The sequence below is a fragment of the Carcharodon carcharias genome, chromosome 8 (genome assembly GCF_017639515.1).
Source record: "Carcharodon carcharias isolate sCarCar2 chromosome 8, sCarCar2.pri, whole genome shotgun sequence".
Classification (NCBI taxonomy): Eukaryota; Metazoa; Chordata; class Chondrichthyes; order Lamniformes; family Lamnidae; genus Carcharodon; species Carcharodon carcharias.
In genome coordinates, this window is record NC_054474.1 from 96,651,935 (window position 1) to 96,724,023 (window position 72,089).

Genomic DNA, 72,089 nt, shown 5'->3' on the forward strand with positions numbered 1-72,089 from the left:
CTCCTCGACCCTGGATTTGCGTCTCTTTGTCGACCCCTTCGCGTACTCTTGACAGAAAACTCGGACGTGAGTCTTGCCCACGTCCCACCATAGCCTCAAGGAGGGGAAGCCTCCCCGCTTCCTTCTCCAGCCGGCCCAGAAGCGACGGAACGAGTCCAGGAACCGCTGGTCTTCCAACAACAGGTTATTAAAATGCCAGTACGCGGACCCCGTCCGAGCACAGAACGAAGTGAGCTCCGCCCACACCAGACGGTGGTCCGTGCACGGAACCTGCTGTATAGAAGCAGCCGGAACGCAGGACACGTACGCCTTCGAAACGTAAAGGCGGTCGAGTCTGGACGCTCCGACTCCAGGTGACACAAAGGTGAACACGCTGGAGTCAGGATGGAAATTTCGCCAGACGTCCACTAAGTCGAAGGACCTGACCAGGTCCCGCAACTTACTCACACCTCGCGTGCAGTGCGGGGTACCGTGACGGTCCCGGACCCCGAGGGTGCAATTGAAATCCCCCCCCGAGGACGATGCACTCACCAGCGTCTATGGAGCCGAGATGAGTGGACACTTCTTCAAAGAAGCTCGCTGCTGCTGCGTGCCTAGGGGAGCGTACACATTCACAAAGTGAAGCACCACCCCCCCCAGACGCACAGTCAGGTGCAGCAACCGGCCTGGCACCGGCTCCTTGACCCCCAAGATCTCCGGCTGAAAATGCGGGGCCAACAAGATAGCCACCCTGCCCGAATTGGAGGCTAGGTGACTCATGTAGACCCCCCCTCGCCACTCCAGGAGCCACGTGGCTTCGTCTCCCGGAACGGTATGGGTTTCTTGCAGGAATCACAACGCATACTTCCCGTCCCTGAGGACCGAGAAGTTCTGGAACCTGCGCTGTGCGTCCCTGCTGCCGCTGATGTTGAGGCTGGCTATAGTCGTCTTCATTGTCAAAGGTACATCAAACCTTCACCTTAAGTCATTAAAAAGAAGAGGACTTTTTAGTCCTTCCTCTCCTTCAGGAGCCCAGCGAGAAACGTTTGGACCCTCCGCCGCGCGTTCCTATCCAACCCGGGAGACTTGAGAGCCTCGCGAGTGGACCAGAACACCAGCAGAAAAGAATGCCACCGGTCCAAGGCCAACTGAACCCTGTCTCGGTGACCGCGATGACTCACCAAAAAGTCCCGGAGTTCCCTTGGGGGGATGAGGGGGGAGTCAGTGGAGGGCACCAGGGGATCCACCGCCTCGCTTGAGAGCGACTCAGCATAATCTCCAGTGCTCACCACGGACACCCCGTCCTCCTCCAGGTCGTCGCCTCCAGCTTCCGACCCCTCCCCCGCATTGAGTACGGGGGCTGATTCGGAGCTGCCAGCTGGCCCCACCTGTACCTCGATCCCACCCCCAGGATCAAGGCCAGAGGGGTCCTCTCTGGTCTCCTCTAAAGGTTTTGGGTCAGAGGGCAGCGGCAGTTCTGATGCCCGCTCTCCTCCCAGCACTGGGTCGTCCGGGGAGCTCAGGACAAGCTCCTGACCTAAAACTAGGATGTCCGGTGCTAAGGTTTGGGAGGGAGCGGGAAGGCCTTCCTTTTCGCCGCCACCCAATGACCCGTTAACATTTTTTAAATTTTGAAAGCTACAGTCCCCCGACGAGCCAGAAGGTACCTCGGGGGTATCGAGGGTTCCTGAGTCGGGCACCACCTCAAGGGAGGTGACTTCAGTGACCCCCGAGGGGCCCTGTTCAGGGGACTGCAGCAGGTTGATGGGGGTAACAGTGGTGGGAGTAGGTGCAGGGGTTTTGCGTTCCCCCAGAGGACAGGGCAAGATTTTACTTGGTGGAGACGCCACCACCTCTTCATCAGGGGAAGGGACACACCCAACTTCTTCAGTTTGGACATCACCCACTTCCTCCTCCGAAGCGTGACGTCTCTTCCGGGTCAGGCTGGGGGCTAGGGAGACCTCCATTTCCGAGGCCCCCTCCTCTTTGTCCAGCCCTCCCGGACACTCCACCCTCTGGGTTTTGGATGTTTGATTCCCCGGCTCGGGGTCCCGCGTCTTTTCCCCGCCGGCCCCGGGAGCACGCGCAGGGACGACGCCGGGCCCAGCACTCGGCGCCTTAGCACCCACGGGCCTGGGAGCACACGCGGACATGACGCCGGGGCCGGATGATGTTTTTTCCCCCGAGCCGGTGCTTGCAGGTGTTTGGGGGTTTTGGGGCGTTTCAGGGGCCGCCTCCAGGTTGCGGGTCTTCCTCCGCGCCTTCTTACGGCGCGGGGGCTCTCCCCCCGCCTCACCGGCAGCCGAGATGGCAGTGGCCGCCAGCGTCGCTTCCCCTTGCGGGGAGGGAGATGGAGTGGTGGCGGGGGGAGGAGGGGCGGTGCCAGCCGTGGCCGCTTGGGTGGGGCTCGTGGCCTTGGAGGCGGGGCAGTTCTTCCTCACATGCCCCGCCTCCTTACAAGCATGGCACCGCACGCCCTCCGCGGTCCAGAAGACCCGATAGGCGGTCCCCTCAAAATTGATAGTAAAGGCCCCCTCCAGGCACTCCTCCTGGGCCAAGCGGACAAATACCTGGCACCGGAAGGAGTACACATGGCGGAGGGCCGAGTCTTTGAGGCCGAGCGGGATTGGTGCAACCCCCGACCTGACCTCCGCCAGTTTATTAAGGTGGGGGAGGAGGAGCTCACTGGATAGAATAGGTGGGACGTTCGAAATAATAATTCTCTGGGCGGTGGCCTCAAGGGGATCCACCGCCAGAAAAGACCCGCCCACAGTGAGTCCTTTTTGCAGGGCGAGGTGCACCGCCCGCTCGGACCTCAAAAAGAATATGGCCTTCCCATACATTTTAGAGGCCGCGACAATGGCTGAGGGGCCGACGACCCCAGCCATAGCCTTTACGCAGGCCTCGATTGTCATTTCAGGGTGAGCATAGCTCTTTACCCCAAGGGCCCTGGTGAGGAGGCGGAATGGTGACAGGGCAGCGGGAGCAGCTGGAGCCGCAGATGCAGCCACCCCCACATAGGTTTTCTTTTTTTGAGGCCCTGCCACCGGTGACAAAACCGCCTCCACATTAGCCCTCGAGGGCCTGGCCACAGGCGATGGTGAATTGGCCTTAGGGCCAGAGCCACGCCCACCCCGGGAAGGATTGGCCATTTTGTTTTTTTTTAATTTTTAATATATATATATATTTTTTCAAAAAGAATATACGTAGTGTTCCTCCCTAGGGAGGAAAGGGGGTGGGGGAGAGAGGTAGTAACAACCTCCCCTCTTTTAGGCAGGAGAGGAGAGGAGGGAGAGGAGTAAAAGACAGGGAGGCACAGGAGGGAAAGAGGTAAATGTCCAGGTGGGTGTCCTCGATGGTGGATGGACAGTGGGTGGGAGCCTGATGTTCTTCAGGTAGGGGGAGGCGATGTCTTCACCAGCTACTGCTGGCCTTACCGGGAAAAGGGCTGGGTTGGGGGAGGGGCGGCAGAAAGATGGTTTCAGCACACACACTCACCCTCCCTCTCTTCCTTCCCCAACCCCTCTGGCAGTCTTCTTGCCTCCCCCTACAAAACACAGTCCTTTATTGCCCCCACCTTACACAAACAATAACGTTGGACACCCACCTAGGATGTTGTTTTTAGACACAGTCCTGGCCTTCCTGTCCTGTAACAACAGAAGCTGTTCTTCTTCTCTCCCTCTGTCTCCTTTTGCTCCACACGGGCAGGTCCAGCAGCAACAGCAGCAAACACCCTCGAGTGCAGGTCCAGCAGCAGCAAACACCCTCGAGTGCAGGTCCAGCAGCAGCAAACACCCTCGAGTGCAGGTCCAGCAGCAGCAAACACCCTCGAGTGCAGGTCCAGCAGCAGCAACAAACACCCTCGAGTGCAGGAGCAGCAGCAGCAAACACCCTCGAGTGCAGGTCCAGCAGCAGCACACAGCAGAAGCAACAACCCCAAAGGCAGCAGCAGAAACAGTTGAAACACTGAGGAGCAGCAACACCAACACCACACACCTTCTCTCCTCAGTATCAGGAAACCAACTGAATCCACAATTGCCTCCACGAGATCGTTAAGAAAATGAACTCTTGATAATCTTTTAAATGAAAACCAAATCAACAAAATTGGGATAAATCAGGCACAGCCCCTAATTCAGGTCAGCTATAAAACCAAGAACAAAGTTTAAAGGAAACTTACAAACTTTAAATCAAAATGTGATTACAGGGGTCAACAAAACACCCCAGTCCCCGCGGTGCCCACCGAGCATGGAAGGCCTCGAGAGTGCCAGCAGACACCGCGTGCTCCTTCTCCAGGGACATCCGGCAGCGAACGTAGCCACGGAAGAGGGACAAACAATCGGGCGGGACTGCCCCGTCGATCGCCCGCTGCCTGGACCTGTTAATGGCCAACTTGGCCAGGCCCAGGAGCAGGTTCACGAGGAGGTCCTCCTCCTTCCCGACCCCCTTCCGCACCGGGTGCCCGTAGATCAGGAGCGTGGGGCTGAAGTGCAAACAAAACATCAATAAAAGGTTTTTCAAATAACTAAAAAGGGAGTGCAGCCTACAACACCCTATGTATACATGGTTCACGGACTCCACAAGACCGCAAAAAGGGCACGTGTCCTGAGAGTCCATGAACCTATGCATCCTCTTATTATAAGGGACTGCTGCATGCAACACCCTCCAACCCAGGTCCCCGATAGAAAGGGGGAGGACACCTCCGTAGAGGGCCTCCCATCGGGGGCCTCCGCCGCCGGACGGCAACAAGGCACGCCAGGGCGTGTCCGGTCGACGGACAAGGGCGAGAAAATGGAAGGTGTGCAGCAGCAGTCCGTACAAAAAGCCCCTCTGGGCTCCCTCTGATCAGGTCCTGGTAAAAGACGGGCAACGCCTGCAAGGAGCCACCGAGGCCCAGCTGTTCTATAAACAGGAGCTGCACGTCATAATTCAGGCCGTGCACCTGATGGAAGAAATACGTCATCAGGGCACACCATCTAGGAGGAGGCTCAACGTAGAGGTATCGCTGCAGGGTCTGAAGGCGGAAAGTCGCCACCTGTGTGCGTAGGCACACTAGCGCCTGACCACCCTCCCTAAGCGGGAGACTCAGAACCTCGGCAGCGACCCAGTGCAATCTTTTGTCCCAGAAGAAGTCGACTAACAATCTCTGGATTCTTGTGACAAAGTCGGGGGGAGGGGTCAAAGTGACCAGCCGATACCACAACATGGCGGCGATCAGCTGGTTTATGACCAGAACTCGACCTCGGTAAGATAGCACTCGGAGCCGTCCTGTCCAGCGCCGCAGGCGAGCGGTGACTTTCGTCTCCAGTTCCTGCCAGTTTGCCGGCCAGGATTCCTCAGCGGGGCAGAGATGGACCCCCAGGTAGAGGAGGCTGAAAGTGTAACTCTTTCGAGTACAAACACATTTCCATCTGTTCCTATTCAGATGAAGTTACATTGTTTCATAGTTTGCCATTGTGAGATTTGAACTCTTGATCTTGGGGTTACAAACCCAGTACCATAACCACTTGGCTATTTCGGCCAAGCCCCCTCCATGTCCTGAAGCAGAAATTATTAGGGCATCCCTTCAATTGGCCCATAAGTGCAGTAGTTAACTCAAAGAACAAAGAAGAGAACAAATAAAAGTGCAGCAAATAAAAGTGCAGCACAGGAACAGGCCTTTTGGCCCCCCAAGCCTGCGCCGATCGTATTGTCTGTCAAACTAAAACATTTTGCACTTCCGGGGTCCGTATCCCTCTATTCCCATCCTATTCATATATTTGTCAAGCCTCCTCTTAAACACCACTATTGTACCTGCTTCCACCACCTTCTCTGGCAGCGAATTCCAGACACTCACTACCTTCTGCGTAAAAAACGTGCCCTGCACATCTCCTCTATAGTTTTCTCCTCTCACATTAAATCTATGTCCCCTAGTAATTGACTCTTCCACCCTGGGAAAAAGCTTCTGACTATCTACTCTGTCCATGCCACTCATAATTTTGTAAACTTCTATCAAGTCGCCCCTCAATCTCTGTCGGTCTAGTGAGAACAATCCGAGTTTCTCCAACCTCGCCTCATAGCTAATAACCTCCAGACCAGGCAGCATCCTGGTAAACCTCCTCTGCACCCTCTTCAACGCCTCCATATTCTTCTGGTAATGTGGCGACCAGAATTGCACACAATATTCCAAGTGTGGCCTAACCAAGGTTTTATACAGCTGCAGCATGACTTCCCAGCTTTTATATTCAATACCCCTGCCGATGAAGGCAAGCATGCCATATGCCTTCCTGACTACCTTATCCACCTGCGTTGCCCCTTTCAGTGACCTGTGGAACTGTACACCAAGATCCCTCTGTCCATCGATGCACTTAAGGGTTCTGCCATCTACTGTATAACTCATGCCTGTATTAGACCTTCCAAAATGCATTACCTCGCATTTGTCCGGATTAAACTCCATCTGCCATTTCTCCGCCCAAGTCTCCAACCAATCTACATCCCGTTGTATCCTTTGACAATCCTCTTCACTCTCTGCATCTCCTCCAACCTTAGTGTTGTCTGAAAACTTACTAATTAGCCCAGTTACATTTTCCTCCAAATCATTTATGTATACTACAAACAGCAAAGGTCCCAGCACTGATCCCTGCGGAACACCACTAGTCATAGCTCTCCATTCAGAAAAGCACCCTTCCACTGCTACAGGGGAACTCCTCCGACAAGCCCTCAGACCCCTCCCTGAGTGAATTTTTTCCAGGGTTATTTTTCATTTGCATCATTCCACTAGCTGTCAAAATGGTGCTGCTCAGCTTTTATTATGAGACTAGCTTCCAAACAACCCCTGTCACCATCCAAGTCCCTCCTATCTTCCTGGAAGAACATCATGTGCAAGTTACTCTCCCTCCAATCACTCTCCTGCCCCCGCCCACTTTAATCCTGGAGCCCATTGTTATTTTTGTAGATATCCCTGTCCTTCCCCCTGAACTGTTTTCTGTGGATGTCCCCATGCCCCACATCGACCTCACCCCTCCCCATCTTAAAGCCCCATGCATAGTGACCTACCGAGACCTTCCCCTATTAGACCATCACGTGCCCCCGCCTCTTACTTACCAGTTGCCCATTTACAGGCTCCGGGTGCCTCCCCTGACTGTGACTATACCATCTGCTGCCCAGTACCAAGCCACCAACCCCCAGGATCCAAATGTGTTATGGACTGACCATGCCCTGCACTCCATGCTCTGCATGACCCACATAGCACAGTCTTTCCAAAATATTGTGTACCCTGGAATATTTATTTCCCAACCTTGATTACCTTGTAACCAAGTCTCTGTAATGGAGATTAGACCTAAATCATTTACCTATATTTGTGCCACTAGTTCATCTGTCTTATTGCATTGTGCATTCAGGTAAAAAACTTTTAATTTTGAACTTTAATCCATGGCTCACTCAGGACGTTGGGGATAGCATTAAATTAAAAGAAGAGGCTTACAATATTGCAAGAAACAGTAATAAGGCTGAGAATTGAAAGTGTTTTAGAAGCCAGCAAAGAGCAACCAAAAAGTTGATAAAAAAAGAAAAATATAGAATATGAGAGTAAACTAGCCAGTAATTGTAAGAGCTTTAATAAGCATATTGATAAGTATACTGGGGAGGTGATGGTGTAGTGGTATTGTTGCTGGACTGGGAATCCAGACACCCAGGGTAATGCTCTGGGTCCTGGGTTTCAATCCCACCACGACAGATGGGGGAATTTGAATTCAATAAAAAATCTGAAATTAAAAGTCTAATGATGACCTTGCAACCATTGGCTATTGTTGTAAAAACCCTTCTGGTCTTTTAGGGAAGGAAATCTACCATCCTTACATCCCTACCATCTGGCCTACATGTGACTCCAGATCCACATGTGACTCTTAAATGCCCTCTGAGCAACAATAACTGCTGGCTGAGCCACTGACACCCACATCCTATGGATGAATAAAAAAATATATAAAAAGAAAGTGTTAGAATCATATCTCTTAAGACTGAATCTTTCTTTTACAAAATGGAAGATTTGGCATGATCTGGACATGTGGATGCTAACCTGGGATTTTTTTTAAAAGGTCATAAATTCACCTTGGAACTGTCAACAAAAAGGTCTCTTCCAAGAAATCACTGACTTATATGGTACTTGAGAAAGAGTTGTTTGTTTGTTTTGAACTGCAAAGTTTAAGTAGTGAAAAGCTGGGAGACAAAAAGGCATGGGAGAGAGGGTAATAAATTTAAGTTGTGAACCTGCTTGTTTTGAAGACAGTCTTGTTAGAGAACAAGCTGAGGAAGGAAGGCTATCTTGACTGGTTCTCCCTACCTTCCCTAAAATTGTGTATGGCTATTAACCTGTAGCCAGAGCACCCTCATCTGAGTGTAACTTGTCTACATTTGGACCTGTGAAGATGGATCAGTTGGTGAAAACGTCCAGGCATCCATTGGGACCAGCAGCCCCTCTGCACACACAAGAACTCCAGGTCAATAGCATTGAGATCCTGCAGACTTTATCCTTTATTTTATATCAAAGCCCATCTGTGCAGAGAGACTTTATCTGTTTGTCTTTTGTTTGTCTGTGTGCATGTCTATGTGTGTGCTGGGGTAATTCTTTAGGAAGAGATAGATAGTTATACTTCCTGATTACTATTGTGTGTTAACTAGTACTTGCAACTTGTTAAAAGAAGTTTTGTTTTAAAATAAATTAATCATTGAGTTTTTGAAAGAAGCCTGGTCATACTCTCTTTTCTTCTGGGTACTAGAGGTATAGGTACACAACTGGCCATTTTGGTGGGAAAATGAAACATTTAAATTAATGGTATGGCCTGTAGAGTAGTGGGGCTTGATAATTCATGCACTCCTCCCATCCTGGTTGTAACAGAAAGGAGTAGCTAAAGTTAACATTGATCTGTTAGAATCAGAGACAAGAGAAATCATTGTATATCAATGTACAATCTGAGATTTTTCCTGTATTAACTAACTTTAGTAATGTAAGCATGCCAATTTTATTATGTAATGAAAAATATACAACTTGCTACAGAGAAATGATTAGGCATAAGTTTGAGAATCTCCTAGACTGCAATTCAGAAAATTATTACTATGTTGAATTGAACCCTACCTATATTGTTAGCAATGACACAGGGTGTTACAGAATTCAAGGTCAAACTGTTGCTACAGTTCATCCACAAGAAGGAGAACAGCTGGAAAATGTAAAAAAAGAGGGATAGAAGAAATGCTGGGATTAGCTACCAAAATAATCATGACAGGAATAAATTAAATGGATAACAAAACCATATGGAAAAATTGCGAGAAATTGAAGGGACAGTTAAAGAGATAATGTGAGGAAAGGTTGGGAAACAAGGTCATCAAAGGTGATGTCTACAAGGGGAAACAGGTCCTCCTTTCAATTAATGATTTTCTAGCCAACCAGATGCAGATCCAGGACAAAGCCAATGATAACATCAAAGAAGGAATGATAAATTTCACAACTTCCACCTATGAGTTAAGAAGATTAGGAAGGGTCATCGCAAAATGCCATGTCTGCCATATGCAGGAAAAGGCTTGTTAGGGGTTAGTTTGGTTCTGCCAGCATTAACTCACCACAGGATGAGCCACGTTTGGGCAGTAGAATCAACTGGAGTTTTCGAAGGTATTCACAAAGAATACGAGCAACACCTGAGAAGGGTGGTACAAGTGGGAGATACCTGGGAAACCCTTGATCTGTTACGCTGTACCTTAGTTAAGGTCAGTGTATGTACCTCTGTGATTTAGCAAAAGAAAATGTTCCCTCTTGTGGATTGAACTGGGATCAGGGTATTCTGAATTTCACAATCACCAGCCAGGAATGGTATTAAGACCAGCTGAAGCAAAGCTATGCAGGAATTGATTCCAAAAGGCCATTGGAATTGAAGGCTCTGTTCTGCTCTTCTTCAAATTTGGGCAGTTGAAAAGTTGTATGAAAGAGATTTTCATCTCCCTGTAACTAAATCCAGATGTTCTGTTGTAGGTATTTTGCATTAGATGCAGAAAGTTTCAGGTGTGACATCGAGAAACTTGAGTGACAGATTAATCTGCTTATCCTTATGCATTAGATCTGAATGTATGTTTCAATGAGATTGTCTCTCATTCTTCTGAACTCCAGAGAATAGAGACCCAATTTATACTCAGCCTGTCATCATAGGACAATCTCCTCGTCCCAGGTATCGGGTCTGTTGGACCTCAATCATGATGATGTCCTTCCATGTCGTCTCTGTCCCAGTAATACTCCATCTGTTCTGCAAGAACATCTCAGTCTATAGCTTCACCCCTATTCTTATCTCCCCAGTTACACCACACAGACTCATGACTTGAACCATCCCCACTGGAATTTCAGTTGTTGTTTAAGCTTTTCTAGCTCTTCTTTTACATTGATTGAGATGAGGCTCCTGTAGGCTCGCCTATCTTTCCTTTTCATAATATCAGATATGGTTTTAAAAGCTGCAGTCAATTCATTGACCTTAACTTTCACTTTCTCCAGCTTGTTTCAGTTCCTTCCGCTCACCTGGCTTTCAGTAGCCTAATGTGTTTTGCTTACTCCCTGTCTCTCCGTGGATTGTCACTGTTCCTTGTAACATGTCTGTATAATGTTTCTTTTCATTCTTACTCTTTATCTGCTCTTGCTCATCCTTCTGTAACTTAGCTTTTAGCAATTGATTCTCAGCCTCAGTGTGGTCCTTTAATCTTTCCACTTCCTGAAGAATAAACACCAGCAATCTTGCTTTCCAATCATGACCCGAAATTTTCTTTTCCTCAGTTAACTCCTTTATTTTGATTTCAACTTCATCAAAATCTGATATTTGTTAACTAATAAAGCAATACCCAGCTTCCCCGGGCATAGTTCTTTGTTTTACCTCCCAGAGTTATTGCTGGTTGTTCTCCCACCTTCACAAAATTATTTACTTCATTTACTAACCCTTATTCTTTTTAAAAAATCAAAAAAGCGCACGTGTGAGAATACATTTCACCATGTTAAATAAACCAGCTGTGGTTTTGGTAAACTCACCATGGGTATAGCGCCAGGACTGTTACACAGGTCCTCAACCACCAAAGAACACACATTAGCAGGTATCAAACCAAACACATTTACAACTTGTACACTTTGTACTAAGAAACAGCTCCTCTTGCTCCACATGGACAACAAATGTTGATTATTTTTAGTCTGTGATACTCAGTTCCTAGAGGGAGACTTGTCCCAAAGTATATATGTTCATTGTACATATTTAAAAAATTATAATATGAGAAGTGATGAAGTTAAAATCAATAGATATAACAGTGAAACAGTGAATGAGCTATTGGTCTACAAGCTGACTAATGCCACAAGGTTACAAGAAGATCAATCTGCTTTGAAGGTTTCCAATTCCGCTCCCAGACTTCTCTATTATTCTAGATTTTACATCTGTCCTTTCAACTCTCAATGTCAATACATTTTGATGTTTCCCTGCCTCATAAACAGCCTCATAATACTCTCCTACATTATATCTGACCAGCACAGTCAACCAGCAGTAGGTGAAATGTCTCCTGATGTAGGTGACCAAGGAAAGTTACACAAACTGCTGACATTAACAACTTTCAATCTCAAAGACTCTACAGAAAAGTCTGTGAAAAGTACTTTGCTCACACTTGACCCTGAGATGAGATTCTGACTTCATGCCCACTCCATCACAAAGACTGCCTGTTTTCACTTCCATTGCCTCACCTGTCTCTGCTCTTGCCTCAGCTTATCTGCTGCTGAAATCCTCACCAATGCCTTTGTTACCTTTAAACTTGAATATTTCAATACTCTCTTGGTCGACCTTCTATCTTCCACCCTTCATTAACTTGAGCTCATCCAAAACAATGCTGCCTATATCCTAACTTGCAACAAGTCCCATTCACCCAAAACCCCTGTGTTCGCTGACCTGTATTGGCTCTAGGTCTGGCAATGCCTCAATTTAAAAAATTCTCATCTATGTTTTCAAATTCTCCCATTGCCTCACCCCTCTATAATCTCCTCTGTCCATATAAGTCCACGTGATCTCTGCTCTTCTCCAATTATGGTCTTCTGCACATACCCAATTTCTCCAACATCAGCGGCTATGCTTTCAGCTGCCACTGCCCTAAGCTCTTGAATCCCCTCCCTAAACCTCTCCGTCTTCTCCTTTAGAAAGCTCCTTATAACCTAACTCTACAAGCAAACTTTTGGTCATCTGTCCTAATATCTCCTCATGTTTCTCAGTGTCAATTTTTGCTTGATAACATTCCTGTGAAATGTCTTGAGATGTTTTACTATGTTAAATGTGCTATATAAATACAAATTGTTGTTGTAAATTGCAAACAATAAGGCAAGCAATGATGGTGTAACAAAGACACTGAAGAGGATTCCATCATTTACAAGATGGCTTGATGAGTACACTTGTTACATTGTAATTGAAAACATGCAAAAATCCAAAAACACTTGCAGTGAAATTAGTATTTGGATTGCAACAGTTCTTATTTAAATCCCCATGCCATGCCATGCCATTCCAAACAAACAGCCTGTGCTCAGGCCATGAACAGAGCACAAACAGTTAATTGACACTGATCCATATTTGAATGTTTTTATAAAAGCTGTAAAATATATATAGTTGGAGAAGCTTCAGCAATTTGCTTTTTGTGGTAGGGGTACAATATTTGGACTTTAAAATTAATCTCACTGTCACAATGCCTGAACAGATTTCACCCTTTATCAAGAAGACATGAAACCTGGACAAGGGTTATCTGTGCACTAGTGTTTGGAATGGAGTGCAGAACACAATAAAGTCCTTCATTCCTTGAAACAAAAGGCTGTCAGTTTATTCTGTTGGAGGAAATTTCTGCTCCTCCAATATGGGAGTCTAAAGCAATATCAGAGATAGTTAAGGCTTCAATGTGGTTGTGATGAGATAGAGCTGCGTGTCAGTGACATGTGCAATCTGATGTTGGGTTTTTGGGATGATATCACCTAGGGGTGCATGAAGATGAGAAATAGAAGAGGAACAAGTTCCTTAGGGAACTCTAGAGGTAACATACTGAGCGTGGGAAGAGAAGACAATTCAGATGATTTTCTGTCTACAATTAGACAGATGAGAATAGAACCAAACTGGGGCAGGTTCACCCAGGTGGATGAGAGGCATTGGAGGAGAATGGTGTGATAAAGTGTCAAATGCTGCAGTCAGATTAAGAAGGATGAGAAGGGATAGTTTATCATGGTCACAGTCACAAAGAATGTAATTTGTGATTTAAACAAAAGGCTATTTCAGTATTGAGGCTGAGCCAAAAATTGATTGGAGGGATACAAACATGGAATTGTGGGTTAAGATGGATACAGATTTGGGACATGACAATACATTTGGAGAGGAAAGGGAGGTTGGAAATGGGGTGGTAATTTACAAGTACGGAAGGATCAAGAGCAAATTTCTTGAGAACAGATTAGAACAGAGGGTGGATGATACATAAGGAAAGGAAAAATTACAATATCAGCTAACATGGCACCTGGTAAGGGAAGTTGAGTGGTCAACAATTTGGTTGCAATATGATTGAGGGAGAGGAGGTGGGTCTCATGGACAAGTTAAGGACAGAGAGAGCATTGCAGGAGATGGGAGTGAATTGACAGAATGACGTGAACTCAGGGCTAGGGGAATGGGGATTTTTTGGGGGAAGTTTGTCCCAAAGGGCAAGGTGGAAGTGGTAGAGGCAGCTAAATGGATGATCTTGACCTTAGTGACAAAAAAGTCCATGAGCTCTTCACACTCACTGTCGTAGGTGAGAGTACAGGAGACAGGAAATGCGGTTTAAGATAACAGTTTGCAGTAGAGGAAAGAAGGCAATGGTTATCTTTGCATTCTTGGATGATTTTTGAATAGAGTATTGTTAAAGCTCAGAAAGAGGACATTCAACCCTTCACTCCTGTGCTTGCTTTGTGAAAGAACGGTTGTGCTTAGTCCCACACTTTGGCTTTTTCTCTGTAACCAACAAGTTCCTCAAACTCAAGAACCTGTCCAGCTCCCTTTCAGAATTATTGATAGGATCAGCTTCCACTAGTAGTTTGGTTTGATTTTTCATTTATGAGTTATGAACATCTCTGGCAAGGTCAGCATTTAATGCCAATAACTAGTTGTCGCTGAGAAGGTGGTGGTGAGCCATCTTCAGCTTACAACCAAGTGAGTTGCTTGGCCATTTCAGAGGGTGGGATTAGGGGTTTGTCTTATGAGGAAAGGTTGAGCAGTTTGGGCCTACACTCATTGGGAGTTTAGAAGAATGAGAGGTGATCTTATTGAAACATATAAGATTTTGGGGGCTGAGTTAGGCAGATTTTTGATTGTCAAAGGAGTCAAGGGTTAATGGGGGGAAGCCAGGAAAGTGGAGTTAAGACCAAAATCAGATCAGCCATGATCTTACTAAATAGCGGAGCAGGCTTGAGGGGCTGAATGGCCTACTCCTGCTCCTAATTCTTACTCCTTTTTTCCTTACGGCAGTTAAGAGTCAACCGCATTGCTCTGGGTCTGGAACTACATATAGGCCAGATTTGGTAAGGATGGCAGATTCCTTTCTCTCAAGAATATTAGTGAAAAGCAGATTTTTTAATGACAATTTCAGTAGTGTCCTGGTCACCAATACCAAAAGTAGCTTTTTATTCCAGATTATTTTTTACTGACAACTTTCCTCAGCACCACCTTCATGAAGACAACGGGAACGATTTCACCTTAAGGTACATTTGAACAGTTTTTCCATAACCCAAAAGAAATTTGGAATTAAAAGCAAAATACAGCGGATGCTGGAAATCTGAAACAAAAACAAAAATAGTTGTAAAAACTCAGCAGGTCTGACAGCATTTGCGGAGAGGAACACAGTTAACGTTTCGAGTCTGTATGACTCTTCATTAGAACAGAGTCATATGGACTCGAAACGTTAACTGTATTCCTCTCTGCAGTTGCTGTCAGACCTGTTGAGTTTTTCCAGCTATTTTTGTTTTTGTTGTAGAAGTTTGGAATTCCTCACTTCTGGATTAGAGATTATCACTGCCCTCCCACTAACTGTCCAATTCACTCTCAGCAGCTTGATCCTGTTCTTTGATCTAAATTCTGCTACACTTCAATCTGAAGAAAAATTTTAACTAAAGAGTTTTTGTAACTATCGATCAATTAAAGACTGACTTTGTTCACTCAGTATGAAATCAGATCTCTTTCCTCTCCGAACTGTTCTTTTTTTCCAATAATTAACACTGTTCCTTTGCATGGTCTGTTCTCCAGTGATCTCCCAGGTTCTGGATGGATTTGATGAATTCACTTTTCTTTAAGCTCTACCCTCACTGCACAAATGCAGGGGTTGAACAACTTTGTTGTTTATTGTCCCCGGTCTATCATGGTTTTTATCGTGAAGCCAGGTTACATAACCCCTCAGTTATGATCTGAGTTGTCTGCCCATATAAACCTCATCACTTCTCTCCTGCCCTTAACACTCTCTTCACCCGACCACCCTCATTCTCTCTTGCTGTGCCACCCCCAACTAACACCTCCCCTTTACCCCATTGCTCCACCTCTCCTCCCTACCCCCTCTATACCTTCCCTTCTTGTCTCCCGCCCTCCCGCTCCTCTCCTGTCTCCCTGTCCCCTTCTTACATCCCCCCGCTATCCACCCCAAACTTGCCCACTCCTCCCCAGCACCCCCTTTTCTCTAGCTTCTTCCTATGTCTCCCTCTCGAATGCTATCTCCCCCTATCCCCCCTTGGTCACAACCTCCCCATCTCACACTTCCCCATCCTGTCTCACCCCTCCTCTGTCTATCCCTCCCCCTTTCTGTCCCTCTCCTGCCTCACCCCCCCACTCCCTTTCTACACCCCCAATCTGTCCTCCTCCTTTCTCTCCCCTCCTGACTATCCCTCCTTATTTCTGTCCTCACCCATTCCACCCCCATCTCTGTCATGCTTGTCTACCCTTCCCCCTCGGTTTCCTGCTCCACTATCTCTCTCCCTTCGGTCTCCCTCCCATCACACCCCTCCCCGTCTCTGCCACTCCCCTATTTCTCTCCCTCCCCTGCCTATGCCTTCCCATCTTCACCACTGCCCTGTGTACCCCTCACCTGCATACCACTTCCAACTCTCATCCCCCTGGCTACCTCCAATTCCCTTTCCCCCTTCCGTCTACACCATCCACCCTCCCCTATCTGTCCCCTCCCATCAACACCATCTCCCTCCCTTTCCTCACCCCACACCCTCTTCTCTGTCTCACCCCAGCCCTCTATCCCTTTCCCAGCTCATCTCCTCTCCCTGCCTCTCACTTCCCCTGTCTCACCCCTCCCCTCCCAAATCCCCCTCCCCATTTGCCTCTCTCCCTCCAATCTGCCACTCCCCTCTTCCCGTCTCTCTGCCACCCATCTATCATTCCCCTCTGCCTCCTCTGTCTACCGCCACATCTCCCCCTCTCTAATGCCCGTCCATCTTACTCTCTCCATCTCTCCCCCATCAACCAATCCCCTTTCTCCACGTCCACCCATTTCCTCTCCTGCCTACCGCTCCCCTTTCCCTCCACCTGTCAATCACTCCCCTCCTCCACCGGCCCTTCCTACCACTCACCTCCTCCCAACTACTACTCCCATCTGCCTCCATCTCTCCCATCTTCCACTCCCCTCTTCCCCGTCTTCCTCTCCCCTCTGCCCCACCCTCCCGTCAGCTCAGCCCCGTCCGGATGGAAGAGAGAGAGAGAGAGAGAAATCAGGCAAGGAAGTCAGAGAGAGCATTGTGGCGGCTCCTTTCCCCGACTTGGTGTGAATGTGTGAGGAACACTGAGGCGGTGATTGGTGTCAGGGGCCAATCTCTTGGTGTTAGGCTGAGCTCTGAGCCTTCATCATAGAGTCAACTGTCAGAATGAAGCATTGATCTCAATGGCTTCATTCTGCTGCAGGAAGATCCCTCCTAGGAGGAGAGGAGGCAGCACTTTGTACTGAAGCTCCTTAAACCCAGTCTCAATAATGGGGAGAGGTGAGAGAAATCAGGCAAGGAAAGGAATCACTGCTCTTAACTAAAAGTACCAAACCTCCCCAAGAAATACATTTTATTCCATGAACTCACTCTCAGATTTTCTCAATCCACCATTTTTACAGACCCTCTTTTTAACTTAATACAACTGATGGAAAACTGGCTGTTGGTGTCATCCATGCCCCACTGCCCAGGAACCTGCTACTTCCCACATTTCATATATCAAGCCCATTTGCTTTTGATTTTTGAATTCCCCAAGAACCACTCAGTCCCCAGCTACATCATCACCTGGACCGGTCAGTCCCCAGCTGCATCATCACCTGGACCGCTCAGTCCCCAGTTGCATCATCACCTGGACCGCTCAGTCCCCAGCTGCATCATCACCCGGACCGCTCAGTCCCCAGCTGCATCATCACCTGGACCGGTCAGTCCCCAGCTGCATCATCACCCGGACCGCTCAGTCCCCAGCTGCATCATCACCTGGACCGGTCAGTCCCCAGCTGCATCATCACCTGGACCGGTCAGTCCCCAGCTGCATCATCACCTGGACCGGTCAGTCCCCAGCTGCATCATCACCTGGACCGGTCAGTCCCCAGTTGCATCATCACCTGGATCGCTCAGTCCCCAAAGCAATCATCACCTGGACCGGTCAGTCCCCAGCTGCATCATCACCTGGACCGGTCAGTCCCCAGCTGCATCATCACCTGGACCGGTCAGTCCCCAGCTGCATCATCACCTGGACCGGTCAGTCCCCAGCTACATCATCACCTGGACCGCTCAGTCCCCAGCTGCATCATCACCTGGACCGCTCAGTCCCCAGCTGCATCATCACCTGGACCGGTCAGTCCCCAGCTGCATCATCACCTGAACCGGTCAGTCCCCAGCTACATCATCACCTGGACCGCTCAGTCCCCAGCTGCATCATCACCTGGACCGGTCAGTTCCCAAAGCAATCATCACCTGGACCGGTCAGTCCCCAGCTGCATCATCACCTGGACCGGTCAGTCCCCAAAGCATTCATCACCTGGACCGGTCAGTCCCCAGCTGCATCATCACCTGGACCGGTCAGTCCCCAGCTACATCATCACCTGGACCGGTCAGTCCCCAGCTGCATCATCACCTGGACCGGTCAGTCCCCAGCTGCATCATCACCTGGACCACTCAGTCCCCAAAGCAATCATCACCTGGACCGGTCAGTCCCCAGCTGCATCATCACCTGGACCGGTCAGTCCCCAAAGCATTCATCACCTGGACCGGTCAGTCCCCAGCTGCATCATCACCTGGACCGGTCAGTCCCCAGCTACATCATCACCTGGACCGGTCAGTCCCCAGCTGCATCATCACCTGGACTGGTCAGTTCCCAGCTGCATCATCACCTGGACCGGTCAGTCCCCAGCTGCATCATCACATGGACCGGTCAGTCCCCAGCTGCATCATCACCTGGACCGCTCAGTCCCCAGCTGCATCATCACCTGGACCGGTCAGTCCCCAGCTGCATCATCACCTGGACCGGTCAGTCCCCAGCTGCATCATCACCTGGACCGGTCAGTCCCCAGCTGCATCATCACCTGAACCGGTCAGTCCCCAGCTACATCATCACCTGGACCGGTCAGTCCCCAGCTGCATCATCACCTGGACCGGTCAGTTCCCAGCTGCATCATCACCTGAACCGGTCAGTCCCCAGCTCCACCATCAGCCTGACTGGTCAGTTCCCAACCGCATCATCACTCTGACCGGTCATTCCCAAGCTGCATCATTACCCTGATTTGTCAGTCCCCAGCTGCATCATCAGCCTGACTGGTCAGTCCCCAGCTGCATCACCACCCCAACCAGTGAGTCCCCAGTTCCATCATCACCTGAACTGGTCAGCCCTCAGCTCCATCATCGCCTCGGCTGACCAGTCAGTGCACTGGACTCGCTGCTGCATGGATGGGCTGATTGGGAAAACTGTCTCACAGACTAGTCAAGCAACAGCCTGACAACGTCATACTCACATAGTCATACAGATCATGTCCCAGACTTCACCATCTGTGGGTATGTCCTGTTCCACCAGCAGGGCAGACCTAGCAGAGGTGGCGGCACAGTGGTACAGTCAAGGGGGAAGTTACCCTGGAAGGCCACAACATAGACTCTGGCCCCTATGAAGTCTTATGGCATCACTTATGGACAAGGAAACCTCCTGCTGAATACCACGTAGCACCACCCCTCAGGTAATGAATCAGTAATCCTCTATGTTGAAAACCACTTGGAGGAAGCACTGAAAGTGGCAAGGGTGCAGAATGGACTCTGGGTGGGGGACTTCAATGTCCAACACCAAAAATGGCTCGGTATCACCGCCACAGACCGAACTGGCCGAGTCCAAAAGGACATAGATGTTAGAGTGGGTCTGTGACAGGTGGTGAAGGAACCAACAAGAGGGAAAAACATACTTGATCCCATCCTCACCAACCTGCCTGCTGTAGATACATATGTCCATGACAGTGATCACCGCACAGTCCTTGAGACAAAGTCCCGTCTTCACATTGAGGATACCCTACATGTCATGTTGTCGTGGCACTACCACTGTGCTAAATGGGATAAATTTTGAACAGATCTAGCAGCTCAAGACTGGGCATCCATGAGGCGCTGTGGGACATCAGCAACAGCAGAACTGTACACAGCGACAATCTGTAACCTCATAGCCTGGTAAATCTTCCACTCTACCATTACCACCAAGCTAGGGAATTAACCCTCGTTTAATGAAGAGTGCAGGAGAGCATGCCAGGAGCAGTATGAGGCATATCTAAAAATGAGCTGTCAACGTAGTGAAGCTGCAACACAGGACTACTTGTGTGCCAAACAACAAAAACAAGTGATAGACAGCACTAAGCGATTCCACAACCAATGGATCAGATTAAAACTCTGCAGTCCTGCCACATCCAGTCATGAATGGTGGTGGACAATTAAACAATTCATGGGGGTGAGGGGGAGGGGATGGGGGAGGGGGAATTGGGGGGGAGGGGAGGCTCTACAAATATCCCCATCCTCAATGATGGAGAAGCCCAGGACATCAGCGCAAAAGATAAGGCTGAAGCAATCGCAACAATCTTCAGTCAGAAGTGCCAAGTAGATGATCCATCCCTAGCACCACAAATGCCAGTCTTCAGCCACTTCGATTCACTCCACGTGATGTCAAGAAATGGCTGAAGGCACCGGATACTGCAAAGGCTATGGGCCCTGACAATATACCAGCAATAGTACTGAAGATTTGTGCTCAGGATTACAGTATCTTTACAGGGCAGAAGGAGGCCATTTGGCTCATCAAGTCTGCACTGGCTGTCTGAAGGCATTCCACCTAGTCCCACTCCCTTATCCCGGTAACCTTGCACATTCTCTCTTTATGGTAGCAATCCAATTCCCTTTTGAATACCTTGATCAAACCTACCTCCACCATCCTTCATCAAGTTTGTTCCAGACTCCAACCACCCTTTGGTTGAAACAATTTTTCCTTGCATCACACTTACTCCTTTTGCCAATTATTTTGAACCATGACCTCTCACTCTTCGTGTTCTCTTGCATGGGAACAGTTTCTCACTATTTACCCTGTCCATATCCCTCAGGATCTTGAATACCTCTATCAAGTCTCCTCTCAGCCTTCTTTCCTCCAGGGAAAACAGTCCCAACCTCTCCAATCTATCCTCATAGCAACAGTTCTTCACCTCAGAAATCATTCTTGTGAATCTCCTCTGTACTCTCTCCAATGCCTTCACCTCCTTCCTCAAGTATGGCGCCCAGAACTGGATGCTGTACTCCAGATGAGGCTTAACTAGTGTCTTATGCAAGTTCAACGTGACCTCCTTACTCTTGTACTCAATGCCCCTATTAATAAAGCCTAAGATACTATTTGCTTTATTAACTGCTCTCTCAACATGCCCTGCCGCCTTCAGTGATTTATGTACGTAGACACCGAGGTCCCTCTGTTCCTGTACCTCCTTTAGAGGCTCTGCCTTTATTTTATACTGTCTCACCATATCTTTCCTGCCAAAACAAATCGCCTCACACTTCTCTGCATTAAACTTCATCTCCCATTTGTTTCCCCAATCTGCCAACATGTCTATGTCCTTTTGAAGTTCAAGACTATCCCCTTCACAGTTGACAACATTTCCAATCTGCAAATTTTGAAATCATGCCCTAAACACCACAGTCTATGTAATTAATATGTATCAGGAAGAGCAAGGGTCCCAACACTGATCCTGAGGAACTCCACTACAAACCTTCCTCCAATCTGAAAAGCAATCATTTATAATTTGTTTCCTGTCACTCAGCCAATTTCTTATCCAAGTTCCTAATTTCCATTTTATTCCATGACCTAGAATTTTGCTTACAAGTCTGTTGTGTGGCACTGTATCAAATGCCTTTTGAAAATCAATATACACCACATCAGCAGTGTTTCCTTTATCAACCTTCTCTGTTATCTCCTCAAAAAACTCCAGCAAGTTAGTTAAACGTGATTTTCCCTTGATGAATCTATGCTGGCTTTCCTTACTTCCTGCACTTGTCTAAGTAATTATTGATTTTCTCCCTAACTATAGTTTCCAGAAGTTTCCCTATTACTGAGGTCAAACTGACTGGCTTGTAGTTGCCAGGTTTATCATTGTATAAAAAACATGGACAAAATAGTAAAACTCCAGAGGTGAGGTGAGAGTGACTGCCCTTGGTAACAAGGCAGTATTTGATCAAGTGCGGCAAAAAGGAGCCCTAGCAAAACTGGAGTCAATGGCAATCAGAGGGAAATCTCTCTACTAGTTGGAGTCATACCTAGCACAAAGGAAGATGGTTGTGGTTGTTGGAGATCAATCATCTCAGTTCTAGGACGTCACTGCAGGAGTTCCTCAGGGTAGTGTCCTAGGCCCAACTACCTTCAGCTGCTTCATCAATGATTTTTCTTCCATCGTAAGGGCAGAAGTGGGGATGTTCGCTGATGACTGCACCATTCGCGACTCATCAGATACTGAAAAAGTTGATGTCCAAATGCAGCAAGACAATATCCAGGCTTGGGCAGACAAGTGGCAAGTAAAATTTGCGCCACACCAGTGCCAGGTAATGACTATCTCCAACAAGAGAGAATCTAACCCTCACCCCTTGACATTCAATGGCATTACCATCGCTGAATCCCCCACTATCAACATCCTGGGGGGCTACCATTGACCAGAAACTGAACTGGATTAGCCATTCACTGTCGTTGGGTCAAAATCCTGGAACTCCCTTCCTAACTGTACTGTGGGTGCACCCACACCATATAAACTGCAGCAGCTCAAGAAGGCAGCTCACCATCACCTTCTCAAGGACAACTAGGGATGGGCAATAAAATGCTGGCCAGCCAGTGAAGCCCACATCCCGTGAATGAATTTAAAAAAACATAAATACTGTGGTTGCAAGAGCAGGTCAAAGGCTAGGAATCCTGCGACAAGTAACTCACCTCCCGACTCCCCAAAGCCTGTCCACCACCTATAAAGCACAAGTCAGGAGTGTGATGGGATACTCTCCACTTGCCTAGATGAGTGCAGCTCCAACAATACCCGAAGCTTGAAATGATTCAGGACAAAAGAGCCCGCTGGATTTGCACCTCTTTCACAAATATTGACTCCCTCCACCACCGACGAAACAGTGGCATCAGTGTGTACCACCTATAAGATGCTCTGCAGAAGCTCACCAAGGCTCCTTCGACAGCATCTTCCAAACCCACAAGCGCTCCAATCTAGAAGGACAAGGGCACCAGATACTTGAGAACACCACTACCTGGGGGTTCCCCTCCAATCAACATCCTGTGACTTGGAAATATATCATTGTTCTTTCACTGTCCCTGCGTCAAAATTCTGGAACTCCATTCCTAACAGGACTGTGGGTGTACCTACACCACATGAACTGCAGCAGTTCAAGAAGGCAGCTGACCACTACCTTCTCAAGGGCAACTAGGGATGGGTAATAAATGCTGGCCCAGCCAGTGACACCCACATCCCGAAATGAATAAAAGAAAATTTATGGGGTGCCTTTTCGACTCGCCTTGGAGGCTGTATAGCAAAGATTCACTAGATTGAATCTCCTTGAGGTGAGACAATTGCCCTATGATGACAGGCTGAGTGAATTGGGTCCATATTCTCTGGAGTTTGGAAGAATGAGAGGTGATATCATTGAAATATACAAGATTTGGAAGGGGCTTGACAGGGTATATACTGAGAGACTGTTTCCCACTAGCTGGGAAATCACAAACAAGGGCACAGACTCAGGATAAGGAGTTTAGGACTGAGATGAGGGGTAATTTCTTCATTCAGAAGGTTGTGAATCTTTGGAATTCTCTAACCTATAAAGTGGTGGTTGCTTCATCATTGAGTATATTCAAGGCGAGGTAGACAGAATTTTGACCTCAGGGACTCAAGGCATATGGGGAGTGGGCAAGAAAGTAGAGTTGAGGCAGAAGGTCAGCCAAAATCATGTAGAATGACAGAATATGCTCGGAAGCTCATTTGGTCTACTCCTGCTGAAATTATGTTCCGAACCAGAGAATATAGAGATTTATTGACAGCAAGTAACAGCTTGAAACTAGAAAAGAAAGACAGGCATGAATATAGCCAGAAATAATAACAGAAAATGCTGGAAAAGATCAGCAGATCTGGCAGCATCTGTGGAGAGAGAAACAGAGCTAACATATGACTTCTTCATTGCTCTGGGGCAAAGGGGCTACTGGGTGCCGAGGTGGGCAGTTGAAAAGCCCTCCTCGAAGCTGTGGGACTTCATCTCAGATCTAATAAAGAGAAAGGCCTTCACTCCTCACCACTCACCTCCTTCACCCGCCACACACACACTCTCATTGCCCCAACAATGACAGCTTATTCCTCCTTCCTACTCCCTATAGTTCATCATGCTCCCTAAGCCAGGCTATGCCCTGCAACCAACACCTATTGCCCCTCTGCCGAGGTATGCCATTTCCATGCCTATTCACCCACTACACACGGCATAGAATCAATGAACCCTATTGTGACAGTAGGATATGTAAAAGAGCTTCAAAAAGGTCATTGATATAGTGGTGAATGGGCATGTAAGTGCCAAAGCTGGGCATGAGGAGGACCTTTTGAACTTACCTTTTAAAAGGTTCCCTCATGCAGTTTATGATTGACAACATCTCTGAGGTGCAGTGAACGACAACTCGTTGAAAACCTGGCTCAACTCCATGAAAATTGCTGAGGAGAAGGACGTGCCTAACCCGCAATGGAACCAGCCAGATCAGGAGTGCCGGTGTGGGTTTTTGACCCGAACCAGCTTGCACCATTTAAAAGATCCTGTTGAAAATTGGAAACCCCAGGAAAGGGATTGGGAAATCCAGAAATAGTCCCAACTGCAATTTTGAAAGGGTTCCCGAATCATCTGAACTCAGTGAAAATCCAGGCCCAAGATTCTAGTTCTCATTGGAGTTAAAAGGGCTGAACTGAAATAAAAACCAAAAATACTGGAAAAGCTCAGGAGATCAGGCAGCATCTGTACAGAGAAACAGAGTTGATGTTTCACATCGAGATGACCTTTCATCAGAACTGAAAAGAGATAGAAAGGTAATAGGTTTTGAACCAGGGGAATGGGGCAGGAAAAAGAAAAGGGGAGGTCTGTGATAGGGTGGAGGGCAGGAGCAATTATATTTTTAAAAATTATATTCATGTCAGCACTGGGAATTTTTAACAAGAGCTTCCTGGTTTATCAGGGAAATGTGGGGAAAATCACTAACACAACTAAAGAGCCTTTCTCCACCGTGATAAACATTACCTGTAGTCTGTTGTTCAAGGTTTATCTTGAGAAGGTGTCCTCTGAAGTGAGTATCCCAATAGTGGAAGCTGTGGGCTTTGTCGGCTCTCTGTTGCCTTTAGGGTTCTAATAACCATCTTGCTGTGAAGAAAGACAATCTGGTCCTTTGCTGTTTCACAGTCTTGTTCTTGGTTTATGCAGAGTCATTGGTCAAATTCTTCCTATCCAAGTAAGAGATTTCTGACCAACAAGTGAGAGCAGGAGCACTCAGTGTACTGAGGCACCTCGAGTTGGTTGGTCTCCTCTCACTTTGAGAGGAAGAAGCCTCAGGTTGTGGCTGCCATAAACCAGTGCTCCAAGACCAGAGCTGCCATCAGAAGGATTATCCAGACACTGTGTAGCACGACTCAGCAAAGTTACTTTGAGCTAAAGGAAGGTAAGGCAGTGGTGCAGTTTCTTTTTTTATTCATCCATGGGATATGGGCTTCGCTGGCAAGGCAAACATTTACTGCCCATCCTGAATTGCATAACTGAGTGGCTTGTTAGGGCATTTCCAAAGGTAGTTAAGGATCAGTCACGTAGCTATGGGTCTGGATTCACCAATAGACCAGACTGGGTAAGGACAGCACATTTTCTTCCCTAAAGGATATTACCTAACTGATGGGTTTTTATGATGTGGTCACAGTTAGCAATACTAGCTTTTTATTCCAGATTCTTGAATTAATTATCTGTATCCCCAGGAGTTGAACTCATGGGCAAAATTTTATGCCCTGTCACGGTGGGGACAGGGCTGTTAAATGAGGCGAGCCCTTCAAAAGTCCATTGACCAGTGGGACTGGAAAATCCTGCTGGCAGGAGGGGCAGTAAAATGCAGCCAAGTGTGTCCAGGCCATTTGTCCAGACTTCTGGATTATCAGTCAAGTAACACAAGCACTATGCTACCATATCCTTGAAATTCCTGATCTAATAGTGAGCTCTATCTGTTACTTCAGGGATCCTGGTACCGTCCAATCATCAGCTAGACCTGGTAACAGAAGAAGATTTAATTCCAGTATGTGAAACAGTGATGTTTATGATCACAACTACAGTTAAGATGGAGGATGTCCTTTGACCATGCTTACTGGACTTTGTCATCATGACTGATGATGAGATCCCTACATTCAATTCACCAGTTTCCAGCAGCTTTAACAGAAAAAGGGAGCTGCTGACATCCATGTTACTGGTCAGAACAATGGTGGGACATGCTGGCCCGTGTCTCACTGGATTGTGGAAGAGCTGGCTGCTTGGATATTTACTCTACAAATCTGTCAGACAGTCAGTATAGTATGACTGCCTTCTTTGGAGAGCTATTAAAATCTTCACTGGCTTCATAGCTGCAGCTCAGAGACAATCTGGTGAGCAGATTGCTTCAATGTTTGTTTTATTCTTCTCCAGTTTCTCTCAACATTATAATTGGAGCCCATCACAAAAATAAGACACTCTCTCAAAAAACGATGTACAATAATTAGTCAGATCAGGAACAAAGAGAACAACAACGAGGTACCAGTGTTTGATGTGCTTCCTTGCTTGTCTGAACACTCAAATCTATTCACAGGAAACATCCAACCATTTCTAAACAAAATTCTCACCAGGATTCGACCATGCTTTGACACTGAGTGATATTGTGCAGTTGGTTCAAGATTTTCCTGACAAAATCAGTTCTTATGTCACAGACTACGGGTCCTTGTTCCATAATCCACACAAGCAGTTCCAAGGACAAACAGTCACCTTTTCATGTTTACTTTTTCAACAGTCAGAACAATGTATCTGACCCACTCTGAGGGTCACCTTGCGGAGAGCTGTGTATTTAACTGCTGCTGTCCTAATCAGACTGAAGCCAAAACACACAGATTCTGATCCTCCTCCATCGCCTCTTGCTCTTTGATTTAAACAATAGTTTGTTCCTATAATTTGTAAATGTTGAGTTTTAAACATTGTAAATAAAGTATTCTCTTGTGTTTTTGTAACTATCTGTCTATCTTCATATGGTTGTTGTAGGATCAGGAGTGAAATCTTTTTATGTACATACTCACACAGAACCCTGATGTTAGAGACAGGTCCTGGTCCTCACTCCATGGAATTCCTTGCTGAATTATGATGCTAGTTTATTTATAGAAACATAGAAAATTTCTGCTACAGTAGGAGGCCATTCAGTCCATTGTGTCCGTACCAGCTTAAAAGGAGGTAGCTGTTTCAACCAATAGCCAACAGCCGATATGGTCGGAGGTCAGATTCTTTTTTAACACATGAGGAGATAACAGGTAGGATTTTTAAAAAGTTTTTTATGAAAAATCTTTTCAGATGCAGTAATATTGTTTTTGTTGGAAAAGCTCTGACCTGTTCAAAATTAAAGAAATCACTAATGAAGTTTGTAAACTGTCAATCTAAATTGGTTATTGTTTGAGCAAAATATTAACTCATGATTTTTATACCAGTTATTTTACATTTTATGTGTTTGTCTCATGATTTTGGATATGGTGGATTTGACATTACTGACACCAGATTCTGACAAAAATAAATTGAAACTTACCTGTGGGATCCTCTTCAGTTGAACCACCAGCTGAAACTAGGCAGAGGATGCACGACGGTGTTCCTGAAAAATGGAAGGGAGGATATCAGTGTGATGTGACACTGCTTGGATAGTGTGCCTGCCATAGCTGGAAGTCAGTGTAGGTGACAAGAGGTGTTTATGTGAGGCTGGGATCATTAGGAGGTGTGTGTCAGTTAGGTGGAGTATGTGAATGTTACATGTGAGTAATGAGTGAATGGGAGTAGTGCTGGGTGAGTGATCGGTGTTACGACTACATAAGGCATTTCTTCAAGGTGGTCTGTCACAGAGGTGGAAGTAGGCAGTCTTGACGAAATGGATATGTGGTCAGAAGCTCAACTCAAAGTCAAGTATACCACCAGTGATTCAAACAGTCTGGTTCAACCTCAGACAGCTACGAGGAAGAGTGATGGAGTCAGTGGTTAGGGAACAGAATTTGTGACAGTGACTGAGGACTATGGCTTTGGTCTTCCCAACATTTAATGGGAGGAACTTTCTGTTTATCCAGAACTTAATGTGGGACAACCAGTGTCACAAATCAGAGACAGTGGAGAGGTCAAGAGCAGTGGTGATAAGATAGATATCTTCATGATACCAATGAGGGCAGCATGTAGATGAGGAATGGGAGGGGGCAAGTATAGATGTCTTGGGGGACATCAGTGATAATGGAGCAGGAGCAGGAAGAGAAACCATTGCAGGTGATTTTTTAAATTATTTCACGAGATGTGGGCAACACAGGCTAGGCCAGCATTTATTGTCCATCTCTAATTGCCTTTGGGAAGGCTGTTGTGAATTGCCTTTTTGAACTGCTGCAGTCCATGAGTTATAGGTAGTGCTGTTAGGAAGGGAGTCTCTGGATATGATTGGATAGATAAGAATACAACCACACGAGAGTAGTTCCAGCTGTGTGACAGAGGAGAGAGACTTGGAGGTGGGTGATCAACCAGGGCAAAAGCTACAGACAGGTGGAGAAGTATGAATCACAGAATCACAGTGCAAAAGAGGCCCTTCGGCCCATCAAGTCTGCACCGACACATGAGAAACACCTAACCTACCTCCCTAATCCCATTATCAGCACTTGGCCCATAGCATTGAATGTTATGACATGCCAAGTGCTCATCCAAGTACTTTTTAAAGGATGTGAGGCAACCCGCCTCCACCACCCTCCCAGGCAATGCATTCCAGACCATCACCACTCTCTGGGTAAAAAGTTTTCCTCACATCCCCCCTAAATCTTCTGCCCCTCACCTTGAACTTATGCCCCCACATGACTGATCCTTCAACTAAGGGGAACAGCTGCTCCCTATTCACCTTGTCCATCCCCTCATAATCTTGTACACCTCGATCAGGTCGCCTCCCTCAGTCTTCTCTGCTCCAATGAAAACAACCCAAGTCTATCCAACCTCTCTTCATAACTTAAATATTTCATCCCAGGCAACAAAGAGGTATAATCTTTTGCAAAGTGAGTTGTTTGTGACTTTGATAAGAACCATTTCAGTACAGTGGAGGAGACGGATATTTCATTGCAGTGGTGATAAAAGGCAATTGCAGGAAAATGAGTTTGAGAAATGACAGCAAGTTTAGGCACCATGGAGAGGAAAGGAAGGTTGGAGATAGGGAGGTTGCTTGCAAGGAAGTAGGAGTTTTTTTGAAGAGAGGCATGATGATAGCAGATTTGAAGTGGGAAAACAGTACCTGAGGAGAGGGAACCATTTATATTACCACTGAAAAGGACAAGGGCAGCAGACACATGGGAACACTACCAGCTACAAGTTCCACTCCAAGCCACTCACCATCCTGATTTGGAAATATCTTGCCGTTCCTTCATTGTTGCTGGGTCAAAATCCTGGCACTCCCTCCCTAACAGCACTGTGGGTGTACATACACATGGACTGCAGCTCACCGTCACCTTCTCAAGGGTAATTAAGGTTGGGCAATAAATGCTGGCCTAGTCAGCAAAGCCCACATCCTATGAATGAATTAAAAGAAAAAAGAACATGGAGGCTAGAAAGAGCAACTGGGTGGTCAGCAGTCTAGCGGGAAAAGGGTCAAGGGAGCAGAAGGTGGGTCTCATGGACAAGATGAACTTGGAGAAGGCAAGAGGGAAGATGGAGAAACTAGAGAAAGTTATGAGTTTGGGGATCGGGCACTATGGAGGTGGGGGAGAACCTATGGGAAATTTTTACCGGTGTTTGGCGAAAATGGGAATGAGAGGGATAGATAAAATAACAGGATTAGAAACTAGATCAGAGCAGGGTATCTTCAGGACAAGATGGTTAGAGTCAGATATATTGATTTAATGACTTGGATATTCTGAACAGAAATGTCAATTTGGAATAGGGTAGACCTTGAGATTATTTAAATGAGTCATTATTAACATACACATCAGTATGAACAGGCTGTCATTGTGACTATGCATGTCATTACGAACGTGACTGTGTATGTGTCATTTTGAACATGTGTGTCATGGTGAATGTGATGTCATTATGAACATGTGTATCATTGGGATCTCACGGAGCCAAACTGGCCAATGCACCGATACTAAAAAAAACACTCTAAGTCAGTTCAGGAAGAATAGTATAGCGTTTATAACATGCACAATGTTGCCAAGTTATTCACTCAAACTCAGGATTAAATAAATGAGATGAAATACAAGGGAAACAAGTGAGCAAAGGGAATAAGAGGAGCAGCCATTTGAACCGATGGAGCATATGTGCTTTTGTCTATTGATCAAACATGGGGTTTTGATGTGGGGTAAAGTCCCAGATGTTTTAAGAGACTATGTCCTTGTCCATTGGTGTTCTAAGGGTGAAATTAATGTGAGGATTGAAGTTCCAATTGTAGCAACAATTCACAATCTGGGATTTGCTACTGTTCACCCAATGGGTCAAGTTAGAGATAAGATTAAACCTCAGTTTTTAACACAACTTATGTCATTTAGCCGACCCTTCCTTGTCGTGGATGTTACAATCCAAGTATTTATTGAATTGTCAGAACTCCATTCTGTGGGATATTTAGGGGATGAAGTCAATGAGCACAGGCTAAATTTACCCAAGTGAATGGGATTTGACAGGAAAACCGCATCATGGAAGGTTCCAACTTAGCTTGTTGTGTCCAGCAGGGAAACTGATAGTGATGTTGATGAGATGTTTTTGAGTTATCTGGTCTGATATGTGGATCACCATCGGACACCAATGATGGCAACTCTACTACTGGATCAGAAAAGTTAACAACCTGCAAGGGGAGTAGGACTGAGGGAACTTATATTATGGGTGGTCAGTGTTGCGTGGTGACCAATGAACAACCTCTTTAGTATCAGAACTTAATGTGTCCGACCATCCCAAACTTCTGTTTCACCCCTCGCTATATTTTAGGGCAAGGTAGATAAGTCCATGAGGGAGAAAGGAACAGAAGGATATGTTGATAGGGTGAGATGAAGTAAGGTGATGGAGGCTTGAACACTGGCATAGACTGTTTGGGTTGAATGGCCGTTTCTGTGCTGTAAATTCTATGTAATTCTATGTAACCTTTGTACAGATACACTGTCAGACTTTCAAGCAGTCTTTCAATAATCTACAAATGGAATACAGTGTGGAATATAAGAATTATTTTGTGTAAAATGCTTTCACTCACTATCTCTCAATCTTAATCTCTAACAGTACATCAGAAAAACCTTTTTGTGAAGTAATTTGAATTAAATGTGCATTCATACTGATATTCTAAGAGATCACTCCATACTCAGGCGATGAATCCCACACACTCAGTGGGATTCTGTAGATATTTCAAGGAGCGACTGCGCATCCTGACTGCATGGTGCCTGTGGGAGCAATGTATTGTTACACCCGGCTTCCTACACTGGGAGCAAAGCAGGTTGATCAGCTGAGGCAGCTTCTTTGGTTACAGTTTGTGCAGATTCTTCAAGAAGCTTGTTACTGCCCCAGTTCCCCAGGCCAAGGGGAACATCACTCGTTCATATGATATATGTCCCCCATGTTGAGTGTGGTTGGGTTAACCAGAGTGGGATGAGAGTTATATTTTCCCACAATTAGTAGCAGATCCTAATTAGTTGGTCCTAATTTGCTCATTTCAGGGGAGGGCATTCTTTCTCTCCAGTGGATAGACCTGGCGTGTAGTTCACCATTTCTTTTCCTGTTTCCTCAGCTTGGAAATGTTAATCACTTTTGTTCTCCTCAGAGTTCACTCACTAAGGCCCTTGCCTTGGCCCAGTGACAGCACCATCACTTCTAAGTCAGAAGGATGGGGTTCATGTCTCACTCCAGAGTCTTGGGCACATAACCTAGACTGACATTCCAGTGAAGGACTGATTGAGGGAATGCTGCACCATCAGAGGTGCCATCTTTTGGAAGAGATATTAAACTGAGCGTCCATCTGCCCTCTCAGGTGGATGTATAGGATCTCAGCACTATTTGAGGGTGGGGGGGCGGGAACGAGCCTTCCTCAGTCTCCACGCCAATATTTCCCCCTCAGTCATGCAAGATCCAAAGGGGGAGAAAGTGATGCAGATCTAACAGTGGAGAGAACATAATCCAGTTCTAATAGGGAGAAGATGTGATTCAGATCCAATGGGGGATGGGTGGACAACATGACCTATTTTGGTTCCCACCTCTTCCTGAGCTCCTGCATTCTTCCACACCATATCTGACCCCTACTCCCTGCCCCACCAAGGCTCCTGCTTCCCTACCTTCCCCTCTGCCCCTCTCCCAGTAAGACCCAATTGTTGACATACAATGTTGTAAGTGGAGTTCAATGTGAGTAGGTGTGATGTCATCCATTTCGAATCCAAGAACGATTGATCAGTGTGTTTTCTACATGGTGAGAAGTTTAGAAATGTGGAGGAGCAGAGAGATTTAGGGGTCCATGTGTAGAATTCACTAAAAGCGAGTGGACAGGTACAGAAAATGATTTAAAAGTCAAATGTAATGTTGGCCTTTATCTCAGGGGCTGGAATCCAAAGGGGTGGAAGTTTTGTTACTGCTCTCCAGAGCTCTAGTTAGATCCCATCTGGAGAAACACACTGAGTCTCGCACCTTAGGAAGGTTATACTGGCCTTGAAGGGAGATCAGTGCAGATTCGTCAGGATTAAACTGGGGTTTAAAGGGCCAAATTATGAGGGTAGATGATGGAGACCAGGTTTGTGTTCTTTTAAACACAGAAAACTAAAGTGTGATTGAATAAACATGTTTAAGATGATTAAAGAACTTGATATAGTCAATGGAGAGAATATATTTTCACTGGTGGAGAGTCCAGAACAAGGGGCTATAAACTTCAAATGAGTGCTGGGCCATTTAGTGTGTTGATGTCAAGCTGCAAAGCTGGAAATCTGGAACTCTCTCCCCCAAAAAGATGCTGGCACTGGGGTAAAATTGCAAATTTTAAAACTGAGTTTGATAAGTTTTGGTTGTGCAAAGATATTCATGTTTAGGGAACAAAGATGAGCAGATGGAGTTAATATACAGATCAGCTATTATCTGAATGCTGGAACAAGCTCGAAAGGCTCAATAACCTCCTCCTGTTCCTTTTTTACTATGACAAAACTGGGCACAGCACTCAGGGTGAGTCTGACCAGAACAATGTATAGTTGTATCAAGATTTCCTCTCTTGTTTTGGGTTTGTACTCCATCATTAATTTTTCTTTGTTGCTGCAGCTACTTGTTGTTTATACATGTTTCATGTAGAGTTTACTGAGACTTGGAGCCTCTGCTGCTTTATTTTTTACATCTCTCTTTGCCCCTCTGATGACTATTAACTTTTTCTGCATTTGTTTCTATTCTTCCCAGAAAACTCCTTCCTCCTTCCAGGTTATTTTTCATCTTCAAAAAGGTTTTAATATATTGTTAAATTATTTTGAGTCTGTTCTGAGCTGATTAGTTTTCAGCTTGTGTTTACTAAGCCCAGCTTGCTGTATTCTGACTCCATGTTATAAAATGCAATCTTGTTTTTCTGAAACTGGTTCTGAATGCTACTCCAGGCCTGTAAAGGGTTAACCTTCAGCCAAAGTGAATCATGAAAGCGAAACTAACATTCTCATTCTCTGCATCAAGTGTTTATAAGGATTTTACTTCCTGCTCTGGTTTCACAGTGTCTCCGATACTGTGTGAAATCCCTTCAGGTGCTGTAACAATGGATCCTGCAGCTTTAGAGGATGAATTAACCTGTGCTGAGTGTCTACAGGTGTACCAGGATCCTGTAATTCTGCCCTGTCAGCACAGTTTCTGTTTGAAATGTATTAAGAGAGTTTGGGCCCACACAGCAGGCCCAGGAAGGTTTGAGTGTCCTCAGTGTCGCCGTAAATTCAACTCCAGGCCCAGTCTGGAGAGAAACTTTACTTTGTGTAATATAGTGGAAAAATATAATCACTCACAGCCTCCTGTTGGTCATGTCGCATGTGATTACTGTGATAGTAATCCAAACCCAGCTGTGAAGACTTGTCTGAAATGTGAAATATCTCTTTGCTCCCCTCATTTAAAGCCACATTTACGGAACAAGGCTTTCAGTGGACATACTCTCATTGAACCTGTGTCTGACCTTACAGGCAGGCAGTGTCCTGACCATAAGGAAATCCAAAAGTTCTATTGTAAAGATGATGAAGAGTGTGTGTGTGTTTCCTGTGCAATAATAGGGAAACATAAATCCCACACATTGCTGAGCCTGGATGAGGCAATTAAGGTGAGTGACACAATTCCTGATATTAAATATAGTGAGGGAGAGTTTTCCTGTTAATGACTAACATTAATTGGAACTGGTTGCAGACAGTGCTGATTTAGCTGTGTTTTCTTGTTGCCCTGAGTCTTGGTTTAAGGAAGCTTGTTCTTTGTTATATTTGCTCCCTCCCCTTTCTGTTACAGCCTGTCTGAGAGAACAGGGTGGGCATTCCAGGGTTGGGGGGGTGGGTGTGAGAGTGACCCAGGGTGACTGCCCCTTACCTGCACTCAGCCCCTGTTGGGGTGGGCACTGTAGAGCTCAGTAATTCACTGTTGTAACCTATGTAACACTGGGGGTTCTGCCCTCTGAGCAGCAGGGAGAAGGTCATCACCATTGAGGGCACTCCCTGAGGGGGAGACTGAGACTTGGTGGAAAAACTGCTCCTCATAACAAAAGGGAATTGCTGTTCGAGAAATGCTGATGTGTCTGAGTCTGTGTCCCTTTCCCCTCGGCTGATACCTGGAAATGGAGGAGCTGAGTCCGTGTGAAAATGCAGCACACAGTATGTGTGAAAACAAGCTGGTGTGTGTGTGGTTACTCAAAGAAAGACTCTTTGCTGAGAGCCACAGAAGGGAATATTTCTACTTTGGACCCAGAGCCTGAGACTCTGAGATTTAGACAAGGGAGTGTGGGAGCTGTAGCAGCCAGGAAATCTGGAAATGCCGGGAATGTGAAGTTCTAGTCAGATTTAATGTCAGCCCCTCATTAGAATTCTTTTATCCTGCAGCCGACCGGATTGAGAGGCTGAGCACTGCCAGGTGGGAAATCCTGCGGTACAAGGAGGAGCTGGGAACACTGGGAATGGTCCCAGTCAAAGATCAGAGCTGGGTGGAAGATTGGGGAGAGGAATTGGAGCGCAGGGAAAAGATGGTGGGAGCAAGAGATAGAAATGGCAGAATGGAGGACAGATACTATTGGGGATAGCAGGAGAGACATTGTAGTGGGAGGTCAAGAGATGACTCCGAGATGCAGACAGGTGAGAGAAGACGCTTAGAAAACTAAGAGAGAGAAACAGCTACAGAACAATGAATAGTGTAGAAAGAGCAGAAATACAAATAGTTAAAATAAGAACAAACCATTGGACAATTGATTGGAAATTACCATTGTAACCGCTCATTCTGTAACCCAACCTTGTTGGGAATGACAGAATGTTAGCTTAACTGTTCATCTCAATTAAGATTGTGTTGGACCACCTTAAATCCCCCAAGATTTTTGAGACAGTGCATTAAATTGAGATTAATTTCTTACACTGAATTAGTTTTCTCATTCATCATCTGCATTCACATTCTCCAATAATAAACACATCGACTCCAGTTACACTGAACATTAACTCCTATCTGCATTGAATCTTTGATTCCCTGAGTGTGAATGTTAAATTGCCAGTTTTTATTTGACAATTTAGAGACTGTTCACATCATTTACAGAACTAGCTAACTGGTGACTTGTCACAGTAAACCAGTGTTCATAATTTTTAAAAAAAGCATTCATTTTCATTAAATTCATTCATGTGGGCTACACTGGCTGGGCCAGCATTTATTGCCCATCCGTAGTTGCCCTTGAGAAGGTGGTGGTGAGCTGCCTTCTTGAACCGCTGCAGTCCATGTGGTGTAGGTACACCCACAGTGCTGTTAGGAAGGGAGTTCCAGGATTTTGACCCAGCGACAGTGAAGGAATGGTGATATATTTCCAAATCAGGATGGTGAGTGACTTGGAGGGGAACTTTCAAGTGGTTGTGTTCCCATTTATCTGCTGCCCTTGTCCTTCTAGGTGGTAGTGGTCGTGGGTTTGGAAGGTGCTGCCTAAGGAGCCTTGGTGAATTCCTGCAGTGCATCTTGTAGATGGTACACACTGCTGCCACTGTGCGTCGGTGGTGGAGGGAGTGAATGTTTGTGCGGACTGCTTTGTTTTGGACAGTGTCCAGCTTCTTCAGTGTTGTAGGAGCTGCACTCAGCCAGGCAAGTGGAAAGTATTCCATCGCACTCCTGCCTTGTGCCTGGTAGATGGTGGACAGGCTTTGGAGTCAGGAGGTGAGTTACTTGTTGCATGATTCCTAGCTTCTGACCTGCTTTTGTAGCCACAGTATTTATATGGCTAGTCCAGTTCAGTTTCTGGTCAATGGTAACCCCCAGGATGTTGATAGTGGGGAATTCAGTGATGGTAATGCCATTGAACATCAAGGGGTGATGGTTGGATTCTCTGTTGTTGGAACTGGTCATTGCCTGGCACTTGTGTGGTGCGAATGTTACTTGCCACTTGTCAGCCCAGGCCTGGATATTGTCCAGGTCTTGCTGCATTTGGACATGGACTGCTTCAGTACCTGAGGAGTCACGAATGGTGCTGAATATTGTGCAATATCAGTGAACATCTCCACTTCTGACCTTATGATGGAAGGAAGGTCATTGATAAAGCAGCTGAAGATAGTTAGGTCTAGGACACCACCCTGAGGAACTCCTGCAGTGATGTCTTGGAGCTGAGATGACTGACCTCCAACAACCACAACCACCTTCCTTTGTGCTATGTATGACTCCAACCAGAGGAGAGTTTTCCCTAACATTCCCATTGACTCCAGTTTTGCTAGGGCTCCTTGATGCCACACTCGGTCAAATGCTGCCTTGATGTCAGGGGCAGTCACTCTCACCTCACCTCAGGAGTTCAGCTCTTTTGTCCATGTTTGAACCAAGGCTGTAACAAGATCAGGAGCCGAGTGGCCCTGGTGGAACCCAAACTGGGCATCAGTGAGCAGGTTATTGCTGAGCAAGTGTCGCTTGATAGAACAGCTGATGAACCCTTCCATTACTTTGCTAATGACGGAGAGCAGACTGATAGGGTAGTAATTGGCTGGGTTGGATTTGTCCTGCTTTTTGTGTACAGGACATACCTGGGCAATTTTACACATAGCTGGGTAGATGCCAGTGTTGTAACTGTACTGGAACAACTTGGCTCGGGCAGCAAGTTCTAGAACACAAGTCTTCAGCACTATTGCCTGAATGTTGTCTGGGCCCATAGCCTTTGCGGTATACAGTGCCTTCAGCCATTTTTTGATATCATGTGGAGTGAACCGAATTGGCTGAAGACTGGCATCTGTGATGCTGGGGACCTCCGGAGGAGGCCAAGATGGATCATCCACTCGGCGCTTCTGGCTGAAGATTGTTGCGAATGCTTCAGTCTTATCTTTTGCACTGCTGTGCTGGGCTCCTCCATATTTGAGGATGGGATATTTGTGGAGCCTCCTCCTCCAGTCAATTGTTTAATTGTCCACCACCATTCACGACTGGATGTGGCAGGACTGCAGAGCTTAGATCTGATCCATTGGTTGTGGGATCACTTAGCTCTATCACTTGCTGTTTATGCTGTTTGGCACGCAAGTAGCCCTGTTTTACAGCTTCACCAGGTTGACACCTCATTTTTAGGTATGCCTGGTGCTGATCTTGGCATGCCCTCCTGCACTCTTCACTGAACCAGTGTTGACTCCCTGTCTTGGTGGTAATGGTGGAGTGGGGGATATGCTGGGCCATGAGGTTACAGATTGTGTTTGAGTACAATTCTGCTGCTGCTGATGGCCCACAGCACCTCATGGATGCCTAGTCTTGAGCTGTTAGAACTGTTAGAAATCTATCCCATTTAGCATGGTGGTAGCGCCACACAACACGATGAGGGTATCCTCACTGTGAAGGTGGGACTTCGTCCTCACAATGACTGTCTGGTGGTCACTCCTACCAATACTGTCATGGACAGATGCATCTGCGGCAGGCAGGTTGGTGAGGATGAGATCAAATATTTTTCTCCCTCTTGTTGGTTCCCTCACCACCTAGACGCAGTCTAGCATCTATGTCATTTAGGACTTGGCCAGCTCAGTCAGTAGTGGTGCTACCAAGCCACTCTTGGTGATGGACATTAAAGTCCCCCACCCAGAGAACATTCCGCACCCTTGCCACCCTCAGTGCTTCCTCCAAGTGATGTTCAACACAGAGGAGTACTGATTCATCAGCTGACGGAGGGCAGAATGTGGCAATGAGCAGGAGTTTTCCTTGCCCATGTTTGACCTGATGCCATGAGACTTCATTGGATCTGGAGTCGATGTTGGGGACTACCAGGGCAACTCCCTCCCGCCTGTGTACCATTGTGCCGCCATCTCTGCTGGGTCTGTCCTACCGGTGGGACAGGACATACTCAGGGATGGTGATGGTGGAGTCTGGGACATTTTCTGTAAGGTATGATTTCATCAGGCTGTTGCTTGGCTCATCTGTGAGACAGCTGTCCTGATTTTGGCACTAGCCCCCAGATGTTAGTAAGGAGGACTTTGCAGGGTTGACAGGGCTGTGATTGCCATTGTTGTTTCTGATGCCTAGGTTGATGCTGGATGGTCCGTCCGGTTTCATTCCTTTGATCAGATTCTCGATCTGTTACCTCAGATGAGTTAGTCTCAGTTACTCTTATTGATTTCAGACCCACAAAACAGACTAACTCAATCACTCAAAACAACACATCTCTGTATATGTATATAGGACTGCAGATAGTCAGTGGAATGCATCATCTTTCTCTTGCTCTCCACATATCTTATTATAAATTACTGAAAATAACAGAACAAATTAACTTTTGCAGAAATACAAAGATTGAAACTTTAATAACATTCTGAATGTTAAGTAAACTGAGGCTTACAAAAGGGGTTAATACTGCAGACTGTAACGGAGTGGGGTCAGTTGCAGCCTTTAGCTCTGAAAAGTGAACAATTACAGATATTTTTAAAGTAACAGTTCACTGAAAACAAAAGAAACCCTGTTTTTGCTCTCATTTCAGTCTGTCAATTTCTGATATTTGCTTTTAATTTTTCTCACTGCTGCTGAAAACCCTCCTCTGACTTCGCCATGTGTATATAGGAGGGTTTAATGATACAGCGTAAAGGAGGAATGGAATAAAGGGGAACCCAGATGTGGGTAGATGGGATGCTGTAATGATATGTAGTAAAGGGGGAATGGGATAAAGGGGAACCAATAGATGTTATAGGGGAGGGTGTAATGATATAGACTAAAGGTGGAGCAGGGTGATGAAAATCCAATCAATGTGGGTATATGGGCGGGTGTAATGATCCAGAGTAAAGTGGGATTGGGGCGATGTGGATCCAGTAGGTGGGGCTATAGGAGAGGGTGTAATGATATAGGGTAAAGGGGGATTAGGGTGATGTGGATCCAGTCAATTGTTTTCAATTCAGTTCTTTCTGTTTCATTTATTATCCAGTGCTGTGCACTGTTGTAACTTTTTTATGGAGAATTGGCAGGTTATATAGAATCATTGAACTATCTGACCCTTTCTGATCTTAGATTCCTTCTTATAGTGGACTGTAACATTGAAATTTTTTTTATGTGCTGTGATTAATGTAAATTCTGATCGTTGATGTTTTAGATTAGATTTCTCTCAACTCTTATCTAGGTTTGATTTGAATTCAGCCACGTCTTTGTATTGATTAAATGTAACACACTTGTACTGCAAGTCAGTAGATTCAAAGCACTAACCCTACCTATCAGAAAATTCAGGCTATGACCCTTATTTCTCTATTTCCTGATACATTGACACATTGTCTTGTTCAGAGCTGCCAATTGTTAGGAGGTTTATTTAAAATTTACCCCTCAAATCAATAACGTTCTTAAACACTGAGTATCAGGTATCACAATTATTAACATATAGTATTACATACAAACATACGAATTGGGAGCAGGAGTAGGCCATTTGGCCCCTCGAGCCTGCTCCACATTCAATAAAATCATGGCTGATCTGAATGTAACCTCAAACCCACATCTACTCCTGATAACCTTTCACCCATTGTTAATCAAGAATGTATCTACCTCTGCCTTGAAGATTTTCAAAGAATCTGATTCCACTGCCTTTTGAGGAAGAGGGTTCCAAAGACTCTTAACCCTGGGAGAGAAAACATTTCCCCTCATCTCTGTCTTAAATGAATGACCCCTTATGTTTAAACAGCGACCCCTAGTTCTAGATTCTCCCACAACACGAAACATCATCTCCACATCCACCCTGTTAAGACCCCTCAGGATCTTAACGGTATCAATTAAGTCGCCTCTTACTCTTCTAAATTCCAGTGGATACAAGCCTAACCTGTCCAGCCTTTCCTCATAAGACAAACTACCTATTCCTGATATTAGTCTAGTAAACCTTCTCTGAACTGCTTCCAACGCATTTATATTTTTCTTTAAATAAGGAGACCAGTGCGTACACAATACTCCAGATGTGATCTCACTGATGCTTTGTACAACTGAAGCATAACCTCCTTACTTTTGTCATCAATTCCCCTCACAATAAATGATAACATTCTATTAGCTTCCCTAATTACCTGCTGTACCTGCATCCTTTTGTGATTCTTGCACTAGGACACCCAGATCTCTCTGAATGTCAGAGCTCTGCAATCTCTCACCATTTAGATAATAAGCTTCTTTTTTATTCTTCCAACAATTTCGCATTTGACCACAGTATACTCCATTTGCCAGATCTTTGCCTACTTACTTAACCTATCTATGTCACTTTGTAGCCTCCTTATGTCCTCTTCACAATTATTTTCCTACCTATCTTTGTGTCATTAGCAAATTTAGCAACCATTCCTTCGGCCCCTTCATCAAAGTCATTTATATGAATTGTAAAAAGTTGAGCCCAGCACTGATCCCTGTACTACACCACTCATCGCATTCTGCCAACCAGAAAAAGACCCATTTATGCCAATTCTCTGCTTCCTATTAGCTTACCAATATTCTATTCATGCCTATATTTTACCCCCTGCACCATGAGCTTTTATTTTCTGCAATGCCCTTTGATGTGGCTCTTTATCAAATGCCTTCTGGAAATGTAAGTATAGTTCATCCACTTATTCCCCTTTATCCATAACACGTGACTCCTTCAAAGAGCTCCAATAAATTGGTTAAACACGATTCCCCTTTTACAAAACCATGTGACTCTGCCTGATTGCCTTGGATTTTTCTAAGTGCCCTGGACAACATCTTTAATAATATCTTCCAACATTTTACCTATGACAGATGTTAGGCTAACTGGCCTGTAGTTTCCTGCTTTCTGTCTCCCTCCCTTTTTGAACAAAGGAGTTATATTTGCTATTTTCCAATCTAATGAAATGTTCTCCGAAGCTTAGGAATTTTGGAAAATTAAAACCAGTGCATCAGCTATCTCACTAGCTACTTCTTTCAAGACCTTAGGGTGAAGTCCATCTGGACCTGGGGATTTGTCAGCTCGCAGCCCCAACAAGTTGCTCAATACCACTTCCCTGGTGATTGTAATTTTCCCGAATTCCTTCCTCCCTTCCATTTCCTGATTTACAGCAATTTCCAGGATGTCACTTGTGTCCTCTATAGCGAAGACTGAAGCAAAATACCTGTTTAATTCATCCGCCATCTCCCTACTTGCCATTATCAGTTCCCAGACGCACGCTCTATAGGATTAGTGCTCACTTTGTTAATTCTTTTCTTACTTAAATATAGAAACTCTTACCATCCGTCTTTATATTACTAACTAGCTTTCTCTCATACTCTAATTTTCCCGTCCTTATTAATCTTTTTGTCATTCTTTGCTGTTCTTTATATTCTCTCCAACCTTCTGACCTGCCACCCCTCTTTGATAATTATTTGCTTTTTCTTTAAGTTTGATACTGTCAGGAAAATGAGAAATTGTAATATTTTTCTTCTGATGATAACCCTGGCATATTTTCTTATGTACTGGAAGTCAGGCTGTTGGGGTGTAGATATGGTAATTGGATTAAGAGCTAGAGTGACTGCAAGGGTCTAAAGCCACGATAAGAAGTGGTTTTGATATGTTAATGAACCAAGAGGAACTTCAATCAGTGTTTTACATAAAGCAATAACAGGAATAGTTTTGAATTTTTAGTTCAAAGGGTGTATTTGCAGGTTGTCAAAAGGTATAAGGAAATAAGGTAAAGATATGGTAAGTTTGTTTTTATAGTCCAGGAACTAAAGTAAAGAATAATTTAATCAATTCTGGGTATAAAGCATTTCTGAAGAGACTGGTCGAGATATTAGTGAGATCAAAGTGAAGGAATGCATTTAAGGAAATACTGAAGCCAATGCAAGGGAGTAGCTGCTTAGATTTCCCAGAAGGCAGCAGGGTAGCTGGTCAGAACACCTGGAAGACAGTGTGAACAAGGCCAGACTGAAAGAACCAGTTGCTGTCAGCCTCAGAGGACACCCCAAGGAATAAGCACTGTGTGGTTAAAAATTACTGGACTTCTGTCGATTTTAAAATCTGTAAGGAGCTTTGCTGAACAGAAAAGGGGAAGGTTAGCTCTGAGGGTAGTTAAGTTAAGATCTGTGTTTTAAAGTACTGTTTACTATGTGAAGCCATTTACGTATTTAAGCGTAATTGTGTTTTATTTGTTTTTGTTTATTCTTTTAATAAATGTTTATTATAAAATCATCACAAGTAGTGAGAGACATCATTTCCTGATTTCAGAACTGTTCCTCATAGTATACAAATTGCAAAAACCATTTTGGCAGCTGTTTCAGGTTTCCCCCTCTGGGATTTGAACAGCTTGGCATTTACCATCTGCTATGCCATAACATAAATTGTCTTTAACTTTTTTAGTAATTAAACACACACTGAAAAGGCAGGACTTACAACCACAGTAGATGATGGTTGGTTGGGTATTTAAATGTGTTACCGTCCTGAGTTTAATATCTTAGGCCTTTACAAATCAAATGGTCATTACAAATTCCATTTTTTATACACTTGTGTTACATTTTAAAGACATCCTATATGGCTCTGACAAAGGTAAACTATCCTTCCTTGTCTTTCTTTACTTGTCTGCAACCTTTGAACACTTCAATGGTTGGCTCTCCACTGTTGTGTCCAGCTGGATGTGACTGCTCTCACCTGGTTCCATTCTTAACTATCTAATCATAGCCATTGTATCACTTGATATGGTTTCTCTTTCTGCTCCTGCAGCATTACCTCTGCTGTCCCAGAAGTATCTAACCTTGCTCCTCTCCTATTTCTCATATACATGCTGCCCCTCAGCGATCCAAAAGCAAAATTTCCTCTGACACCCAGCTCTACCTCACTGCCGCCTATATCGACTCTCCCACTGTTGCTAAATTATCACACTGCTTATCTGACATTCAGTCCGGATGAGCAGAAATTTACAACCAAATATTGGAAAGACTGAAACCATTGTTTTCAGTTACCATTCCAATCTCCGTCCCTCTCCCTGACACCCGCCTGAAATTAAACCTGGGTTTTTGGCCCAGGAAACCTTTAAATACCGGACAGAACCTGATTCTGGGATCTCCACCCCCATTCCTGTTTCCAGCTATTTTTTCTGTTGCGGGGTAAGGGTGGAGATAGTCCTCCTGCATGCAGAAATCCTGCCCTTGCTGCCTCCATTGCAGGGCTAGGCAGTCCAAGTCCCGCCACCCAGCAATTTTTGTGGAGTCAGGCCCCTTTGGTGAGTATGCATGGTTCGTGGCCTCTCAGAGGAGTCATGAACCAAAGTCTGGATTCAGGAACCTTTTCACAGGTTTCATCCCTTTTCAGCACCTTCTCAAGGGCAATAAATGATGGCCTAGCCAATGATGCCCACATCGCGTGAAAAAATAAATAAAAAAAATTAAACAGTCACAGTGACATCCTATGTGACTGTGACCTTGGTGCGTTATCCCCCCTCATGCTTTTTTTAAAATGTATTCATTCATGGGGTGTGGGCATTTTTGGCTAGTCCAACATTTATTGCCCATCCAAAATGCCCTTGAGAAGGTGATGATGAGTCACTTTCTTGAACTGCTGCAGTCCATGTAGTGTAGGTACACTCACAGTGCTGATTGGGAGGGAGCTGAGGAGTTTAACCCAGTGATAGTGAAGGAACAGCGACATAATTCCAAGTCAGGATTGTGGTGGCTTGGAGGGGAACTTGCAGGTGGTGGCGTTCCCATGCATCTGCTGTCCTTGCCCTTCTAGGTAGTAGACGTCGCGGGTTTGGAAGGTGCTGCCGAAGGAGCCTTGGTTGCTGCAGTCCATCTTGTAGATGGCACACACTGCTGCCACTGTGAGTCAGTGGTGGAGGGAGTGTTTGTTTTAAGGTGGTGTAAGGAGTGCCAATCAAACAACCTGCTTTGTCCTGAATGGTGTTGAGCTTCTTGAGAGTGTTGTTGGTGATGCACTCATCCAGGAAAATGGAGATTATTCCATCACATTCCTGACTTGTGCCTTGCAGATGGTGGACAGGCTTTGAGAAGTCAGGAGATGAGTTACTGTCTGCAGAATTCCCAGCGCCTGACCTGTTCTTGTAGCCACAGTATTTATATGGCTGGTCCAGTTTCATTTTTGGTCAATGGTAACCCCAGGATGTTGATAGTGGGGGATTCAGTGATGGTGATGCCATTGAATGTTAAGGGGCGATGGCTAGATTCTCTCTTGTTGGAGATGATCATTGCCTGGCATTTGGCTTCATGGGGTCTGAAGTCAATGTTGAGGATTCCCAGGGCAATTTCCTCCTGGCTATATACTGTGATGGGTTTGTCCTCCCAATGGGACAGGACATACCCAAGGATGGTGATGGTGGTGTCATGGACATTGTCTGTAAGGTATGATTCCATGAGGATGACGATGTCAGGCTATTGGTTGACTAGTCTGTGAGGCAGCTCTGCCAATTTTGACACAAGCCCCCAGATGTTAGTAAGGAGGACCTTGCAGCGTCGACAGGTCTGGGCTTGCTGTTGTTGTTTCCGGTGTCTAGGTTGACGCCAGGTGGCCTATCTGCTTTCATTGCTTTAAGACTTCATGGTGTTTTGATGCAAGGGAAGGACTTGCTAGGACATTTCAGAGTCAGTGTAATTGCTATTGTTCTCGGGTCAAATGTAGGCCAGACCAGGTAAGATGGCAGATTTCCTTCTATAGAGGGCATTAGTGGACCAAAAGGGTTTTTATGACAATGGTTTCATGGTCACCGTTACTGAGACTAGCTTTCAATTCCAGATTTGTTAACTTAATTTAAATTCCACCAACTTTTGTGCTGGGATTTGACCCATGTCATCAAAGCATTAGCCTGGGCTCCTTGATTTCTAGCTCAGTGAAATGACCACTACGCCACCGCCTCCACTTCTTGACGCATCTGCAGCCTTTGACACAGGCATTTCCAGCAGCTTTTTTTTTGTTTCACATTTTTTGTAGTATTTTGCTTTTGTGTTGATGTTTAAATCATTGTCGCTTCTCTATCAGGAATGCTCATCCGCTGGGCAGAATTTAATGCACCCCTGGCTGCAAGTTTTGAGGCCGGGGGCACTTAATTAGACTAGAGGGTGCAGGATGGGGGCCCCACCATCATGCCACTTGATTAATATGGGGCAGAAAGACTTGTGGACAAACATTGCGCTCGGATCCTAATTGAGGCCCTTAACTGGTAATTAATGCCCACCTAAGGGCCCTTTGCTGCTGCCGTTGATATTCAACCAGTGGCGGGTGGGGAGAGTTGCCACGTAGGGAGCTTGCAAAGCAATCCCTTTCAGGGTTGCTTGTGGCTTTTCGGTGTGGAGAGGGCCCCCATTCAAAGACACTCAGTGCCTTTTCAAGGGACCCGGCATCGGGAATGGGGCAGGTTGATGAACACTCTTGTTTTTAAAAATTAATTTACAGGATGTAGGTGTCGCTGGCTAGGCCAGCATTTATTGCCCATCCCTAATTGCTGTTGAGAAATTTATGTTGAGTTGCCTTCTTGAACCGCTGCAGTCCATGTGGTGTAGTGCTCCCACAGTACTGTTAGGGAGGGAGTTCCAGGATTTTGATCCCGCGCCAGTGAAGGAACGGCTATATATTTCCAAGTCAGGATGATAAATAGCTTGGAGGGGAACTTCCAGGTTGTAATGTTCCCATCTATCTGCTTTTCTTGTTCTTCTAGATAGCAGTAGAGATTGTGTGTTTGGAATGTGCTGTCTAAGGAGCCTTGGTGACTTTCTGCAGTGCATGGTGTAGATTATACACACTGATGCCACTGTTCGTCAGTGGTGGAGGGAGTGAATGTTTGTGGATGGGATGCCAATTAAGTGGGCTGCTTTGTCCTGGATGGTATTAAGCTTCTTGAGTGTTGTTGGAGCTGCACATATCCAGGTAAGTGGAGAGTATTCCATCACACTCCTGACTTGTGCTTTGTTAATGGTGGACAGGCTTTGGGAAGTCAGGAGCTGAGTTATTCATTGCACGATTCCTAGCCTCTGACCTGCTCTTATAGCCACAGTATTTATATGGCCTGGCACTTGTGTAGCACAAATGTTACTTGCCACTTGTCAGCCCAAACCTGGATACTGTCCAGATCTTGCTGCATTTGGCCATGGACTGCTTCGGCATCAGAGGAATTGTGAATGTTGCTGAACATTGTGCAATCATCAGCAAAGCCCACTTCTTTGAACCATACGCCTTCCTAAACCAACGACCGCCATTCCACCCTCACTCCCCCTGGCCTGTGTCCCTTGGTGATCCTTGGCCTCTGATGGAGGCTTTACTCTCAGCTGCCACCACTCCTGGCAGTGTTGGCATCAGTGGAGTGCTGCCAGTCTCTGATTCGTTGGCAGCTCTAAGCGAGGGGGTGGGATTCCTGCCTCTGGGGCCCTAAATCCAAGGAAAGACTGATGCTAGTCTGTTCCGGAGGGCCTTCCCCAATGTAAGCAATGCGGAACTCCTGCTGGGTCTCCAGGTGGCGGGTGAGACCCCAGTCGCCAACATTAAATTCAGTCCATTGTTTCGAACCCCCTTTCTGGCCCCTTTCTGCCTGAACCAATTAGTCTTGGTGCTCTATTTAACCTGGAGCTGAACTTTTGACCCTTTATCCTTCCCATCACAAAGACCACTGACTTCCACCTCTGTAATATCACCTGTCTCCACTCATTCCTCAGCTAATTAAATCCTCATTCCTGCTTTTGATACCTCCAGACTTGACTATTCCAATACTTTCCTGATAACCCTCCTTTCCTTGCACCGTCCCTAAACATAAGGTCATCAAAAACCCTGCTGCATGTACTCTAAGTTGCACAAAATCCTGTTTGCCATTTCCTCCTGTTCTCGCTGAACCACTTTGACTCCTGGACTGTCAACACCTCGATTTTAAAATTCTCATCCTTGGCCCCCAATGGCTGCGGTCCTCTCTACCTCTGTAACTCCCTCCAATCTGAGAACTGTACATTCCTCCAATTCTGGCCTCTTGTACATTCCCAGCTTCCTTTGCCCCACCAATGGTGTCCAGGCCTTTGGCAGTCTTGGCTTTCAGCTCTAGTATTCCCTCCCCAAACCTCTTTGGCTCTCCAGCTCTCCCTCTCGCCTTTTAAGAAGCTCCTTAAAACTGTTCTCTTTAACCAAGTTATTTTCTCAACTGTCTTGGTGTCTCCTCCTTTACACAGTATGAATTTTTGACTGACTATTCTTCTGTGAAGGGGTTTGGGATGTTTTACTATATTTAAAATGCTTTATAAAGCAGGTTGTTATTTTAAAATCTTTCTAAATGACCTCATAGGTAAAATTGGAGGGAGAAATCGAGAAACTTCAGGGAGTCCAGCAGAATTGTTCCAACAGGCAGCGAGACTTGGAGAGATCAGAAGCTGAAATAAAGGTAGGGAAAAGTGGAACTGGATTTTCGAAGAGTTTCTCTCCTCACTGAGTCAATGAGTACCTCAGAAATAGGCCTTCCAAACCAGGCTGGTTCTGTTGGGGCCGAGTTACTGATTACACTGAGTTCCTGTGTGTTTGATTTGAGGGGGAGCTGCTTAAATCTGCCTGCACCTCCCAGGGAATATTATTCCATCATTTGGATACTGGATTTACTGAAACAGACTCAGCCCGAGACTAAAACAGAAAATGCTGGAAAAACTCAGCAGGTCTAACAGCATCTGTGGAGAGAAAAACAGAGTTAACGTTTTGAGTCTGTATGACTCTTCTTCAGTTGAAGACTTGTCCTGAAGCCTGTATCACATAAACAGAGAAAGGAAGAGGAAGAAAATCCCATTAGCCCCAGTGAGCCTGCCCCATGCAGACAGGGTTCAATCACACACACCACTGATCCATCCTGAACCATGGGGTACTCACCTGGGAGAGACAAACAGAAGAGAGAATAGACCCTTGCAACCAATTCAAGACAAACTGGGGGAAATTCCTCTCTAGTCCTTTTAAAGGGTGGCAGTGACTCCATACCCACCACATGTTCAGGAAGTCTCTTCCAGAGATCGGGGACTCTGGTGTCTAACCTAATTCTGTGTCTATGGATTTTATACACAGATCCTCTAGTCTCACTATCCTGATCCATCTCAGTACCTCACCCAACAAGTGAGTCCAATAATCCCTCCGTCATTTTAAAAACCTCCATCATGTCCCTCTCAGCCTGCCTTTCTCTAATCACCCAAACTCTTGGTGCTGATCCTCTAAATAAAATCCATCAGACTCTGTGTCATTCTGGTACCATCCTCTCCAGAATCCCAATCTTCTTCACCAGGTGTGGGCACAAAAACTGGAACCATCACTTCAGGTGTGGATGGACCAGCTGGCAGTGCCATACCCAGTCTAACTACAGTGGTCTTTCTTTTAAACTCAAGGCAACACTGGTTAAAATTTGTTTTCTCACCCAACAGACCCCATCCACTGCTTGTCCATCTTTAACGGGTGTTATAAGGATGTGCTTTCTTTTAAAGATAAGTACATTTCAAATTCTCCTTTCTCTGGCTGGATTAAAAAAACTGTAACCTTATTAAGACTATGGATGACTGCTTTTCAGCCAGAATACACAACTAGCATCCTTCCCAAATGGAATGAAAAGGGAACAACCCCCCTGAGGAGTGTGAAAGACTCCATCTCCTGTTGGCTTTCACGTTATCTTGAAATTCTTCAAAAGTTTCTGAGATCATACATCAGAATGCAATAACCTGTTCCACAAAACAATTACCATAGCAGACTTGGAAATCAAATTCCTCTGGAATATACAGCCAGCAGGACTTTTACCAAACCAGAGAGATCGCAAAGAGAGATCAGAATGCTGTACGGAAAAACTGCAAAGAAGCTGTTTTTCTCTCTCTCTTAAAAGTATTGCACCTGGTTTACAATGTAACCATCCTGAGAAGAGAAATCTACTGCAACCAAAGATTTTTTGGGAATAAAAAGTGGAAATCTACTCCGTATAACTAGACCCAGGAAGACAACTCAACAAAACGGCCACAATGTGGAATCACTGCATTGAGACCAGCCAAAGGACAGTAAAATGTATATTCTTTTGATTGTTTATCTTCTTCACAACTATAAATCATTGTTAAGCATATTCTCTTGTCCTACCATCTGTACTAGTGTGTATGAGGGCCCAGGGAAAGTGTGTGACGTATGATCTGTGGTTGCGATTTACCTAGTTATTTTTAAATTCGGGAAGTAGGATCAATAACTTATCTTGTTCTTTATTTAAACTCAAACACCTGTCTGGCTAATTCTTTATAATTTGAAGGCTTAAATAGTGGGATTCCATTAGTATTGGCAAAGCACATCCTAGCTTAATTCACAAAAAAAACCCTGTTATGTTCAGAGTTGGGGTGGTGTAACAGGGGATTGATTTTTACCCCTCCTCATGTGGCTGTAACACTTCTGATGGAGTAGTGCTCTAAACAAACTGTATTGTTCCTGAAGTGCCATGTGCTCAGGGTAACAGCTGTGTGGAAGGGCCGTTTGTAATGAGGGTTGGTTTGGGTTTCAGACACGAGTCAATGAGCTGAAAGGAAAGTTATCAAAGAGCTTCTCTAAATGGAGGAGAAAGCTGGGAGAAGATGAAAAATCCACATTGAAACTGATTGATGAGGAGGGGCTCCGAGCTCTCTCACAGATTAGAAGGTATTCTGAAGCGTTAAACAAGAGGATGGAACAGATTACATTAATAGATGGAGAAACCCAGAGCCTGGTACTGAAGGACCCTCTCTCTTTTATTCAGGTACATCTTCAATATAAACAGGGTCATGTCTGGGGAATGGGGCGACTCTATGAGGCTGAATTGTTTGAAGATTGTTGTGGAGCCCAGCATTGGTGCTGGCCCCTCAGCCCTGCCCTCAGAGTGTTAGTGCTGCCCTGGAGTGGTCTGCAATGAAATGTGGGATTATTCCCCATTCCTGTGAATGGCCCCAGCTACTGTTACAGACTGAACTCTTTCCTCTCAATCCCAAATTCACTGTTTGGTTCCATTAGGAGTTGGTTTGTTTATTGACTGATTTGATCTCCTCTCTTTATTCACAGAACTCGAAGCAGCTCCTTTCCAGGTAAGTTCCTCTCGGTCTTACAGCTCTTGCTGTTGACAGAGAACATTCACCAGTATCTGGGAGAAGAATGAATGGAGAATCACAGCTTGGAAACCTTCCCAGATAAGGTGCTTTCAAATGGTGGGAATATTGAGTGATGTTGAACTGAGGTTTGAGGTGTTATTAGCTCAGACAGCCAGTCAGAAAAAGGAGTTTCTGCATGTATGCTGATGACACCCAAGTCTACCTCACCATCACCACTCTCCATCCTTCCACTGCCTCTGATTTGTTTCGCTGCCTGTCCGATGTCCTTTATTGGATGAGCTGAAATTTCCTCCAATTAAATGTTGAGAAGATCAAAGCCATTGTTTTCAGTCCCTGCCATTCCCTAATCACTGACTCCAATCCTCTCCCAGGCCACTGTCTGAGGTTGTGGGAAGATCCGGCAAGGCTGAGGGTGTCGACCTTAACAGCATGCCCCATTTAAATAACCTTCTACAGCCTTCTGACAGACAGCCGATGAATGACGGCCTGGCTAGCAGACGGGAGCCAAACAAGCAGCAGAAGGACACAGCCGGGCAGGGAACGAAGCAGGCACCCTGAGACCCCAGTGAGGGTCGGAGTTGTGGAGCAAAGTTTAAATAATTGGGGCTGGAGAGTGCAAAGGCTTCCTTCTGAGGCCAAGGGGCCTCCTGCTCTTCCTGGCCCACAACATGTGCTAAAAGGAGCAGATCTTTAGCACTGACCTTGGCCAGTCAGCCCCTCCAGCCTCTAATCTGCTCCTGGGCAGACAACAGTACGGTCCTCCCCATTGAACTACTATCACATTTTAGTCACTGCCCCAATGATATTATCAGGCCGCAACTGTTGAATGTTAATTATCACCCCTTTCGCAGGAGCCTCGTCAGTGGCCTGATTTGTGTTTGTGAAAATTTAAATGGATGGCAATGGGGTCGGCTGTCTCGATCCTGATGTTTTAACCCACAATCCTCTTCCTCCCATCAGGGAGTTAAAATGGAGACATCTGTGAGGAAATCTCACTGATCGCAGGTCCCTGGGAGGCTATTCCTTCTCCTCACTTCACATGATTGTAGTGAGTGTGTTCCTGCAGACTGGAGCACAGACTGGAGACCTGGAGGATAATAATCATTATTGATGATGGAAAGATGAGGCTCTAGTACAGAGAAACTGGACTGAACACAGATGGATTTGACAATCACAAACTGAGCTGAAGTGGCAGCAAACCAGGATCTCACAGCATGTGTGGAGATCAGTGTGAATGCAGGAAAACTGTAAATCCCAGGATTCTGCCATTTTCAGGATGGGTTACAGCAGGGTGTCAGTCTGAGCTTAGAAGGGATGCAGGTTGTTGTACTGATCACTCATTCCCCTTTGGTTTCTGATCTGAAACGTCCCAACTGATAAAAACATTCTCTCCTCTTTCATTACAGAGTGACTGAGACTCAGAGAGTCACAGACCCAGATGTTCCAGCACTCACCCTGAACCTGTCCAATGTATCTCAACTTATCCAGAAGAGTCTGAATGGATGGGAAGTGTACCATTCAGACATATTGGGAATCATCAGTAAGAACATGCAGCTTTTCTCCAATATAAGGGACTGAGAGCAGGTCGGGTTAGTTATGTTCAGATAGCTGAGAATATCCCTGAACTTTAATGTCACTGGACTAGTAATCCAGAGGCCCAGGCTAATGTTCTGCGGACATGGGTTCAAATCTCACCATGGCAGCTGGTGGAATTTGAATTCAATTAATAAATCTGGAATTGAAAGCTAGTAATGACAACCATGAAATTAATCATTGATTGTTGTAATAACCCATCTGGTTCACAAATATCCTTCAGGGAAGGAAATCTGTCGTCCTTACCTGGTCTGGCCTACATGTGGCTCCAGACTCACAGCAATGTGTTTGACTCTTAACTGCCCTCTGAAATGGACTAGCAAGCCACTCAGTTCAAGGGCAATTAGGGCTGGGAAATGCTACCCTTGCCAGCGATGCCCATATCCCAAAGAATTAAAAAATAAATATATTCCATCCTTATATATTCCTGGAGATCTTCTTGTACAGTGGGCAGTGTGCCCGTCTCTGAGTCAGAAACTCTGGGTTCAAGTTCCACTCGAGGTCTTGATGGCCAAGGAAGGTGTGTTCATAATGCAGCCAAACAGCTTGAGTATCAACTTGTCAATCCTTCCAACATACGCCTATGGCAGGGCATAGGAGAGGGAGAGATCCATGTGTGTGAATCAGAAGCCTGAGATTAATCCTCAGTCCCCAGTGACACCTGCTTTAAACATTCCCCACTGTAATGGGCCAGAGCTTCACCCAACATGGGTCAGGTAGAGGTGGGGTTACACACTGTCAATCAGAGTGTCTCATAAAGGGACACTGTTCCTCAACAGGGCTGTCAATATGTTTAAAGAGTAAAGTAAAATAAAGGACGACTTGCATTTCTAAAGCACCATTCACAACCTCAGGACATCTTAAAGTGCAATGAAGTTCTATTTTTGAAATGTAGTCAATGTTGTGATGCAGGAACATATCTTGACCTCTTTGCCTGAAGCCAGATCTGATCCACAGCACCATGATCTCCACCATGAGTAGGGCAAGGTGGTAAGTCCCGAATCCACCCCAGCCAAAATGGTGATCGCACCCTGTGCTGTTGGCACCAATCTGATCCACACCAGCCAACTGAGGCAAGTGGCCCCTCAAGGAGCCTGAGCTCCCACATCCCTGCAGGAACATACACTTTTACATGCATGTTATAGTCTGGAGCTATGATTAGTGATGGTAGAGGCTCTAATTTCTTTCCATCATATGGCTAACCAGGAATCTAGACCATTTCAGAGGGCAGTTAAGAGTCAAACACGTTGCTTTGAGTCTGGAGCCACATGTAGACCAGACCAGGTAAGGATGGCAGATTTCCTTCCCTGAAGGATATTAGTGAACCAGATGGGTTACTACAACAATCGATGATTAATTTCATGGTTATCATTACTAGCTTTCAATTCCAGATTTATTAATTGAATTCAAATTCTACTAGCTGCCATGGTGAGATTTGAACCCATGTCCGCAGAACATTAGCCTGGGCCTCTGGATTACTAGTCCAGTGACATTACCAGTACAGCACCGTCTCTCCCCCGATATAAGCCATCATTGAGTAATATAAAGGGGGCTGGACCTCACCGTGTCGCAATTCCCGATCACCGTATGCTTTCTGTACAGTGTCAGCTTTCACCGAATACAGGGGCCCATTGGACATCACCCATTCCCCACACAGCTCCTCCGGGACAGCCTCTATCCCAGGGCATGTCCTTCACATGTCGACTAGGATCAGTAGGAGAGTGGGAATATCCAAAGGTGTTTTTATAATCTAAAGCAGCGACCACACTGATTAATTTATATTTAACTCTCATGTTTTTCTATTATTGTTTCTGTTTCTATCTAACCCTTTTAGTGAAATTTCTTCAGTCGCTAATTCAAGGTTAGAGTTTCTATACCTGTTCCCTCCTCATGGCTCTCTATTGGTTTGATTCTGAGTCCCAGGGCCTGAGTGAGTGTTGGTGAATTCACAGTGAACAACAGTTTAATGTACAGAAGGGATACAGGAACAGAAGGAGACCATTTAACCCCTCAAATCTGTTCCACCATTCAGTGAGATTTTGGTTGATCTGTTACTTCACTCTATGGCCTGAATTTTGCCGTTGGCGAATTAGGGGTGGGGCCCGCTCGCCGATGGGAAAATGATGTGGGATGACGTCAGGAGGACCCCCCTTTGAATTAACAATTAATCTAGCATCATTTGCTGTATGCAGAAGCCAGTTTGTGTGATGAAGTTTCCTAATTTCACTGAACTGCTTATAGTAACTCCAGGTGTGGCCTAACCCAGGGCTTGGTATACCCGAAGCATGACTTATCCCCCTTATATTCTAGTTCTTCAGATATAAAAACCAGTATTCAACTATCTTTCCCCTTTATTCTATGTACCTGTTAATGACATTTTAATGACCTGTATGCATGGACCCCAAGCCTGTGTGAACCTCCACTTTTTCTGGCTTTTCACCATTAAGGGCCCTGGTCTATCCTTATTAGATCTAAAGTGGATAACCTCATATTTGCTTATATTGAGATCCATTTGGCATTGTTTTGTCCATTCACTTTATCTATCAACTTCTCTTTGCAATCTTACACTTCCATCTACACTGCTTACAATACTGCCTCTTTTTGTGTCGTCAGCAAATTTGGATATGAGGGCCTGAATTTTTCCCTTGTTGGGTGCACGCAATCGGTGGGCCTGGCAGCAGATTGGAAATAAGCTCCCGACTGTGATCGGCCTTGACTGCAATTTCACACTGGCTAGCCAATTAAGGCCCGCCCAGTATGAAATGCATCTTCTGAATGGTCAGGAAGGGCTGGGTGGGGGCGGGGGACTGTCAGGCACCGGGTCCAATGGAGATCTAGCGAGCGCTTTAAAACCAGCAAAGGCAGCTCCCTGAAGGCTGCAAGGGGAGAATCTTTAGTGGGTCCGGAGACTGGAACAATGGCCTCACTAGTGGCAGGAAACATCAGGTGGGAGGGCAGGTTGGGTGGGCACTCAGCCCCCTGTTTCTCGGATGTGTGCCTCATTGTCCTCGTGGAGGATGTCCGTGTCAGGCGGGACACCCTTGTACCCAGTGTTGGCAGGGGGAGGCTGCCGCATCAGACCAGAAATGCTTGGGAGGAGGTGGCAGCTGAGGTCAGCAGCCACAACGTTGTGAGGTGCACATGGGTGCAGTGCCGCAAAAGGTCCAACGACTTGCTACGTTTGGCAAGGGTGAGTACCATGTTGGCATGGATCATTGTGGAGATGTGTTATGGGCTGGCTGTCCCCCCGTGGAGCTCAGGCGGTGGGGGGGCGTGGGGTGGGGTGGGGGCGGTGTTGTGCAATGAGACGCAGCACTCGTAAATCTCAGTTTATGGCACCATGAGCACAAGAGGGAATTTTCACGGGTGATCTTCTATTTTGCCATATTTTGTTAATATGTTTACTGGTGTGGCCATTAACACCAGATATAGTTCTGTTCATTTGTTGTGAGTGTCAAAATGATATAAATTTTGCTTTTGTCTTAATGGCCTGAGTATGCTTCACTTTTTGGTGCAGGGCATGCCAGTATCAAATGCTGGATGTGAGTGGCTTTAAAGTTCATTGCACAGGCACTGAGTGGACTTTGTGTTCAAAGGAAAGGGTCATTTCAGACATCCGGGATGGAGGCGGCAGCCTTGGCATGAGATGGAAGCAGATCTTTGGCAGCCTAGCTGAAGGAGCGTTGGATCAAGGCATCATTGGTGTCCCTGCCTCCCTGAAGGATACAGAAGTCTGCCTCCATGCCCTCAGTGTTCTCCTCACCGTGCTCCTCTTTTGACTCATCATTATATTCATCCTCTGTGGCCTGTGGAACTGCCTCAAGATCCTCTTCCTCCAGTGGGTCCCCCCTTGCCAGTGCCAGATTGTGGAGAGTGCATCATACAACCACTTTCAGTAAAACCTGCTCTAGGAGGTATTGTAGTGCTCCCCCTGAATGGTCCAGGCATCGGAAGCATATCTTCAGAAGACTTATGGTCCCCTCTATCACTGCCCTTGTGGAGGCATGACTCTTATTATAACGCTGCTCTGCCTCTGTTCTTGGGTGGCAGAGAGGTGTCATAAGCCACCTTTTCAATGGTTAGCCCTTTTCACCCAGCAGCCGTCCATCCAGTCGGGCTGGAGCACTCAATAGCCTTGGCACCTGGGAGTGTCTGAGGAACATAAGCGTCATGGCAGCTGCCAGGGTACCTTGCACAGACTTGTAGAATCTGCGTCCTGTGGTCCCACATTCTCTGGACATTCAAGGAGTGGAAGCCCTTCCTGTTGATGAAGGCACCCGGCTGACCAACTTGTGCCTTGATGACCACATGTGCGCAGTTGCTTGCACCTTAGATGTGGGGGAACCCAGCAATTGCTGAAAACCCTCTGGCTCTCTCAGCCTGGCTGGCCTCATCCTTAGGGAAATGAATGAATGTCATTATCTGCCTGAACACAGCCTCAGTCACCAGATTGATGCAATTGTAGACAGCTGATTGGGACACTCCACAAAGATCCCCCACTGATTCCTGGAAGAGCCGGAGGAATAGAAGTTGAGGGCCATTGTGACCTTCAGAGCCACTGACATGGGGTGTCCACCCACACAGTTGGAAGTGATCTTAGGCCCAATCATTTGACAAATGGAGGTCACTGTCTTCCTGGAGATGCGGAGCCTCCTTCAGCACTGCACCTCAGACATATTGAGGTAGCTGCATCGCTGCCTGTAAACCCTGGCAGCAGGATAGTGGTGTCTTCTGCGGTCCCTTACACCTTGGATTACCTGTTGGTCCTGTGCCCCTTGTGCCTGCGCCTCTCCTCCCACAAGTCACCCCTCTGGAAGCTGCATAGGGACAACTGGCCCCCTTTCCCTTCTGCCCCTCTCTTCCTCCTTAGAGGAGGTGCCACCAGTGGATAGCACAATACCCATTACCAGGGTAACAGAAGGCTGTCTGATATCTGAAGGGGCTCACAGGGTCAAAATTCTCCAGGGACCTTAGAGACACTAATGAGTCCTGAAATGAAGCCTGGAAATGCTAAGAATTAAGCTCAGGAAAGATGAAGCTGTCAAGTTCAAATAAGCAACCAGCAGCAAACTGTCTCCTAAACTCCTCACTACTCAGTGGCAATGCTACTGACCCTTTTTATCCAGCCCTAGGATGAGGTTTTGTTAAAAGTGGGCTGCCTGCCTGCTTGTTTTGCACATGCGATAAGTGTAAAATCGCACGGGCAATGTGAAATCACAAACAATTGCCTTTTTAATGGCCTTAAGTAGCCTTTTAATTGATGGTGGGCGCGGCTCTAACACCTGTGCATCATTTTGCATTATTTCATGTCCATTCGGGTCAGGCGTGCGCCAGCCCTCGAGGCATAAAATTCTGCCCGTGGCTTTCTATTCCATCATCTATATGAATACATTGAATGGACATCAGATTCAGCCCAACTTACAATTAAATCCTCAATGCTATTTGTAAACTGATGGAGGCTTTAATCAGGCTATGAGCAGAAAGGGATACTAACAGGTGGGAGAAAGCCCAGGGCATGCTCCAATATTCAGAATGGGACAGAGAGAGTCCAGGGCACATTCCTGTACTAAGGATGGGATAGTAACAGGAGGGAGAGAGCGCAGGCAGTGAGCTCAGTAACTGTGTCAGTGGGATGTATTGTGTGTCGGTGAATCCCCTCTATTGTGTCTGGAAGAACGTGTTTACAGTTCCAGGGTTTGTGTGATTAAACTGACACTGTGTGGCTCACTGCAGTGTTTGCATTGAGTCTACAGCACTAGAAACCACACACTGCTATTTAACAGGGAGTTTGATTGAAGGCCATTTATCTAACATGGGAAGAATACTGTCTAACAGGTAATATGGGCTGACAGTGTCTGGGAAATACTGACACTCCTACCTGTAGCTGTCAATCACTGATCTGAGTGGAATAACCCTGTCTGACCAATCTCTTCTCTCCTCTCTAGGGAAAACACCATTGAGCCTGGATCCAAAGACAGCAAACTGCAACTTGATTCTGTCTGATGATCTGAGATCAGTAAGATGGACTGAACATGAACAACCCCAGCCACCTCATCCAGAGAGGTTTAAAAAATATCCTCAAGTCCTCTGCTCCCAGAGCTTCTCCTCAGGATCCCATTCCTGGGATGTGGATACTGATGGAAATAACTGGAGAATAGGGCTTGTCTGTCAGAGTGTGGAGAGGGAGGGGGTGAAGTCTGAATTTGGGAACAACAGTAAGTCCTGGTGTTTGGATTTTTATGTTGATTCTCTCAGCGCCGTGCACAATTGCCAGTTTTCCCCCCTCCCACTGATCCGTAACCCCAGAATACAAGTCCAGTTGAACTATGAGGCTGGGACTGTGTCATTTCACCAGGTCACTGACTCACTGAGACAATTACACACATTTCAAACCACTTTCACTGAACCTGTGTTTCCAGCATTTCATTGTAGGAACAAATCCCTAAAACTGTTAAATTCATCCTAATATTGATACTCTGACATCACTTCCTGTCTTGGGTGCATGGGCCTCAGAAACATCACTTCTGGATTGGCTTGGTTCTCTGATGTTGTACTTCTGGGTCGGTTTGGGGTCTCTGATGCATTCTTGCATTAATCATGGTTGAATTCCTCATATTAACTTTAGGTTTTAATTGAGTTTCAGTCAGCAATGTTCAGTTAGTAAAAGGGATTCCAGTGAGACAGTGTTTTCACTGAGAGGCCATAAAACTGCCTCCGTTAGCTGTAGCCTTGAAAAGGCACCTGCCATAGATATGAAAAGTTAGTCAAGTTATGCGGAGTTCCTCCTCCTTCGGGTACCGTGTGTTGGCGATCATGGATTTCCATTGTATTGGTCCATGATTATGCTTGGCAAATTACTGCAGTGGTTTGCCGTTGCCTTCTGCAGTATGACTGATCAGGAAACTTTCCAGCTCTTACCGCCTGCTATCAGGCCTATTGGAAGGATTTACAGACTGATAAGCAACCCACCTGGCCATGTTATGAACGCACCTTCCATGGCCATCAAGTCCCAACATGGGGCTTTAATAAGTGGAGTTACTCTCATTTAAACTGCAGTTACTGTGGGTAATTGGATGAGATAATACTTTGAAAAACATGGATCCTCATGTAGTGAGAGTGAAAGAAAGATATAAAAAGAGACTGGTAGAATAGACACTTCAGAATTCAACAAGGCTTGGCCAGCTGATCCCCTCGAACTCAAAACCTGTGACCCCGTGAATTCTCCAGGCTTGTACTGTCAGTGTCTCAAACATATTGGTAATTATTAATAATAATTATCTTGTATATATGTAATTATTGATAAACAGATATTGTATTTCTGATTATTCATAATAGTTATCATTGATTAGTCATTATATTTGTGATTATTAATGTGTGATAATTGTTAATATTTTTAATTTTATATTTAATTCTTATGAAAGGCAATAAATGCCTTTAAAGCCTTTTTTAAAAATTCTCTTTTTTATGTGATGTGGGTGTCGCTGGCTAGGCCAGCATTTATTACCAATCCCTAATAGCCCTTGAGAAAGTGGTGGTGAGCTGCCTTCTTCAATGACTGCAGTCCCTGTGGTGTAGATACACCCACAATGCTGTTAGGGAGAGAGTTCTAGCATTTGACCCAGCGACAGTGAAGGAATGGCGATATATTTCCAAGTCAGGATGGTGAGTGGCTTGGAGGGGAACTTCCAGGTGGTAGTGTTCTCATGTATCTGCTGCCCGTGTCCCTCTAGATTGTAGCAGTTGTGAGTTTGAATGTGCTGTCTAAGGAGCCTTGGTTGAGTTTCTGCAGTGCATTTTGTAGATAGTACACACTGCTGCCAATGTTGATGATGGAGGGAGTTAATGTTTGTGGAAGGGGCGCCAATCAAGTGGGCTGCCTTGTGCTGGATGGTGTTGAGCTTCTTGAGTGTTGTTGGAACTGCACTCATCCAGGCAAATGAAGATTATTCCATCACACTCCTGACTTGTGCCTTGTAGATGGTGGACAAGCTTTGGGGAGTCAGGAGGTGAGTTACTTGCTGCAAGATTCCTAGACTCTGATCTGCTCTTGTAGCCACAGTATTTATATGGCTGGTCCAGTTCCATTTTTGGTCAATGGTAACCCCCAGGATGTTGATAATGGGGGATTCAGTGATGATGATGCCATTGAATGTCAAGGGGCGATGGCTAGATTCTCTCTTGTTGGAGATGATCATTGCCTGGCATTTGTGTGGTGCGAATGTTACTTGCCACTTGTCAGCCCAAGCCTAAATATTGTCCAGGTCTTGCTGCATTTGGACATGGACTGCTTCAGCATCTGAAGAGTCGTGAATGTTGCTGAACATTGTGCAAATATCAGCCAACATCCCCACTTCTGACCTTATGATGGAAGGAAGGTCATTGATGAAGCAGCTGAAGATGGTTGGGCCCAGGACGCTACCCTAAGGAATTCCTGCAGTGATGTCCTGACACTGAGATGATTGACCTCCAACAAGTACAACCATCTTCCTTTGTGCTAGGTATGACTCCAACCAGTGGAGAGTTTTCCCTCTGATTCTCAGTGCTCCTTGATACCACACTTGGCTGAATGCTGCCTTGATGTCAAGGGCAGTTATTCTCACCTCACCTCAGGAATTCAGCTCTTTTGTCCATGTTTGAACCAAGACTGTAATGAGGTCAGGAGCTGAGTGGCTCAGGCAAACCCCAAATTGAGTGTCATTGAGCAGGTTATTGCTAAGCAAGTGCCGCTTGATAGCACTGTTGATGACCCCTCTCATCACTTTACTGATGTTCGAGAGAAGACAATGAGACATTAATTGACCAGTTTGGATTTCCCTGCTTTTTGTGTAAAGGACATACCTGGACAATTTTCCACATTGCCAGGTAGACGTCAGTGTTGTAGCTGTACTGGAACAGCTTGGCTCGGGGTGTGACAAGTTCTGGAGCACAAATCTTAAGTACCGTTGCTGGAATACTGTCAGGGCCCATAGCCTTTGTAGTATCCAGTGCCTTCAGCCATTTCTTGATATCACAGAGTGAATTGAATTGGCTAAAGACTGGCATCTGTGATGCTGGGGACCTCTGGAGGAGGCTGAGATGGATCATCCTTCTGGCACTTCTGGCTGAACATTGTTGCGAATGGTCAGCCTTATCTTTTGTACAGATGTACTGGGCTCCCCTGTCATTGAGGATGGGGATATTTTTGGAGTAGCCTCCTCCAGTGATTTGTTTAATTGTCCACTATTATTCACAACTGGATGTGGCAGGACTGCAGTGCTTAGATCTGATCAGTTGGTTGTGGGATTGCTTAGCTCTGTCCATCACTTGCTGCTAATGCAAATAGTCCCATTTTGTAGCCTCACCAGGTTGACATCGCATTTTATGTATGCCTGGTGCTGCTTCCGGCAGGTCTTCCTGCATTCCTGAACTAAATGAGAGTTTAGAGAAATCTGTCCTTGCTCTTATTGCAGTTTGTACTCGACATGGTCACGTAAGAGATGCATTTAAATATCTGCGCCCTTTTGCTGAGAGATCTATGACATAATGCCCGGTCTTGATCCAGATCTCGACACTGTGATAAATTCATTGAGGTATAGACAGATTTTGGAATGTGAGATGGTTTTCGGGTGATACAGTAATCTGGGACTATCAGCTGGTGTCCCAATGTCAGTATCCACCTGTATTCTGTATCAGTTCACCTTTCCCTTTGTCCAAAATTAGAATGAAAAGAGAGAGGTTAAATCCTCAAAACAGGCATCAGAAAGTAAAGTTGTTGTGAGAAGTAAATGATTCCAGTAAAAGGCTTATGGGTGAGGACTAATTATTGGTAATTGTTGTAGAGACTCAGCTCAGACATCAAAACGTGATTAATCACTATGGAAATGCATTTTACCACTGCCAGTTCACCAACCAGGGGTTTCCATGGCAGGGCTAAGATAAAGTCCCAAGTAGAGGAGGTGAGTGATGCTCCAAAGGCCAGAGCTCCTTCGGCAGATTATCACCAATCCACCAGGAGTCCAAAACATTTTTCTCAGTTGACCTTGGTGGAGGACACAGCAGAGTAGACCTGATGACACTCATGCATCCTCCACAGGTCAACAGGATCCGTGACCATGAGGAGCATGTCATCGGTGTATGCCAAGAGGACGACCTCCACGCCCGGCCCATGCAGAGCCAGTGCCATCAACCTCTGCTGCAAGAGGCAGATGGCTCCACACAAATGGAATATAACTGGCTGGACATGGAACACCATTGATGCACTCCTCTTCCAAAGCGAAGGGGTGCCATCAAAAACCTATCAGACACTCCTGGCAGTGTACAAAAGTCAGAGCCTGGTGACTAAATGCATCCCGAACCCAAATGCTCGCAGATTCTGTAATAAATATCGATGCCCCACCCTGTTGAATTCCTTCTGATCCAGGGAAAAGAAGGCACCTGACAGAACCTCCTGGGAATGCTGGATCAAGTCCTGGAGCAAGTGGATGTTATTGTGTATTTTCCAGCCTTGGACTTTGTAAGACTGGTCAGAGTGGATCATGTGGGCCAGCACACTGCCAAGGTGGGCAGACATGGACCTGGTAAAGATCTTGTAATTGGTGCTGAGGAGAGAGATTGGACTCCTATGTTGTAAATGTCAGTGGTTCCCCATACTTAACAGCTCAGTAATGACAGCCATGTGCCAAGAGGCATTTTCCCAATCACCAGACTTTCCTTTAGGATATCCCAGAATACCCTGTGGAATTCCACAGTCAGTGTGTCCAGCCCCTCACGAGCTGATGCAGGAAACTGGTCAGTGTGTTCAGTCTCAGAACTGTACCCTTTGAGAACTGGCAGAGGGAACTGGTTAATGTGTTCAGCAAGGCCCCTGAGAGCTGGCGCAGGACACCACTCATTGTGTCCAGCCCTGGGGCTTTATCCCTCAAAGGCTGGTAGAGGGAAACAATCAAGTGTGATGGATCTTTGAGCCATTTACCCCTCTGGGTTCTTATTGATTAATCAATAAATTAAATATTATTTAATAATATTGATTTTGTTTATTAACTAAAACATACCTAGCTGCTGATAATTTCCTGAGACAGGAGGCTAGACACCCATTGAGGAGATGAGAGTATTTCATGTTGGTGGTGGGGGAGACTGAGATGGAGCGAGACTCTTAGGAACAGGATTACAAATAGGGACACACAAAGAGAACATAAGAAATAGGAGCAAGAGTAGGCCACACAGCCCATCGAGCTTGCTCCATCATTCAATATGATCATGGCTGATCTTTGGCTTCAACTCCATATCCCTTGATTTCTTGAGAGATTAAAAATCTTATTAACACAGCCTTAAATATGTTTGATACAACATCCACAACACTCTGGAGTAGAGAATTCCAAAGACTCAGAACTCTTTGAAAGAAAAACTTTCTCCTCATCTCAGTCCTAAATGATCATCCCCTTGTCCTGAGATGTGGTCCAGATTTTCACTCCTGGGTTGGGTGAGCAGAGATAGGAGAATTCCCAGCCCTGCGAACCTCACCTTTAATAGTTTACAATAGGAGTCAGGGTGGATAACCCCGGAAATAGTGAAGGGTTCAATGCAGATACAAAGTGGATCTTCAGAAAGTCCATTTGAATGGTTGGTCATCAAATGGTGAAGTCCCTGTGTCTCACAGGAGACTGTATTGCATTGTCAGGTGAGAGTCAAAGCTGTAAATGTTGCCCAACTGTTAGCTGACCCTGGAACGGATGGCCCATCATGGGCTTTCCCTATGGGAGAAATGTCATTGTTACTGCCTAATCAAAGTGTACTCTACTGAATCACTGAAAGCATAGAGTGGAATCACAAGACACAGCCTTGCCACCACTTCCTGGTACAGATATTATGCAGTCATATAATTAGCTGTCAAGAATTAGTGGATGAATAATGAACAGTGCCATGGCCATTATCACATCCTCTTGCCCTGTAGCCACCCATCTATCTGGATGGGCCCACACTGCTGACCCTTGACCAGGTCCCTCACAGCTGCACACTGTCATGACATAACAGTATGACTAAGAGGAGAAACCAGTAAGGCTGTCAGTGGTCATGGAGCACAGCATGCTACCTTGGAGTCACAGCCACAACATAGATCTCACCAAGCCTTTGCGCAGAGTCATTTTCTCCACCAAAGCTTACTAATCTTTGATGATATGGTGTAAATGGTTAGTGCATGTAAGCACACAGAATTGAATCAGATCATCATAATCTGAATGCTCATAATCTTTTTCACCTTACATGTTGATCGATAGAACATCACACCGAGGGGATGCAAGGGAAGGGATGGGTCCAACTTCCCTGCGATTTTCTGATTAGGACCTTCATCTTTTGGTGGAAGTGGTCCTGACAAGGAGACCTGTATCTACCTTGCTGGCTGTCACAATGTACCTGCAGCAACTAAGAAGGCCTGGATTCAAATTGTGGCTATAGTGATTATAGCAGGAGACCATCAGTGCTCACGGATTCAGTGTAGGAAAAGGTTCAATGACCCAATGCATTCCAGCAAGGTAAGCAGCTTGGCTTTTCCACACACAGCTTCAAGGCAAGGGTCTCATCTGCATGCTGCAGCTAAGGTGCAAAACATAGCACAACCTCTGCTTCATCATTGAGGCTTGTATGTGTACGTAGCTCATGTAGGTGCACACACATGTGAATGAGCATTGTGATGCACAGATGCAGTGAAGAGCTGTATTCCTCCATGCACTATATATCAGGCTAACGTAAATTCATATTGTCATTGCAGACTGAAAGGGCAACACTATGGGATCCCCTCTTGGCCCAGCTCTTACAAACATCTTTGTTGGGTTTCATGAGTTACATGTCTGATGAAATGACACCTAACCTCCTAACGCTCACATATTTCCAATATGTGGATCATATGTTTGCTATATTTAAATCCATAGCAGCATGTAATAATTTCCTTGCATGTCTTAATGGGTTCTATCCTGCACTCAAATTCACTTTTGAAATGGAGCATTCAAATAAACTATTTCCTTGATGTATTAGTTGAGAAATCTGCCAGGGGATTCTCTACTACTGACTACCGCAAGCCTACCTTCACTGTCATGCACGTGTTGAGATTCTTACAGTTCCATGTGCTACAAGATTGGCCTTATTGGCAACCTTGTAAATAGGGCCTAAGCCATTTGCTCACCATGCAAGCCTGATGCTGAAATAGGGCGAATCAAAGATATCCTGCGGGATAATGGCTACTTGATCAGATAATTTCATGCTGTATATCACGCAAACTCACGAATGGGCCTAAGACCATCACTTTCAGCCCTGAAAAGTGCCCACTCTACCATAGATTAGCCTGGAAGGGCAAGGCCTCAAAAATCTTTTTGGCTTGATGGCAGCATCCTGTTAGTGCTGAGTACCACTCGTGATGCTGCTGCATAGTAGCAGCATCAAACAGCAGTATTCCTCCATGCACTATATATCAGGCTAACGTAAATTCATATTGTCATTGCAGACTGAAAGGGCAACACTATGGGATCCCCTCTTGGCCCAGCTCTTACAAACATCTTTGTTGGGTTTCATGAGTTACATGTCTGATGAAATGACACCTAACCTCCTAACGCTTCAAGCCAAAAAGATGTTCTGCCTATCTCACAAATGAGTAATGTGGTATATGAATGTCAGCGCCAGTGTGATGCTAGGTATGTAGGCTGAACGTTCCAAAGACTGACATTGTATCAAACAGCAGGTCCCTTTTGCTGTTCGCAATGGACAAAGTACAGACTGTGACAAACAGGTCCATGCTTGCAAAACCCAAAATACTGTATCCAACATTATAAATGATTCTGCGATTGGATAACATTTGCTAAATAATCCTCAGTGTGCTAAAAATTACGCTGACAACCAATGTAAGATTGTCAGTTGGGCTTGCAGTGTGGCGCATTTGTGTGTACTGGAAGCTACAAATATTAATACACAGGGCCCCGTTCTTTGCCAGTGGCAGGGATGGGGGTTGATGGACTGTGGCTCGAGTTGCTGCTGGGCCATGTGACATATATTTGTCACTTTCAGCACTGGTTCTCTGTCATATTGAGGTAGGACGTCCTCGGTCTGTACATCCTTCTCACAGGGTAGTTCTCAGTTGTCCTGCTTATCTTCCTCCTCCTCCTCCCTGCTGCATGTGCAGCAGCCTCTTCTTCTCAACCTTCAGCCCTCCATCCAACCTCCAGCTGCATATGATGATTGGCTACTATGGCCTTTTTGTATGAGCGTGCCATGCCCAACTTCTATGTTGCTTCGCATGAAGTGTATGTGCCCCTCTGCAGCACAATGTTCTTCCTGGCACCTGGGTGCATGTGTTCAAAAATAATTGCTCTGTGAAACCAGGAACGCCACCCTCCTACTCCCTTGGGGTAATGGGAGACAGTTGGAATTTGTTTTGTGCCACTTCTGGGGCTGCAAATAAAAGTTTAAAGCAAATTCCACAGGGGTACCTTACCTCTCGTAAGAGGTCCCCTGGATATCCAAGGAAATAGGCCAAGTCCTGACCTGCTTTTAACAGGTCTACTTTGCACACATTGGATTCCACACTCCTAGGCTACCAAAATCTGACGAGTGGAGGCAGCTCCTCCGTAAAATGTGCATGCACAAAATGTGCCCCACTGGCCGCCTCACCCTCACCCCCCCTCCCCCCCCATCCTCACCCCCATGAAAATGGGAAGTGCCATGTTTGGGGACCTGACTTTGGAGTTTTAGGCAGTTCCACTATTTTTACCTTAATATAGAGGCTCTCTGCCATGGCGAAAATCTGGGCCTGTGTCGCAACATGCATGTTTCATTTGACCCAGTAAGTATGATAACATTTTTACAAAATAGGTTAATTTTGAAAGCACAGATTTTTGTATGTTTGTGTGCACTTTAATAATTAATTATTGAAGGTTACTATCTTGCCACTTTGTTTTATTATGGTGTTGTCCCTCCACTTCACTCAACAACTGAAGAAGGTCACTCCATCTGCTGAACAACTGAAGGCCACCACCTTCCTCACCCCCACCAACCCTCACCTCTTGCTCAAGAACTCTCATACCCCTTAAATTTTCACTCTGTGGTTACACCAAGTCTGAGGCATTAAAATGGGGTAACCCTGGGAAAAAAGTTTGGGAAGCATTAGCCTATCTTTCAAGCCCCCTCAGAATCTTGAATGTTTCAAGACCTCCTCTCATTCTTCTAAACTACAGAGAATGTAGAACCAACTCAGCCTCTCATCCCAGGGACCTTTAACTACCTTTTACGCAGTTGCTCAAGGATCACAGAACTTTTTGAGACCACCTTCCCCTATTCAGGGAGGAAAAGCAGCCCCACCCGCTTCCACTCCACAATGAAGTTCCTGAACCCCTGTCACTTAATCCACTTTAATTACTCTATATACTCTGAGTTGATGAGAACAACCCATAGTTACTCAGCCCTGAAGTAACACTCCTTGGTGAGCAGCAGTAAGCTGGTTGTTGTTGTGTGGATGGAGTAAAAGCCCATGTCCTGTCCTCAGTGCCACTGGTTGGTGATGAGGCCACATTCCAAACTGTAGGAAATAATTTGTAGCCTTTTTACTGTCTGTTCAATGGTTCGAGGCTGGCTCCATGCTGGCAAGTTTATCATTTTATTTAAGTATAAATAAGATGTACCAGCAATACCATCAATATTTGAGCAGCAGTTTGGAAATTTCAAATGAGAATTGTATAATCTATTATTGCCCTTTGGGTAGTGGACGTGGCCTATTTCTCGTTTCTCTTACTCACACATACATTTACACCTGACCAGATTGGTGTCCCTCCTGACCCTACTACACTCAGATTCAATAATCCAAATTGTCTAAAATATACCCCAAGAACTGGAGCTATTGAAAAACCATCCAATTATGTCTCTTCCCACATTCTACCCATTATTATGAGGCAGGTAAGTCCTGTTTCTGGGCAAAGGTCCTGAGCCTCCCTTATCTGTTTTAGCACAGGCTTGTTTGGTTCTTTATTTCTGTTTCCATGGTGATGCCACAACACAGAACCTTGATGATAACAAGAGTTCTGTTTCATAGCTTAGTAAAAAGTGAAAATTAGTAAAAAGGATTTATAATTGATTTTACTTCAACAGCTTACATAGGCTTTGTGCATTCCCACATTTTGAAGAATGTAACTTTTGTTCTTCCTTAACGATAGTAATTGTGTCTTGCAACACCAATATCATCTGGTGCACACAGAACCTTGAGTCAGCAGAAAACTCAGGGCAGAAAGAAGCATTTTAGGGAAAAACATAAGGCTATTTAACTCTTGCTATGCCTAATCCTCAAAATTTCCTTAAAAACCCGTATGCCCACACTACATTCCTCACAATGCCCAGGTTCCACTGAAACCATTGCCCCCTCTCTGGGCCCTTTCTGGAAAAGACATCTAGTGCTTATGGGCTGATGTTCACACTGAATAAAGTAGCCACATTAAAACTAGGGTTCCAGCCAGAGTTACAGCTCTCAAGATTCCACCTTTCATTCCCTGTCCAGCAGCTTCCTCTCACTATATTGTTGCCTCTCAGAGCCCAAAACCAGCGAAGGTGAAAAAACCTTTTTCACAAACACAATGTTCAATGTGGCTGAGGGTCACTGAGATCTGAATTTTACCTTTGGTGGGCTTGCGCGATCAGCGGGCCCAAGAACGGTCAGGAAATGGGCCGCTGATGGGTCGATTGTGATTTCACGCTGACTAGCCAAAACATGCGCTGAAAAGCTGAGCGCTGCTGTGGTGGGGGCGAGCGATGTTTCTGCGGGCACAGGTGAGCACTGAGAGAAAGCTCCCTGAAGGCAGACAGCTGCCTCAGGGAGCTGCAGACCTGAAAATTACCAAATAAAAGTTTAAAAAGCTGCAAAAAAATGTCCATGAATCACAATAAAGCACCTGAAAATACAGCTGATAAAAATACTGTCCACAGATATATATTTTTATTTTATTTCATAACGGATATTTCATCCTGCTCTTGAGATTTGATGAAAAATGAAAAGGCCACCTGGCCGATTCGCCCGTCCGCCAACCAATAGGTTGGATGAACTGTGAAAAATTGGAGACAATTGCGCCATTAATGAGCCTAATTGCCCTCTTAATTGTTGGCAGGCATGCTTCCGACTTTTGCGTGTGCCTGCTGAGCAAAATATTGCACGAGTGTGCGAAGAGGTCGGGATGCTTGCCCGATGTCTTCTCACGCAATTTTACACTCAATCAGGTCGGGCACGTGCCTGCATGTAGGACGTAAAATTCTGCCCTGAGTGTGAGAAGAAAATCCTAGTGTTATTCTGGCCCATTACTAAATTCTGATTCCTGTTCCTATTCTTGCCCCATGGAACTTATTTCTTCTTATTTTAGCTTTATTTATTCTCCTCTTGTCCAGTCTCTACCCACATAGTCTCGTGCCCCATGTCACTTCAACAATTTTCAGTTTCCTGGCCCAAACCGTTTCCTCTGCACTAGACGTCCAATCCCTCTACACCTGCACACACAACCGCCCCCACCACCAGGAGAGTCTGACGACTGTCCACTCCTTTCAAACAGTCCCCATCCATCACCATCCTCTTCCACCTGCCAGAACTTATTCTCACATTGAACAACTTCTCTCTCAACTCCACTCACTTCCTCCAAATAAAAGGTGTTGCTATCGGTACCCACATGGGTCCTGGCTAATCTTGCCGATTTGTGAGATATGTGGAAGATTCCTTGCTCTGGTTCTACTTAGGCCCCCTCCCTCATCTTTTTGTTTGATACATTGATGATTATTGGTGTTACCTTTTGTTCTTGCCATGAACTAGAAAACATCATTGGCCCAGAATTTCTGGTTTCTGCAAGTTCCAATGAAAAGACTCCATGGGACTTGCCCGGGAAGTTACAACTCCCAATGGGCAACTCACTGCTTCCCACAACCCTCTGAAAAAATCTCCAACTGTGAGTTAGAGTCGGAGACTTTGACATATCTGACTCACCTGGATAGTTAACCAGGAAACATTGGTCAGAAACAAAGCATGTCTTACTCCTGGATAACTATACAGCTCACCCCACCTCATCCTGACTCCCACTGATGCCCCTTGACTCCTCTCTCAACACCTCTATCCTCCAATGCCAACCCGACCCTCTGACTACCCTCCTGACTTTCTGATTCCCCCGACCCTCCGACTCCCTCCCAACTCTCCGACTCCGCTGCAACTGTCTGATTCCCCCTCAACTCACTGACTCCCTCCCAACCCTCTGACTCACCTTTGACTCTGATTTCCCCTGAGACTCCAACTCTTTCCAAGCTCTTGAACTCACTCCCCTGACTCTCCAACTCACCCCTGACCCTCCAACTCACCCCCTGACCCTCTGACATCCCATGACCCAACCTTACTACCCTACCCACCCTGACAAGTTGGCATCCTATCCACCCACCACCATGCCACCTTACCCACCCTGTCCCTTGCCACCCTACCCAGCTGGCCCCTACCCATTTATCCACTTACCTCACTCACACTCATTCATTAATACACTGCAAAGGGATTTAAATGTCTAAAGCTTTTCAGTGCGTCAATGAATGAAGACTTACCAAAATAAAACAGTTAGTGTTGCAAAAAGAGGCTTGACTCGGCTTCCCCCAACAATCTTGCACTCACTCCACACTTATGAGGAGGCCTGGTTCAGAAGTCCATCTTAGAACAAAAAAAGAGTGGATTGGCAATCTGGTGGTGATTGCCACTTCTCAGAAGAGTCGACCCATTTACTTTGTTTCCAACTTCCACCCTCTCACCTTCACTTGGTCCATTTCTGACTCTTCCTTTCCCATCTTTGACTTCACTGACCCCATTTCTGGAGTTAGGCTTTCACACTAACATTCAGTACAAACCCATAGACTCTCACATCTACCTTGACTACGCTTCTTCACACCTTGCTCCCTGTAAGGACTCCATTCCATTCTCCCAGTTTCTCTGTCTCCATCTGTTCTGATGATGCAACCTTCCACAACAGTGCTTCCAATGTGTCTTCCTTTATCCTCAACCAAGGATTCCGACCCAGCGTTGTTGACAGACCCGCCACCATGTCTGATCCATTTCAAACACTTCTACTCTCATCCCTTCCTCTCCCTCCCAAGATCCATGATAGTGTCCCCCTTGTCCTCACCTTCCACCCCACCAGACTCTGTATTCAATCGATCATCCTCTGCCATTTTTGCCATCGCCAGTGTGATGCCACCACCAAACACATGTTCCTCTGCTCTCCCCTTTCAGCATTTCAAATGGACCACTCCCGGGTCCACTCTTCAGTCATCCCTCACACCCCATCCCATCCCCAAAGTACTTTTTCATGCAAATGCGGGAGATGCAGCACCTGTTGTTTCACCACCACCCACCCACCTCTCACCATCCAAGGCCACAAAACATTCCTGCCAAGTGAAACAGTGATTTACTTGTACTTCTTTCAACTTGTGTACTGTATTCACTGTTCACGATGTGGCCTCCTCTGCATGGGTGACCACTTTTCAGAACACCTCTGGCCTGTCGGTAAACATGACCCTGAGCTTCCTGTCACTTGTCATTTTATTTCTCCACCTTGTTCCCGTTCTGACCTTTCTGTCCTTGGCCTGCTGCAGTGTTCCAATGAAGCTCAATGCAAGCTCGAGGAACAGCGACTTATCTTTTGACTTGGCACTCCGCAGCCTTCTGGACTCAATGGTGAGTTCATTAACTTTAGATCTTAACCTCTGCCTCCATCTTGTTTTATATATTTTTTTCTGGCTTGTTTCTTTCTTAAACCCTTCATGTTAGATTCAAATGGCCAGACCTTATCTGGACACAACCTTTGTCTCTTTACTATACCCAATACCTATATACCCATTATTCCTATACCCATTACCCCGTCCCCATTACCCCTATACCCCTTACTCCATGCCCATTACTCAATATCCATTACCCCTATACCAATTACCCCATGCCCATTTCCCCTATACCTATTGCCCCCATATCCAATACCCATTACCTTACACCCATTACCCATACACCCAAAACTTGGCCACACTATCACAAAGGTTTTGCAATTTGTATTTATTACTAGAAGATGTGTGCATTGAATTCAGAAGTAATGAGTCCACTAAGATCTTTAGGGATTTTGAAGGTTAA

At 45.7% G+C, this 72,089-nt stretch overlaps 1 protein-coding gene across 2 annotated transcripts; it reads left to right on the forward strand.

The window, feature by feature from the left end:
- The first annotated feature begins 33,379 nt into the window (after positions 1–33,379).
- On the forward strand, positions 33,380–59,403 carry LOC121281081 (E3 ubiquitin/ISG15 ligase TRIM25-like). Of its 2 annotated transcripts, XM_041193719.1 has the most exons (6): positions 33,380–34,019; positions 47,578–47,673; positions 49,789–50,019; positions 50,319–50,341; positions 51,772–51,905; positions 57,904–59,403. In XM_041193719.1, exons 1-6 carry the CDS (start codon positions 33,474–33,476, stop codon positions 58,422–58,424), a joined length of 1,551 nt encoding a protein of 516 aa, XP_041049653.1. In that variant the 5' UTR covers positions 33,380–33,473; the 3' UTR covers positions 58,425–59,403. The 2 variants fall into 2 exon arrangements, with proteins under 2 accessions (XP_041049653.1, XP_041049654.1); XM_041193720.1 differs by lacking the exon at positions 49,789–50,019.
- The last annotated feature ends 12,686 nt before the right edge of the window (positions 59,404–72,089 follow it).

Coding starts and splice junctions, on each gene's coding strand:
- LOC121281081 (XM_041193719.1), top strand. CDS start 33,474: ATGGATCCTGCAGCTTTAGAGGATGAATTAACCTGTGCTGAGTGTCTA. Junction 34,020..47,577: donor GCCTGGATGAGGCAATTAAG/GTGAGTGACACA, acceptor ATGACCTCATAG/GTAAAATTGGAGGGAGAAAT. Junction 51,906..57,903: donor AGACATATTGGGAATCATCA/GTAAGAACATGC, acceptor TCTCCTCTCTAG/GGAAAACACCATTGAGCCTG.